The sequence below is a fragment of the Oryza sativa genome, chromosome 5 (genome assembly GCF_034140825.1).
Source record: "Oryza sativa Japonica Group chromosome 5, ASM3414082v1".
NCBI lineage: Eukaryota > Viridiplantae > Streptophyta > Magnoliopsida > Poales > Poaceae > Oryza > Oryza sativa.
Genome location: NC_089039.1, coordinates 20,049,309 through 20,119,218, shown reverse-complemented (window position 1 = coordinate 20,119,218; position 69,910 = coordinate 20,049,309). Strand labels below are relative to the sequence as shown.

At 43.8% G+C, this 69,910-nt stretch overlaps 7 protein-coding genes and 1 pseudogene across 10 annotated transcripts; 4 read left to right on the top strand and 4 right to left on the bottom strand.

Annotated features, from left to right (window-relative positions):
• The first annotated feature begins 17,418 nt into the window (after window positions 1-17,418).
• LOC4338773 (WAT1-related protein At5g07050) lies at window positions 17,419-19,553 on the top strand. The gene is made up of 5 exons (XM_015782481.3): window positions 17,419-17,836; window positions 17,944-18,313; window positions 18,428-18,586; window positions 18,684-18,835; window positions 18,933-19,553. Exons 1-5 carry the CDS (start codon window positions 17,544-17,546, stop codon window positions 19,219-19,221), a joined length of 1,263 nt encoding a protein of 420 aa, XP_015637967.1. The 5' UTR covers window positions 17,419-17,543; the 3' UTR covers window positions 19,222-19,553.
• Window positions 19,554-23,130: 3,577 nt separating this feature from the next.
• Window positions 23,131-28,265, bottom strand: LOC4338772 (65-kDa microtubule-associated protein 5). Its single transcript, XM_015782743.3, has 11 exons — window positions 28,061-28,265; window positions 27,390-27,593; window positions 27,060-27,314; window positions 26,766-26,981; window positions 26,011-26,166; window positions 25,738-25,897; window positions 24,837-24,988; window positions 24,634-24,721; window positions 24,149-24,222; window positions 23,989-24,063; window positions 23,131-23,611 (listed from the first exon to the last, which is right to left on the bottom strand). Exons 1-11 carry the CDS (start codon window positions 28,112-28,114, stop codon window positions 23,333-23,335), a joined length of 1,713 nt encoding a protein of 570 aa, XP_015638229.1. The 5' UTR covers window positions 28,115-28,265; the 3' UTR covers window positions 23,131-23,332.
• Window positions 28,266-29,351: 1,086 nt separating this feature from the next.
• Window positions 29,352-33,266, bottom strand: LOC4338771 (cysteine proteinase inhibitor 3-like). 2 transcript variants are annotated; one of them, NM_001402529.1, is made up of 4 exons: window positions 32,956-33,266; window positions 30,670-30,895; window positions 30,195-30,295; window positions 29,352-29,669 (listed from the first exon to the last, which is right to left on the bottom strand). In NM_001402529.1, the coding sequence occupies exons 1-4, from the start codon at window positions 33,178-33,180 to the stop codon at window positions 29,655-29,657; spliced, it is 567 nt and encodes a 188-aa protein (NP_001389458.1). In that variant the 5' UTR covers window positions 33,181-33,266; the 3' UTR covers window positions 29,352-29,654. The 2 variants fall into 2 exon arrangements, with proteins under 2 accessions (NP_001389458.1, NP_001389459.1); NM_001402530.1 differs by having other exon boundaries at window positions 30,195-30,283.
• Window positions 33,267-34,555: 1,289 nt separating this feature from the next.
• On the bottom strand, window positions 34,556-37,736 carry LOC107277831 (RAN GTPase-activating protein 2-like; annotated as a pseudogene).
• Window positions 37,737-38,319: 583 nt separating this feature from the next.
• On the bottom strand, window positions 38,320-39,823 carry LOC4338770 (uncharacterized). The gene is made up of 2 exons (XM_015782957.3): window positions 38,724-39,823; window positions 38,320-38,628 (listed from the first exon to the last, which is right to left on the bottom strand). The coding sequence occupies exons 1-2, from the start codon at window positions 39,712-39,714 to the stop codon at window positions 38,612-38,614; spliced, it is 1,008 nt and encodes a 335-aa protein (XP_015638443.1). The 5' UTR covers window positions 39,715-39,823; the 3' UTR covers window positions 38,320-38,611.
• A 3,727-nt stretch (window positions 39,824-43,550) lies between these two features.
• LOC4338769 (uncharacterized) lies at window positions 43,551-47,893 on the top strand. The gene is made up of 2 exons (XM_015784926.3): window positions 43,551-43,682; window positions 45,789-47,893. Exon 2 carries the CDS (start codon window positions 45,818-45,820, stop codon window positions 47,669-47,671), a length of 1,854 nt encoding a protein of 617 aa, XP_015640412.1. The 5' UTR covers window positions 43,551-43,682; window positions 45,789-45,817; the 3' UTR covers window positions 47,672-47,893.
• Window positions 47,894-53,901: 6,008 nt separating this feature from the next.
• LOC4338768 (1-deoxy-D-xylulose-5-phosphate synthase 1, chloroplastic-like) lies at window positions 53,902-59,883 on the top strand. Of its 3 annotated transcripts, NM_001402527.1 has the most exons (9): window positions 53,902-54,261; window positions 54,349-54,654; window positions 54,769-54,919; window positions 55,011-55,282; window positions 57,850-58,123; window positions 58,246-58,553; window positions 58,646-58,927; window positions 59,029-59,313; window positions 59,437-59,883. In NM_001402527.1, exons 1-9 carry the CDS (start codon window positions 54,139-54,141, stop codon window positions 59,596-59,598), a joined length of 2,163 nt encoding a protein of 720 aa, NP_001389456.1. In that variant the 5' UTR covers window positions 53,902-54,138; the 3' UTR covers window positions 59,599-59,883. The 3 variants fall into 3 exon arrangements, 2 of the variants coding, with proteins under 2 accessions (NP_001389456.1, NP_001408945.1); NR_175269.1 differs by lacking the exons at window positions 57,850-58,123; window positions 58,246-58,553; window positions 58,646-58,927; window positions 59,029-59,313; window positions 59,437-59,883 and having other exon boundaries at window positions 55,011-56,153; NM_001422016.1 differs by lacking the exons at window positions 57,850-58,123; window positions 58,246-58,553; window positions 58,646-58,927; window positions 59,029-59,313; window positions 59,437-59,883 and having other exon boundaries at window positions 55,011-56,152.
• Window positions 59,884-62,681: 2,798 nt separating this feature from the next.
• LOC107276872 (E3 ubiquitin-protein ligase SGR9, amyloplastic-like) lies at window positions 62,682-63,841 on the top strand. The gene has a single exon (XM_066310343.1). The coding sequence runs from the start codon at window positions 62,765-62,767 to the stop codon at window positions 63,638-63,640; it is 876 nt and encodes a 291-aa protein (XP_066166440.1). The 5' UTR covers window positions 62,682-62,764; the 3' UTR covers window positions 63,641-63,841.
• The last annotated feature ends 6,069 nt before the right edge of the window (window positions 63,842-69,910 follow it).

The following is a 69,910-nucleotide window of genomic DNA, read 5'->3' as shown; positions in this document are numbered from 1 at the left end:
TTTTTTTTCTAGATTTTTTTAGTAATATTTGTTAGTTGGAGTGTATAAAGTGTGCACTCGGAGTTTTTATGCATAGGATATGTTCGGGATAACTGTTTCTTCGGAAAAAAATCTAGATATCTGAAAGTAAATGCACTAGTACTTTTTCCCTTCATTGTCATTTTTTTCAGAAACAGATACCAAAAAGTTAGCACAAGTACTAGTACCTCATTATCTAAAACAAAAGCACTAGTACTACCTGAAATTGAGATCAAGCTAGCACAACTGAGCAAGCAAATGCTAATTTCTCCAGGACTTCTTCTGAAGCTTTTGTCAATTTCCCGTTCCTTTAACGTGGTAAACTGGTAACCTTTCCTGGAAAGATAATAGTTACGTGTTATCTGCTCAGCTGTTCAAGTGTTTATGGTAACTGATCCAGACAAATCGGAGTAAAGTTTCGATTCCTTCTTATGTGCTTTCCAAAGAGGAACTGAAGTAGAAACTCTGCTCGGATCTTGCGCACCTAGTACAATTATTAGCTAGAAAATGCTTCTCAAGCTTATGGATCAGTTCAACAAAGCAACTAATATAAGCAGAGGAAGAACTGGCAAGAAAAACTGAGGAAGAAAGAGCATACGACAAAGCTAAGTGCCTTAAGTCTGATATCAAAAAAAGAAAAAAGTGCCTTAAGTCACAACTGACACGGTGACACTGGGATGGCATTCACTTCTTTTTTTTCTTTAGGCATTCAGTAATGCAGCAGAGAAAGTGCAAACTTTGTACAGATGATTGATTGCTCTGATTGTGCTACTTTTGCTTAGCCAAGGATAATATATGTGATTTGCAGACTATGTAAACAAGGTAGTCTGGCACATGGCATTACGAAATTTATATATGTGTTTGTTGAAGGATGATTGCTTCTTGTAGTTCGATTAGAATTGTGCTCCTAAAGAGCAAGTACTATACGGGCTCATGTGTTATCTCTAAAAGTGCCACATAAAATTAGATAATGAGATGGAAAATAGAAATAGAGAGGGAGGACGAGCCACCTCTTATACAAGTAGCAACCTCTACACAATATTTAAGAAAAGTGGAAATAGAAAGTGAATAATGTGAGAGAAAGTCAATTAAAGAAGATTTTGGAGTTCGTGTACTATAGGTAATGTGTTATACATGTTGTCTTTATAGATTTTTTTTAGATAAGGGGATTTTTAACCCCAAAAAGTGGAAATAGAAAATGAATAGTGTGTGAGAGAGAGTCAATTAAAGAAGATTTTGGAGTTTGTGTGCTTACAGGTAACATATTGTACATATTGTCTTTATAGATTTTTTTTTTAGAGAAGGGGATTTTTTTTACTCGGCCTTTACATCCATCCTTTGCTACTATGAAGATTTGAACTCAGGACTTTAGGATGCTATTAAAGTCATTGCAACTATTAGGCCACATGTCCTTTCGTTTATAGATGATATAGTTAAAATTAGAGATGGTAGTCACCTTCAATATAAAACTTGCTCTAAATATTACTGATGATTAAATTATTTAACTTCGATGTACACGTGGGCAGACACTGTGTGCAACAAAGACACTTATGTCCGTAGATCATATTGGGTTCTTTGCTTGTTGTATGGGATGGTCAAAAGAGCCAACAATTAGATAGCACTTTTGATGGAAAACTATGTTTTGGCAGATTCAAACTTCAGAGAGACGGAGTTGTTCAGAACTGTACAAGAAATGAAGTTCTGACAACAAATGAGCGGTCGTTGTGCACTTGTGCTTCATAGTATTTCTACTCAATGGAAGAGTACAAGAGGATAAATAAATCTGAAGTTATTCAGCTTTTCAGATAGAAGTTTTTTTTACTAGTAGGCTATAATAAATTAACGTTATGTTTCCAACCTTTCAGAAGAATTCATCACTTTAGTCTGTTCCTGATAATACATATCTTTTTCTCATCCTATGGGTATATGTGTTTCATGATAATTTTATGTGCTCCTTGTTAAGCAAAGGTCAGAATCCATTCTACTATCTTAAAATAATATGTGTTTCATGACTCTCATACAAGTTAATCGCACATATGTAACACTATTACCCCAAGATTTGTTCTTTCCCCTTTCCCTTCACCTCGAGAAAGTTAGAAAAAAATGAGACCAATCTAGTAAGGACTAAATTAATTTTATATTAAGGTGGGGGTGAGGCTCGAACCCGGACCAGCTAGCTCGCAGCTTGCGTTGCTAGCCGGGAAGACCCCGGGCCTTTCTTAAAAGGAAGTCGAGAAAGAAGAAATAATGGGACCAATCTAAAAAGTACTAGATTGATTTTGAATTAAGGAGGGGGTAAGGCTCGAACCAGGACCGACTAGCTCGCAGTTTGCGTTGCTAGCTGGGAAGACCCCGGGAGAATGCAACTGTGTAGCTCATGCTCTAGCGAATTTGGTTTTACATACTAAGCATTGCGCAGTGTGGCTATGGAAGCTCTTTTTTATTCTACAACTTATTGTTGAGTAATTAATAAAGCATTTTCTTCCCTGAAAAAAAGTTGATCGCATATACTTAACACTATTACCCCAAGATTTGTTCTTTCCCCTTTCCCTTTCCTCCGAGATTACCACAGGTTGTGGCAGAATATATCCCGGCTCGAATCAAAACCAGCCGTATATATTCAGAGAAAAATGTTTCCAGCACGAGCAAGCAGCCGTGAATCCCAGTTGCTCCTGCGAATGCAGTAATCGAATTCTACGTATACAGCTAATCTGCTCTTACTACGTATGCATCATATGCTTCTTCCCGGCATCTGAGAAACCAAGTAGTGCGCCTAGAGGAATCACTGCGACAATTAATCAGTCAATCAGCACGAAGCACGCACTGCAATTCTGCAAATGGCATAGCAGAAGGGAAGAACAGTAACTGCACGAGAAGGGCACTGTTGAAGAAACAGTCCCTCGAAAGAGATACCACATATTCAAATCCGTCGTGAGGATTTCCGGTCCCTCGTATATATTTTTTTTCTAAATTTAATGCACTGTTAGAGAAGGATGATAACTATTTATATGATGAATAAGGAGATAAATGGTCATTCCTCGAAGGATGAAAAGAATTTTCCACAGATAGCATCGCTGCTAGCTTGGCAAACTGCAAGCTGGCTCATCGCAGGGAGAGGTGGTATCTGACGAGCCCTGATCTCGAAGCTCATCTATGAAAGAAAAAGAACGAACTGCATCGACTGAAGGACTCTGATCTATCCATGTCACCATCTGTTTCCTATTTTTCTTTTAGTCTGTTTCCTATTTTTCTTTTAGAGTCATGCTTCCTATCTTTATAAGACTATGTACGAACAGATTGTGACTTGTGACTACTATTATTGACAGCACTGGTTTGGCTCAACGGCTCAAGAATTTTGAAGATTTTGGCTCTCTGACAGTGCTACATTTATCAAAAGACAAATGAAAGGAAATGCAATCGTAGCCTTGAACTCGAGAGCTTCCGGCCACAAAATTATTACAGAGGATCACACATCGTGATGGTAAACAAACTAACTCAAAAATGCATCAAAATTTGGATGAAGAAAATTATTAATTACCCACACTGTTTTATATTATAAAACGCTTTAACTTTCCTCTTAGTCAAACTTGACCAAATTTATATAAGAATATAATAGCATTTTTAACCCAAAATAAACATATTATCAAATTATATTTAATATTAGATTTAATAAAACTAATTTAATGCTATAGATATTGCTACTTTTTACAAACTTAATTAAACTTAAAAATGTTTGAATAGGAAAGAAAATCAAAACGATCTATTATATTATTAAAACAGCTTTGAAAGGAGGCATCACGTTCGCTGTGGGGGCTAGAAATTCCCACATTAATAGGAGAAAAAGAAAAAAAAAGAAAAGAAGAGTCCGAGTAAAAATACTATCTAAAAATAGCTGAAATTCGGAATTAAAAATAAGTAATATTGAAAGAAGTTTCCATATGAGAATCCAATACGAGATTAATCAAAATTTAAAATAAAAATAAAATAAAATTTAAAACTAGAAAAAAAAAGAGTTCCAATATAAATACAATTTAAAAATAACTGAAATTCGGAATTAAAAATAAGCAATATTGAAAGAAATTTCTATATAAGAACCCAATGCGAGATTAATCAAAATTCGAAATAAAAATTAAATAAAATCCATAATTATAAAAGAAAAGGATAGTCCAAGTAGGAATATAATTTTAAAATATTTGAAATTTAGAATTAAAAATAAGGAATATTAAAAGAAGAGTCCATATAAGAACCCAATACGAGCGTGATTAATTAAAATTGAGAATAAAAATAAAAATAAAATCCAAAATTAGAAAAAAAATAAAAGAAGAGTTCAAGTAGGAATATAATTTAAAATTAGCTAAAATTCGAAATTAAAAATAAACAATATTGAAAGTAGAATTCATATAAGAACCCAATACGAGATTAATTAAAATTCAGAATAAAAAAAATAATATCCAAAATTAGACAAATTAAAAGAGAGTTCAAGTAGGAATACAATTTTGAAACAACTGAAATTAAAAATAAATCTATTATATTATTATTATGGTTGAGATCTATCCACATATTAGATGATATCAGAGTTGTAAAGCTAATAAAAGTCTACGATTTAAAATATAGAATATATAGGACACAATTTATATATAAGAAATCAAAACGTATTAGGAAAGAAAACTAGACATATTAGGACAGAAATTAGGATAAGAAGCCGCTTCATTGAGTTTGGGGGGAAAAAAACTGGTCCGATTCAATAGAACTTTCAGCGATCCAGCCAAAGGATGGACTGCCAGACTGCAAGCTTCTGCCTGCTATAAGCTAACAAGCGGAAGCTATGGGCAAGCCAAAATTTTGATGACTTGAGCATCGGCTATAGTTTTTGAAGCATGACAAATAACATACTAGCTTAATATTTATAGTTTGCAATACGTAGATGTCATTTATTATTTCTTATTAATCATGCCATACATATAATCAAGAGTAAATTACACACACGGTACAACAACTTGGCAGGTGGGTGCGATATAGTGCAAGAACTTGATAATTGAACGTCCGAGTGCAACAACTTGACAGGTGGGTGCGCTCTAGTACAAGAACTTAACAATTTAGTACTTTTAGTGCATCAACTTGGCTAAGCATAGACAAGGTGAGTTTTTTTTAATGATGTCAATATGCCATTACATAGTAATCATACCGATATTTCCTTATAATATTAAATTTAATCTTTAAGAATTATACTGCACATAGTAGTACAATTTACATCCAATTACCTTTAAGATTTTTTTTTGTTTTCTTCAACTTCTCAAATATCAACCGAAATATAATAATTTCTACATCTAGTTTAATTGGTTTTTAGTTATTAGTTATTATGGTAAAAATATAAATATACTTATACAAAATCCGCGCTAGTATACTGTCAAAATTAGTACTTAAAAATTAAATTTATATAAAAATGCTCCAAATAATTAACTTGTCGCATAAGTTTTAAATTTATTGTATCAAAATTGTACCTACCTTGTAAGTTTTTGCATTTATACGATCACTTATAAAGTTCTTATACTAAATTGCACCTAACTGCCAAGTTGTTGCACTAAAACGCTCATTTCTTAGGTTATTGCACCTAATTACACCAACCTGCCAAGTTGATGTACCATGGATGCAATTTACTCTATAATCAATATTTACATGAAAGCTTAAAATTCAAGTATAAACATATTAAAACTTTTTTTAAAGCAATGACATAGATTAAAATATTATAATGTGAATACATCACATGTTTTTTATTAGATTGAATTTGGACATGAAATTTTGCAACAACGTAAGCCGTATAAGAAAGAGCAAATGCATAATAATACCAATTAGTTACAAATTACCATGATCGGTATTTTTATATACTTCAAAATTATTAAGATAACTTCGAAAGAAGATATCACGTACACTCTGGGGTCTAGAAATTTTCATATTAACCGAAGAAAAAAAATCTATACCGTTAGATCATGAATCGGACACGTGAAAGAGCATGGACTAGAATTTGATGTGTGCTTCGCAATAGCAATTGAAATCAAAATTGGATTAGGAAACTTAATTTACTACACGAGACAATCATGTCCTGTCCGTGTAGCTAAATTAGAAATCGTATATAGGCACAATTGACACGTCCTGTACAAAATCATGTGCAGGGGAGGCAAACCAGCTGGGCATCCAAATTCCTTCAGCCACGTTCAAGTTTTGCACTATCGCATAATCTTTAGAGGCAGCAGTATGCTTTTCTTTTTAAAAAACAATCCTAAGTAACAAGATTCCCTAATAGTTTTCTACATATTTACGGTCCATATGTATAGCTCATATACTCCGATGATGGGGCAGAGCTGAGAAGCGGCGGAAATTACCACATTAATCATAAAAAGTGAAATATTTAAAGGATCTAGATTTTAATGGTTTATATTGATCAATATAGTTTTATATAAACAAAATACATCAAAGTAATGTAAAAGGAAGCCTCTACGTTTGCTCTCAAGGCCTATAAGTAGAGTAGTGATGGTTGATAGGGCATCTAAAAATTATAAACAAAACCCTAAATAGAATCCCAATGACGATTAAGAGGAGGAACGACGGACAGGCCGTTAAGAAGCACGGTCACAGCGGTTGGCGGGACTTCTAGAAAATAAAAAATGAATTCCAACAATAGTTATGTTCGATTTTTAGAATCACAATGAAATAAAGAGTAGGAAGCGGACGGACCGTAGAGGAGCATAGTGGCATCGTTCGATGAGACTTCTAAAAATTATAAAAAATAAAACCCAACAAGACAATAAACCCTAAAAACTACAAGGTCCAACTTTTAAAGATTCGGAACTTCTAAAAAGTAAAAAAAAAACAATGATAATCATGTTCGATTTTAAAATCTCAATGATAATAAAAAAGGGAGGCAACGGGCGAGCCATAGAGAAGTACAATGGAAAAGCCGCTGACTGTTTGGCGGGACTTCTAGAAAGTAAAAAACGAATCCAAACGATAATTATGTTCAATTTTTAAAATCTCAATGACAATAAATAAAAGATACAATGGACGGGCCATAGAGAAGTATAATTATAATGTTTGACGGGGCGTCTAGAAATTATAAAAACAAAACGCTAGAAATTATAAAAACAAAACCCAACGTGACAATAAACTCAAAAAACTATAAGATCCAATTTTTAAAGGTTCCAAGAGAATGAATAGAAATAGTGGTAGATTAAGCAAGCAAATAAAGAAGGAGATGACATAAGGGGTAGCAACTGTTGTGACTTTTAAAAAACTATATAATTAGAAACATGGGGATGATAAGGTTTGATCTTTCAAAGTCTTAAGACAATGATATAGTTATTTAATAAATTTTAAGTAAAATCATACTAAAAAAATATATAATTTTGTTTGGGTGCTAACCGCGCAATTGCGCGGGCCACCCAGCTAGTTTATTATAAAACAGAGTGAGTACGTAGGCCTTGTTTAGCTAATGGGTTAGGAAAATGATTTCGATCTCACCCACTAAAAGACATATTTAAATCCTAATAATTCATTCTCCTTCTTTCATTTAATCCTAACCATTCATTCGTTTCGCAATCTCAATCTCACCCTCTCATTTCCTATTATCCATTCATTCATTCAAGCTTGCGGTGGTAGCGAATGATTTTTTTTCTCGAGCCAAGGTGTGACCGGGCCGGTCAGTGCAGATGCTACGGACGAGTAGCATCAACCTAGCTACGAGTTTAGTAGAGATGCCCATGCATGATCGCTCAGGCAGTTGTTCAGTCACGGCTTGCTTAGTGCTGCGGTACGTGTAGATTCATGTAATTTTGCCTACTGCCGTCCCACTTGGAGGTCACGAAGAAATCCACGGATTCGGCGAATAAATCGCGTGCCGGCCGGCTGCCCGACCCTCCTCCCGAATCGGCTATACAGGTGTGTGGCGGCGGCAGGAGCTAGTATCCGCCCGCTGTGACGGAACGTGTTTCGCGCAACCTAGCGCGTGCAAAGAAGAAAGGACGTCCTCGCTGTGGCTTAGCTTTAGACAGTACTCCGCCCGTAGTATGATTTCTCTTCCTTTCTCCGCGTCGAGCTCGACGGGGAAATCTACAACGATATTTGGTTCGGGTTCTCGATGGCTGATGCTGGGGAAATTCTTTATTTTTTTCGATTACACGGTAGACATATACACGCGCACCAATCACTATATGTGTAGCAACATACTTACACCTCCATAAATATATTGCCTAATACATACTTTAAGAGACGGAAATCAGCGGTGCATCTCTGATCTCATTAAAATCATGTTGAAAGGCCACTTTTTATATATGCGTAATATTCTTGAGTACCAGGATTTGAGCACTGGTAGGTGAAGTTCTGCACCCATGATTATAATTTTATTTGAAAACTCTTTGATTTGAACCCGCAAAGAGAAGTCGCCTCGTTTATTCAAACACCATCAAAACAAATAATTAAGAAAAAACTTTTAAATTTTGATAATATTTGTAGAATATATATACTATCTTCGTTCTAAAATATAGTAATATAGAATGTCTAGTATATTGCTCTATAAAATGTTAAAGTCTAAATTCAACTCACATACGGAGAAATAAAAACAAGTTTAGCATATAAACAGTACACCAGTACTATTTGCACATGATTTGTATTATTTTTCATTTCTGACGTGTAGATTGAGTTTAAATTGATTTTTGATACACATGCCATTGTACCTGGCTGATAGGGACATCCTCAAAATTTGTTTCAGACTTTGTTTATTTACTTGGTGATCAGAAATTTAATCCTAGTCTAGGATAGTAAGCATGAGCTCGTTGCTTATAGTATTTAAATTTTGTTTTAAAATATACTTCACCAACGCAACAATTCTTTTACCTAATTTCTCGCATTTTTTAAATCTCAACCAATTACAATAAATCCTTTATTTTATTTTAATCACTCGTTAATCTCCTTATTTTATTTTACTTATGTTCTTAATCTCCCTAAAAAAAACTTCGTGCTTATAATCGACACGGAGGGAGTATGCTTTTAAAGACCTTTGCCAATGCCGACAATTTGTTCTGTCAGAGCAAGGATTCCTCGCTACTACATAGCCCGTCATGCCTTTTTGTTCCCTTTTGTCTTCTCACTGTAATCATGTCCCAAAGGCAAAATGTTTTCCAGGACAAATTGATTGTGTCATTCGTTTGCCCTCCAAGATCTTCGGTGAAGCACCGACGCCTCCCGGAACCTAGGCAAGAGCCGCAAAAGAAGGAACAGCAGCAGAGGTGCCTACTTGCCATTGTACCTCTGATCAGTGGCAGAGCTTGGAGTGAAACTTTCAGAGGGCCAATACGACAATATAGTAGACTACAAAGTTTATTTGCGAGGCTATTTTTGCTAATACTTTAGTCAAAGTCAAACTGCTTTATGTTTGACCAAATTTATAGAAAAAAATAAATTTGTTATAGAAATATATTTAATTATTAATTTAATAAAACTAAATTGGTAATGTAAATATTACTATATTTGCCTATAAATTTGGTCAAACTTTAAGTAGTTTGATTTTTACCAAAGTTAAAACATCTATAACCTGAAACGGAGAGAGTAGCTATATATTATAAAGCGGTAAAACTAAGTGACTTTGTATTCTTTAGGAAATTGGAGGGGATATGTCGTTGAGATGGCCTCAACCCTCAAGCTCCTCCCTGCTTCAAGTCCCAATGGTTATGCAAATATTGTTTTACAAGCAGTAGATCCGTTTGTGTCAGCAGAACTTATACATGGGATTGGTAAGGAACTTGTGGATAATGGATTTCTCTAAAACCTAAATAAACCAAACGGTGAGGGTTGGCGCAACAGAGGCACTTCCCTAGCAATACATAGGTAGTGATGGAAACATCAGTAGGTTTTAGGTGGTGTTTGGATCCAGGGACTTAACTTTAGTCCCTATATTTAGACACTAATTTAGAGTATTAAATATAGACTACTTACAAAACTAATTACATATAAATGAAAGCTAATTTGTGAGATAAATTTTTTAAGCCTAATTAATCCATAATTAAAGAATGTTTACTGTAGCATCACATAGGCTAATCATGAATTAATTATGCTCAATAGATTCGTCTCGCGAATTAGTTCAAGATTATGGATAAGTTTTATTAATAGTCTACGTTTAATATTTATAGTTAGTGTCCAAACATTCGATGTGATAGGGACTTAAAATTTTTAGTCCCATCTAGACAGGGTCTTAGTGTTCTTTACTAGTAGTAGTAATGTCTCTAAATAATTGGCTTCAATGGCTATGGCGGTAGCAAGATCTGGATAAATAGCTGATTTATAAGCTAATTACTATTCGATATTATATCAGTCACCGATACTGATGAGTGCGAAATTTGATGCAATGATCGGTCGCTAATTTTGGAGATTATATTTCTTGTTTTGAGAAAAACAAGAACTATATATAACTTACAAGCCGATATGCTAAAATAATGGTTATGCATATTTTCATCAACATAGGTGAAAGTTTTAGCAATAGATGTAATAAGCTGGTGCTCAAAATAGTTTTTCTTGAATTTTAAGTTAAACTGTGATTTTGTAATTTATAGATGTAATCTATCTATTATATTATTAAAGGAATAGAAAAAGAAGCCTCCACGTTCACTCCCATGGCCTAGAAATTCTCACATTAATCGGAGAAAAAGAAAAGGCAGAGTTCATATAGAAATATAATTTAGAAAATAGCTGAAATTCGGAATTAAAAAATAAGGAATATTAGAAGAGGAGGTTAGAGTCCATATAGAAATACAATTAGGAAATAACTGAAATTAGGAATTAAAAAAATAAGGAATATTAGAAGTAGAGTATATAATCCATATAGAAATACAATTAGGAAATAACTGAAATTCGGAATTAAAAATAAGGAATATTAGAAGTAGAGTATAGAATCCATATAGATAAACAATTAGGAAATAACTGAAATTCCGAATTAAAAATAAGGAATATTAGAAGTAGAGTATAGAGTCTATATAGAAATATAATTAGGAAATAATAGAAATTCAGAACTAAAAATAAGGAATATTAGAAGTAGAGTATAGAGTCTATATAGGAATTTAAAACTAACTAAAATTTAGAATAAATATAATAAAATTAAAAGTAGAATTTAGAGTCCGTATAAAAATACAATTTATAAATAACTAAAATTCAAAATTAAGAAAAACATGAGAAGAAGAGTTTAAAGTCAATATAGGAATACAATTTAAAAGTAACTCAAATTCGAAATTAAAAATTAAAGAATATTGAAAGATGAGTTTAGAGTCCACATAGAAATACAATTAGAAATAATAAAAATTCAGAAATAAAAATAAATAATATATTGGAAGAAGAGCATAGAGTCTATGTAGAAATACAATTTATAAAAAAATCGGAATTAAAAAAAAGAAATATTAAAAGACGAGTCTAGAGTCCATATAGGAATATATATAATTTACAAATAACTAAAATTTGATATTAAAAATAATTAATAACTAACACGTATATAAAATACAATATGAATATTACACATTAGTAGTTTTGTAAAGTTATTGCAAAAGTTAAAATTATGTTGTCATTTTAATATATTTGAATAATATAATGAGAAAACATATATGCTATTATATGAGAGAAAATATAATGATACTAGCCGCGCAATTTGCGCGGGCCACCATGCTAGTTTTTTTGAAACAAAGGAATTTTCATCATCTTAAATAAAAAAAAGATAAACCAAGACAAGGAAACAACAATCTTCTGCACCAACTAAAATATCCAAATCCAAGATGGGAAAAAAATTATGCAGCGGCCGGATAGCCATCCATCCTGACAAGGTGCGTGTTCTCATGTCGCATCAAATTAGATGCATCTATGATATCTGAAAATGAAAATGGCCTACATATCTGCAAGGTTTAGGGGCACATATGCATACTATGCGTCAGCATCGAATCTTATGGGGTTCATCTAAGAGAAACAAACATCATTCCCCACAAGAAAAAGGTTCAGAGCAGCCGAATCAATTCCTCTTTGCAACATCTAAAGGAGATCCTCCTCGGTGAATTTCGTTTTTTTTTCCTATGGTGCAGAATTAGTATGAGTGGATCTAATTTTGCAACAGAGCCACTGATTCGGTCGTAGATTAGTTTCAACTTTAATTGGTGCTTCCCGTTTATATGGACGGCACCGGTATCCAACGACACGAGGAATCTGAAATGAGTTTTCGCATTTCCTGGAAACTTAGCAAGTGATCTGAGAATAATAATAACGGTTTTGAGTAATTTTTCTGTAGGATCTGTGAGGCTCAAGGATAAATCCGTGACCCAACATTGTGCATACCTGGCCATGCTGCGAAGAGCCGAAGACATGCAAGTGCCAGAGAAGCTTTCGGCATCAAGAACCGGGGCAAATTGCGAGATGAATCGTGCAGTCGGGCTCAGCTAAGCATCGATAATGATCTATATATATCTCTATCGGTGAACACATATGTGGAGTTAGATGATGCCGGTGTCGTGGATGTTTGTCAACCATTAGGAACAGCTCCGGCCACGTACACCAGTGTCGATCGATCGACGAGCTGAATGTGGATTGTGCTTCAGAAGTTCAGATGGAAATGGTACTTTTTAGAACTTGGATGGAAAGTCTCAAAATGGATGGGTTTCTCCTTTTGACATAACGCATTTGCTAAGTGAACATCAGCTGGAGACTGGTAAATAAATTTGGCCATCCATCACTCCGGTCGGTTTGTGACTTGTGCTTCAATTTAATGTATCTTTTATCGCGATGCTGAGATTTTCTCTTCAGCAACCTGTTGTTCATCGTTGTAACCAAATATCTCTTCAATATTAATAAATTTTGGTCGGCTTCTCTTCGCTGGCCTGGCGGAAAAAAAGAAATGGGCCATCCGAGTTATAATGGTTCAGATCAAAACATGTGATACTGGAAGATCGATTTTAATCTCTCGTAGGAATGTCTGGTTATATTTTTTCTCTTAAATGCAATTAAATGAATATAAAAATATTAAAAGCATAATACATACTACATTGACATCTATTACTCCAGCAAAATTCAACTCAAACCAATCTACACATTAAGAAAAGAATAGACAAATCCAACTGTAAATAGTACTCTACATGCACTTTTAATCTGTTGGATTTGTCTTTTTCTATGAACTTTAAATTTATTTTTTTAACGAACAACGTCAAACGATGTAATGTTTCAAATTGATAGATCGTGAAAATTTACAAGATTCACACCCTGGGAAACATAAATTAGGAAAAGAAAAAAAAACAACAACGTGTTCCAACAACTCGTCACTCCTAGGAAAAGGAACATGCACCAATCTAGTCGCTGCTATGCGTGTCTAGACGCCGCCAGCCCAATAAACGGGACACAAACATATTGCTTAGCACCAACTCCAAACAACTTATCAACCACGGACTCTCAGCCATCGCAACATAGAAAGATTTGGCAAGGGAGGGGGCGAGAAGGGAAGAAGATCCACTCCTCCCTCAAACAAACCCGATGGCAACATCTAAGAGCGTCGCTGAAAACCGAACTGCTCGAAGGTGGGACAAGCAAGAAGGGAGAGATGCTCCTGTGCAATGTACTTGAAGTATTTTACTCCGAGTAGAATTAATCTGGACCGTTTATTTTAAAGGGCAGGTAAGTAATCTCCTAGTATCCTGACGAGAGTGGTGGCCGTGACGTTTTGCGTGACGTTGGCGTCGCGCCACGGCTCGACGGCCATGGCGGCGTTCCAAATCTGCGCCCAGGTCTGGCTCGCCACGTCGCTCCTCGCCGACGACCTCACCATCGCCGGCCAGGTGAGCTAGCTACCTACCTAGCTAGCTTAGCCTACATTCCGATGATATATGCATGGCTGCTTAATTAACTTTGCTTAAATTGATCAATCAACCTCAGGCCTTGTTTGCCAGCGTGTTTGCAAAGAAGGATCACTACAAGATGGCGGTGACCACCGCCCGCGTGCTGCAGCTCGCCGTCGTCCTCGGCGTTGGGCTGACGGCCTTCCTCGCCACCGGCATGTGGTTCGGCAGCGGCGTTTTCACCAGCGACACCGCCGTCATCAGCACCATTCACAAAGGCGTTCCGGTACGATGGTCATCATAAGCAAGAACAGATTAATCTTCAGAGATTAGTAAATATTTTTCTCATGAACATATCTGACGATTGTCTCCAAATCGATCAGTTTGTCGCTGGCATGCAGACGATAAACACGCTGGCCTTCGTCTTCGACGGCGAATGGAGGGGAATGGCGTCGATTAGGATAGGATAGGAAGAGGGTGAACAGTTAGATAATAACAGATTACGATAATACCCCCTATGCGAATTATTATCTCTGGACAAATATAGCCCTCCATATTTCTACTCCAATAAAATTTGGTGGGAGTAGAACTAGATCTCAACCCTACGATTAAATACGATCAACGGTACGGATTAATTTCTACTCCAAGTAGAAAGCACCGGAGCGAGACTCAGAAGGGCAGGGTCTCCTAGATAGCGCCTCAAGGGAGGTCACGGCGCTAGAAGCGCCGCTGCTGCCCGTCCAAACTTGGACGTGGTTTTCACCCGGATGGTCCCGCTATAAGTAGAGGAAGGCCTCTAAAAAAGTTTCTCAGGAGGGATTGCAACGCCCAACAAGATTTCGCCGTTGTCGGTCCGGATAGGGAAGCAAGGCAAGGCTTTCACCTGTAGGCTACCTTAACCTTCCGTCATAGCCCTGATGTCCCGCCACCAACTAAACTCCACTAGCACTCCCTCTCTGCCAAACTGCTCTCCTTCACTGGTCGGACCCTAAATGCACCAGGGGAACCACTGCACCGATGGTGCCATCTTTTGCTTACCGGCCCCTGCTCCTAACTCTAGGCTGACACTGCAGCCACCCTCTCCGCACACGCAGAGCAACGAGCACCACCACCACCCGTGTTGCTTGTTCGGCATGTCGCCACCCTGCCACAAGCCCCTGCTCGCCACATACACCCTTCCCTTGGAATGGATGCAGCCGCTCTCGGCAACCATGTCTCAATGCCTTCCACAGTTGGTCCCGGCGCGAGCCGTCACCACGACCGGTCCATGGCCGCTGCAGCCTAGGAGGCTTCAGATCCAGACGAGAGGACACCATATCTAATGATGTTGGCCCTCTACCCCACCGCCATTCCATCACACGCTACTTTCGTGTCCGGTGTCCCCCAACCCCGCCACCAGCCACTTCACCAGCATGCTGCCTCCACATCCCCCAACCTTGCCACTTGCAACTCCACCACGCGCTACCTCCTCCGCCCCTAGCCCTGCTGCCTCCTTCAACGGTATCCTCACCAAGTACCGGTCAAGGAGAGACCGGATCTGGGTGGTGCTAACTCCCGAGCCGACTTAGTACCCCAGCCTAGTGTCCTTGCGGAGGAAGAGAGCGCCCCATCGCCATCATCATCGCGGATGTCCAGCTTTGCTGATGAGCTGCTCGGGCAGCAGCGACGTGAGGGAGAGGAGAGAGGGGAGCAGCGGCAGCTGGCTTTTTGTCGTCAGGGTCGCCCCTGGGGTGGGGGCGATGCGGACTAGATAGTGTAAATTTGAATTTAGTAGGATGTTAGACACATGACATATGAATGTTGTTAAACATTTTGGAAATTTTTACGACTACAAGAATATAGGTATTAGTAAATTAAGACCGCCCGTAAAATATAGCACGTGAAAGTAAATATTTGAAGCGACGAGAGGAGAATCCCAACAAGAGAACAAAACGAGTTTCCCGTGGTACACTAGCCCAAAAGCCTCAAAACCCGCCCACTCCCGTTTTCTTCCGCTCGCGGAACGCAACGGTTCACGCGCGGCTCGGTCGCGAGCCAGCGCGCGCAGCCGCGGGGCGACGGGGTCAACCAATTCAGCATGCAGCCACTGCCGCCACGACACGACACGGGAGCCCAGCCGAGCCTAGCCAAAGCGTCACGTACGGTACCCGCGCCGGCTACGTGCAACTCCTCCACCCGGCTGGGAAAGTGTTCTCCTTGCGCGATCGTGGATAGGGATGAAAACGGTCGGAAACGATCGGAAAACAGCCTCAACCATTTCCGTAACCATATTTTTCTCGGAAACGAAATTGGAAACGGTAAAGTCGGAAACAAAAACGATATCGGAAATATCGGAAAACCAGAAACGGAACAATACGGACGGAAACATGTCGGTACAGATCGGAAACCGGTAACAAATACGGAAACATTAAACTATAAAAACATATATTTAACTTTACATAAGTATGTTATATATATATACATAAATTCAAGCTTATACTATATAAATTATAAATTAACTTCATTTTAGCCATGTACAAAAGTTAGAGATTTTATTGAAGAGTCATTCAATCTATAAGCTGTGGGTTAAGTATAGACATGTCCTATAATATCGACATATTTAGAATACGGTAATTACCATATTATAAGAAACGGTAATTTCCGCGAGAATACGGTAAATACGGAAACGATCGGTATAACAGCAAAACCATTTCCGTTTTCATTTCCATATTTTTTACCATTTCCATTTTTGTTTCGGTCGATTACCATTTCCATATGGCTCGGCCGGTAGAAAGTCGAAAACGAACGCCGGTCGGCCGGTTATTACCGTTACCGTTTTCACCCCTAATCGTGGAGACCACATAATCGGTTCATCCCCAACAAAAAAAAAAACAAAGGGAAAAATAAAAATAAACAAACGACGAAGGACACTACTGTTTGCGAAAATGAGTGAGTACAGTAGCAGCTGACGAACGACGATTGCTATCGGTGAACAACTACTAGTCCGTAGCATGCAGTTGACAAGAGGCGAGACACGCGGTCGCTGAGGCTGCACCGGTTACTGTCGCGCGGCACGCCATCGGTCGAGCTCGAGCACCTGCATCAGATTCGAAGGAAAACGTGGTAGACTTTGCATTTGGATCCAGCGGAGAGGATACGGATACCCCCAACGAATATTTATTATTTTTTTAACTTCTTTAACTTTTTTATTTTAGAAATAAACCATTCTTAAAAAATTATTTCCTAAATCTGAACATTTTAATCACGTCAATCCGTCTTACGTGACAAAATAACACGATCACGTCACCCGCAGTTGACATGACAGTTGTCATCTGGCAGACCGGCATGATCAAATAACGTTGTCATGTTATTCAAGCCGGCGTGACAGTATCGTTTTGCCTGACCAAAAGATTCAGATCTTGAAAATAAATACGTTTTAAGGTATATTTTAAAATTAAAAAGTTCAAAAAAGGAAAAATCACCCCCAGCCCAACCATCCGTGCCATGCAGAAGCCGCCTCCCGCGCCCGCTCGGCTAAAGATGCGCGCCGCGGCGGCGGAGAAAACGGCTATAAATACGCGACCCCTCCGCTTGCCACACTCTCTCCTCAGAAGCAGCAGCGAGCTCGCGAACGCGCCACTGCTTAGCTTACTCCCGCCTCACTATCTGTCTTGGCGCGTCGTGTACACGATCGAGCACCAGACAATGGCGGTGGCGCAGCAGCAGCAGCAGCAGCAGAGGCAGGCCACCGGTGAGTCGCTGATGCAGAAGTGCAAGCCGTACGTGGCGATGGTCTCGCTGCAGTTCGGGTACGCCGGCATGAACGTGATCACCAAGGTGTCCCTCAACCACGGCATGAGCCACTACGTGCTCGTCGTGTACCGACACGCCTTCGCCACCCTCTCCATCGCGCCCTTCGCGCTCGTCCTCGAGCGCAAGGTCCGCCCTCGCATGTCCTTCTGGGTCTTCCTCCAGATCTTCGTCCTCGCCCTCCTCGGGTACGTACGCATACAAAAATTGGAGATATATGCTCTGATTTTTTAGCACAGTATTTGCTCTATTCTCACGCACTGACCGGCCAATGTGTATGTATGTCCACGTGTAGGCCGGTGATCGATCAGAATTTCTACTACGCCGGGCTCAAGTTCACCTCGCCGACCTTCTCCTGCGCCATGAGCAACATGCTCCCGGCCATGACCTTCGTCATGGCCGTCATCTTCAGGATGGAGAAGGTGAACCTGAAGAAGGCGAGGTGCGTGGCGAAGGTGGTGGGCACGCTCGTGACGGTGGCCGGCGCCATGCTCATGACGCTCTACAAGGGGCGCGCCGTCGAGATGGTCTGGACCAAGCACATGCACCTCCACGGCCCGCACCAGGACGCCGTCGCCGCCGCCGCCGCCGACAAGGACTGGCTCAGGGGCTCCATCTTCCTCATCATCGCCACCCTCGCCTGGGCCTCCCTCTTCATCCTCCAGGTCAATATACAGATGCCGCCATGAATCCATGCAACGCTTTAGCTCGTGATTAGTTGCTCGCTCCAAGAACGTTGGAGCTCAAGGTGTTCGGTCGAATCTGCTCTGTTCTTGCAGGCCGCGACGCTGAAGAGGTACGACGCGCCACTGTCCCTGACCACGCTCATCTGCTTCGTGGGCACCCTGCAAGCCATCGTCGTCACCTTCGCCATGGAGCACAGCATGTCCGTGTGGAAGATCGGCTTCGACATGAACCTCCTCGCCGCCGCCTACGCCGTCAGTCTCGAAAACCATCTTACCCATCCTCTGCCTCATCGATCGGGGGGGATCAAACATGGCGTGACACTGACCAAGAACCGATCTGTACGTGCAGGGTATCGTGACATCGAGCATTGCCTACTACGTGCAAGGGCTGGTGATGCAGAGCAGGGGGCCCGTGTTCGCCTCGGCGTTCAGCCCGCTCATGATGATCATCGTCGCCATCATGGGGTCGTTCATCCTCGCTGAGAACATCTACCTCGGAGGGTACGTAGCCATCGATCGACCAATCACCATGTCGACTGGCAGAGCTCAAGCTCGATCGGATGTTCACGTTCTTGCTGTTTCGTTCTTGGTTTTGCAGGATCATTGGGTCGGTGCTGATCGTCGCCGGCCTGTACTCGGTGCTCTGGGGGAAGCACAAGGAGAACGCTGAGAAGAAGGAGGCCGAGGCGATGGAGATCCCGGTGGCGATCAAGGGCGTCGACGGCAACGGCAGGGTCATGGACATCGTGGAGCTGGACGAGGTGCAGCTGGAGAAGGCCCAGGTGAACGGCAAGGCGGCGGCGGCGGCGGCGCACGAGCACGCCGCGGTGGTCGCCGTCACGGTCCCCGCCGAGGAAGCCCGGATGCAGGGCAAGGACGAGGCCTAGGCTAGACAGATAGGTCCACTGATCGGTGAACCATTGCGTCATTTCACCATCTTTTCTTGCCTCTGTTCTTCCCTGAGATGTTGTAGTGGCACATAATGATGTAAGCAATGGTGGTAATTAAGTAGTAGTAAATTAGTAATTAGTAAAGCTAATGTGGTGTGGAAGATGAGGAGGATGCAATCATGCAATCGACGAGGGAGAGTTTTGTAACCTCTCTCGATCTGGTTATTCACAGATGATTTCAGGTTGGGATTGTTATCTCATCTAAGGCAATGTATCCCTTCACTCAATGATGACATGTGTGAACCACTAGACCTCAGATTCCAAACCTATGTCAAGCAAGTGTTTGGTCATGTCATGTTATCCCTGTTTCTGGTAGCTGTTTTTCCTGTTTCATGCAACAGTAACTGCTAGCTAGTGCACAAAGAAATTAATCATATAGTCTTTAAGCTCCCATGATTGGGTGTAGGCAGGAAGCTCTCCTGAAACTCTGCAAAAGAAAAGAACTTAGTACATCTAAAAGCAAAACTTTTCAGTTTTATGTATGTAATTAAACAGTGATCCCGATTTCAATATGCGTTTTCGCTACGTATCAAGGTGATGCGGTCGGTTAGCGCAGAATATTGGTTCCGTTCCATGTTGAGAAAAAGAAGTAAAACGCATCCACTGCATGTGAATATGCTATTGGTGTGCTAGGCAACACCAACGATGCATACTGATTCCAAGAACCCTGTCTTAATTGGCAAGGATAGCATCCAAGAATCTCAGCATTAAGCAGTGATATGGGAGCTGGAGGAATAATTGCCTAAAAGCTGATCCTACTTAGCATGCACTAGCCAAGATTCAGTGTCAGCTCTAAACCAACATGCATCTCGCTCTTAACTGATATATTTAAAAATTCCAATCTGTGGCCCCCATAAGCCATGGCCAGCAACACCAGTGCAGTGGACAAGTTGGATCCATTAGGGACACTAGTGCCAGGAACAAGAACAATACCTGAATTTGATGCCCATGTGCCTCCCCTTCCAAAAAGAAAAATCTCATTCTCATGTCTTTTCTCATTCTAAATCCTGGGAAGGGATCCCGATCGATACGCGAATTCGATAAGCTCTCTACTAGGTTCCCTCTCTGGCTTTCAGTTGCTTCAGGGAATATCAGATCAAGTTGCAAGATGTATGCAACTGCATGAGGCACACATGACAAGCAGTAGTCACTTGTTCAGGAAGCTAATGGGCTCTGCATCACTCGCTACATGAAAACCGATACACGTTTCGGGTTTCAATTATGCAAGGCGATGCGCATCACGCTCACGCCCTTGGTTCTTATCATGACGCAGCACAGCAGCTTATCTGTCAATCACGTTTCAGATCAGGAGTAATTTTATAGTCCTTAAGGAGGTTTCATGAGGTAAAAAAATTTAGTGTAAAAATTGGTACTATGAGTACCAAATTTACAATAGAAAAAGTGGTACATCATAGTATCTACTCAAAAACTGTAAAATTACTCTTCAGATTAATGTTTACCTGAAGAAGAACAGTACAAGACAGGTCTTAATGTAACCATGCAACAAGCCATGAAAGCAGATTTAACAGATGGAACAGAAAAGAAAGGAACGGCAGATGCTGAGCTTTTAATCAAACAGGTGACTAGTTCGTTAGTTATCTTAAGATAAAATCCATGCTGCAACTCTACCTGTCTCGGCAGATAGTCCTTTCTTTCATTGTTTTTAGATAATGAAATTTATTTCGACCTTGGCAGAAGCTATAGCCAATTATTAACTTATTAACTTATTAAGCATGCTTACTTCTGTTGGTTTAGGAGTAGATGGTTTACTGAATCCAGCACTCATCCTCTAATCAGGTAGGGGGGGAAAATAAAGTGATTCCACTGAACATCTATCAACATCTTATGAATAACAGAAAAGCTATGTCTGTGTAGAGAAGCGATGCACACATAAAGCAAACCACACTCACAACATTAGTGTGCCCACACTCAGCCTACATTCTCTTAATTGTTCCATTTACTTCAGAACCCATGCTCAAGGGATTAGCACAAAGTTCGGAAAGAATTCCAGCCACATTAGCACAAAGCAGGAACAGAAATGCTAGTAATAAGTGACTTACGCTAGGTCTTAATCATGCACAATACATGATACGGCATGGGCATAAGTATGATATGTCACTCATGCAGCCGGCAATATGCATATAGGCCAAGCCATGTTGCTACCTCAAATTGCGCATATATGATTCCTGTAAATCCAAATGGCTTCAATTTACAATATCTCCTATAGTTTTTTAACTTTTTTCTTTGCGATTTTCTTAATTTAAGCACGTTTATAAACAGGACATTGCATCATGATTGCTCTAAACAGTAAATTAAGCTTGTGCACTATAACGTAGTACTAGTATAAGATATTTTAAGTTGCAGCACTGCTTCAGAAGTGCCGAGCTTTTGATTCCATCTGTTGTTGTGTATCAACAAAAGCAGATAAAACAACAGTTTCTGAGACGACCAAGCAAGTATTCAACTAAGGATACAAATAAATTATCGTAATGGGAGCTTTGATACTTTAACTTATGAAAACAAAAGTGTTGAATAATCTCACATTAGTTGTGGAAGGTCAAATGTCCAGATATAAAGTGGGGGAGCGCCTCACCTCAATGGCTAGCTTTTGGTGTGAGAAAGACCCTTTACGATCCTACAATTAGTATCAGAGTCTGGCTACACGGTGAAGGGGTGGTGAAGGGCTGAGGGACACAAATGTGTGAAGGGGTTTTGGAGATGATTGGATTTTATAAAAAGAAACATGCAACCTTTAACTAACTCCTGTCTTTTACCTCGCAAAGGAGCATTCTCAGTTTCTCACCCTCATCATTTAGCTCGGTGAAAATGATTAGGAAAGTTTATGATCACTGCCTTTGGGATTACTTTAACTTGCAAAGTAGTTTCTGGGTAATATTATTCAAACTATTAACATCACTGTTGTCTTTAAAAAAGATGGTACAATAGTTCAGTTGTGTCGTTTTGCAAGTGAAGTATTCTTCAGTCCCAAAGTAGAGTTCCCCAGGTTGGTGCACATACTTTGCAATAACCTACACATAACTTGTGTGAACCAACTAGGATATCACGACTTACAGGCTTACAGCACGGCACAAATGAGAAACCCAGTCTGCATTGTAACTTGAGAACAATAACAAATGCTGAATACTACTGTAATCAAAGGTTGAATACAATAGCACCCATGATCGAACCAAATTCGACTAGATAAGCATTACTTTTGGAACAAATATAATCTTACCTTCTTATGTCACTGAATTATTTAACTAGAGATTCACCGTGACTTTACCTGTTGGATTAGCATCAAGAGAGCAAGGGGACATGAAGCACCAAAATCAACTTTGAGGCCAATGGAATGACAGGAAAGGCACACTAACTTCTAGACGAGAATGAGATCGACTGCATTACACTAGTGGTACTGACTACTGAGCATGGGCAACTACTAATGGAGAAGGTTGTGTATCAGGGAACAGGCACATGACCCACAAATATGATGAGATTGTCCTGTAAATGAAATGGCAAACTTCAAAATCACTTTGTTTCATAAAGTTTGAATAGTCCTCAGATGTAAATAATGAAACAGAATTGTATCAGTTGCTGACTACTGTTATTGTTTACTAGTAATAACTGCTCATAAGTTGAATAATTATTTACAAGGAAATCTCCATTTTGATATATAATTGTTGAGAAACAAGTATAAGAACAAATTAGAAAACCATTTTGCAGATAACTGCAGTATCAACCGAAGAAACTATCGGGAGATGAAATTTACTTTAGGTGAGTCAAGTAAACTACATAAAGACAACTTTTTTTGGACTGAAAGACAACATAATTTAAATGGACACTGTCAAGTTAAAATCAGGAATCTTCCAGTACAGAATCATCCTATAGATGGGGTCATTTCACGTCAGAAAGGTTTTCGCATCAAAAGTTCAGATCACATAACGGACCAACTATTTAGCAAGATGCTAATCGAATAGATCAAGCAAAATGAAAAGGCAGAAGCCCGAGTAAAAGACTCCTACTTATAACTGGTGTTGACATTCTCACAGCCTCACAGGTTAGAATTGTCTGAGCAATCCTTGGGAAGGGCCACATAGTTTGCCGGTATAAAGGCTGTCTTGCCAGCCTCTTTCACTTTTCCAGAAGACAAGCCTCCCTTGCGTGCCATCGGGGTACAGACACGGCGGCTGGTAGGAGTTCCACTGATTATGTTGGCGTTCGAGCTCTGCCCAAGAGGCTTCCTAGCCGAAGGTGGACGCGCAGGGCTTGGCTTCGTTCCAAACGTAGCACCTTGTTCTGCTGCATACTGTTCTTGCAGTTTCTTGAGCTCCTGCAAAGAGTAGAAACATCCAAAAACATTAAGTCATGGAATTTGTACCAGGGAAGTTAACCTCTCCTTCCATGATAGTATCACTAAAAGTAGATCATGCATATGAAATAAAGGAGACATTCAGCTGGCAAAACTGCCAATAAGTGATAAAAAAACAAGACGCCTAAAGTATCTAGCGTGCCATGGCAGGACGTCCGCCCACCATGGACACTAGGGGTCACCCCCAACAGTTAGTGTCAGCGGTAGATCCGCCTGCCAAGCAAAAGCATAGTTATGGATATACTAGCAATATATGCTAAAGGAAACTACAAACTGAACACACTAACGAATGCAACCAAGATTGGGCACGACAGATGGCAGAGAAAACAAAAACCAACCCGCGATCGCCGTTTCTCCTCATCTTTCTGCTGTCTTCTTGAGGTGTATTCTTCTAAACTATCCAACAGCCTTATCTGTAAATGAAAGCCCAAATTGTAAATAAGCAAGATGAAATTGACAAAATTAATTAAAACAGTAGCATTGAGAAACGGGACTTGCCTTATCATACATAAATGGGACACCGTTCTCCTTTTCCCAAGCTTTAATTTTAGCAGTTAAATTCTCCAGCAGAGCTAAAGTATAAAATCACATGGAAGTTGAAAATTAGGTATATTCAGTGATAACTTGTTGATAAAAAAAACTTAAAACAAGAAAAAAGTGCCAGAAATAAAGTTCAGATGTTAGAACTAATGGTAGTTGTTAATGCAACTAGAAATTAGATCCTACACCAAATAGGGACCACTAAGAATATTTCAAGAAGCAATTTAGCATATGGATATAGACATATAGTTAAGGAATAAACGAAAAAGAGAAATGATCAATTGAATACTGATGTACTCATTAGCTACCCTTTATGTAAACCAAAATAGTGATGATAGGCCTTTTGAAGTATCTTTAATGATTGGAGTACATTAAAACATAAGATATCTGGTATCTCCAATAAACCAGTACAGCCACAAAAAAAAACAAGTATATAGGCTTACATGGAATTTTGCTAACCAGCATCCTTGCTTTTTCAGCGTGCTTGAGATTTTTGTGAGCTCCTCGACCAGCATTATAGCGATTCTGATCCTGAAATGAAAACTAAGAATTAGACCTGATATATGACAGATGAAGTTAGACTGAAGATATGTTGCAACTGTTTAAACTGAAGAGCATCCTGTCAAAAAGAGAAAATTTAAGGTACCTTTTCATATTCATCAAGCCAACTCTCCTCTTCAGATGCTAATGTCCATTTTTCAACCTTCTCTAGAATTTCCTTTCTGCTTAGAGCGTGCTCTCTTGCCTTTGTAATTCGACCATCCATTCCTGTAAGCAAATCTGAGAGATCTGCTTTACCTGACAAGGTGCAAATATCATCAAATTTGATGATTAGCAGTAAGAAACCATAAGGGGATACACTAAAGAGAAAATTATCAAAAGTGACTAATAAATTCCACAACAATTGGATAAATCCAGATGGAATTGAAGACTGAATCAACATAAAGGCTAAAAGTGAAGCAAACAACCTATATTGTAATTGCTAATCATAAATCTTATTAATAGTACACTAAATATTTGGAATAATGAAAATAATTAACTAATCATTCTTCTTTTTCATGAAGAAGGGAAGCAACTTGTGTATCCAGATGTAAAACGCACATTACAATAGCAGTACAAGGATAATTCAGTCTATCAAGGAAAAATATTATAATAGCATTCTAAGGATAAGTGCAAGTTATATGGGGCACAATTACATCACGTTCTAAACAGTATTTGGTGGGTTTATAATCAAATAACAAATGCACAAAAGTATTAAGAGATGATAACGACATGATAATGTTTGTGGATTAGGGTATGCTATAATAAGAAACCAGTGGTTTCAATTAAACAGGCCTTTCCTAGAAACCAAACAATACGTGTACATTTTGTTCTAGAAGGAACCTATTTCATTCTTATGCCAAGATTTGAGTTTGTCTACAAGTCAAATGAAAACATAGTTCGCTTCACTACCAGAACACAATGGAAAGGCGCAATATAAGAAGAGAACTGTATGATGACTTCAGTCATGAATTTCTCAGGTTGAAGGGAACAAGAGAGAAGTTTACCAGAATCAATAAGATCATTGAGAATTCTCCTCTCGTAATCACTGTCAATATCCATGTGAACACTTTTGTAGATCTCTTCAAGCTCAATCATTTTCTTTAATACAAGCTCTTTCATTTTGCTGGCTTTCAAACAATTCAGCCTCTTAACCTCAACCTCTACCTAAAATAAGGAGTGAAAGGATTTTACACAATAATTAAGTTAACTCAGAGACATTAGCTTCAATGACAATCCAAATAAAGCAAAAGAACATAAAATGGTCGATCAATTGTAACCTTCTCAATAAGTTCACGTGCAAGGCATCCTTGGGGCATTTTTGTGCTTGGTGAGACTGAAATCAAAGAAGTAACATGGTCAAAGCATTTCTGTTCAGCAGTTGGTGTGTCCATTAGGTTCCATAACTCAATAAGTGTGCTGCCAAGATCTTGCAACTGCAAAACAGAAAGCAAAGTTCAGCAGTGAGTATAGATATATGAGGAAAAAACATGGAGTGAAAATAAACGTCTGTAAATTCATGAAGTAATAACATGCAAATCACCAGCGAAGCACAGACGATGTGAAGAACAAGAGGGACCACATGAGGAATAAAAACTTGATGGAAAATAAAAATGCTGTAGTATAATGGTACGTAAAAATATTACATTAGTGTGACTCTGTTATGAATGGTAAAGTCAGGAAACCATTCTCTTGACAGTACACAATCTGAGTATCCGGAGATGGTGTACATGAAGTAAGAAAAATGAAAATATAAGATGGTAAGCTGTTACATTATGATCTCAAAAATTATGCTCTCAATACAATGAACTTAATTTCCATTATATGGCCCTAGAGAATTTCCTGAAAATTATGCTTTTGTCAAGGTGAATCACATAATAATATCTAGCATACTGAAGGCCAAATTTTCAAACAGTAGTAGAAACAAACGAACAATGTGAAAGTGTTGCAATAAGAATGATGTAGCAACTTCTTTTACTATATGAACAATGTTTTGAGAGATACAATTAATAAGTGAGGCAACAAATATAAATACCTTCCGAAGCCTCTGTTTCTTTTCTTGATTTAACGAATGAACTTTTCCTGCAAGCCTTTCAAGTGTGCTGTCGCTTATACTCATCGATGTGGTCCTTCCCAACTCAACGAAGCTGGGATGAACATCATAAAGTTCTTTCTTGAGATCAAGAGACATCATGTTGCAGATTTCATGGATACAATTGATCTGTACATCAATCTTTTGCAGCCTGAGATTCTGAAAATTTTAAAACAATCAATATAAACATAAGAGCTCAAGAATCTGGGAGGCAAAGTTTTAAAGATGGTGCACAACCTTTTCAGTTTGGAGCTCCTTAAGCTGGCTCTTAAACTCTTCTAGCCTCCTTAAGGATAGGTTTGTCTCATCCACCAAAGGAGGTACAGGATCCCCATTTTCAATTGTTCCTGAAATTTCTGCATGTAACCGAACTATCTGCGCCTGTACAACCATAAACTCCTCGACTCGCTCATCCCTCCTCCGTCTCAAATCTTCCAGAACAGGCTCTACTTTCGCAAGTTGTTCCAGTAATGTACCCCCAAGTTTCTCTACCTGCATATGTAAAAACATACAATAAGCGAATGATACATACAAAAAGGCATGGAATGGATAAAGCAATTCACACACCCTAGAAAAAGATTCTCGCTCTCCAAGAGCAGAAAGGATTTTCTCAATATCCAATTCACCAAAAGAAAGTTCTTCAATCAGGTCCTCCTTTTGCTTTCTTGTTTGCTCTACTTTCTTTCTGTAAACATTGAGGCAATCCTCCTCTAGCTGCAATATCATCCTGTCTCTTTCTGCTTCATTCTGGCCAATTTGTCCCCAGAGTACCTGGATCAACAGATAACAGTAGCAGATTCGTATAAAAAGGCATAAATGATATTAAAGAATTTACATCCAATGTGATGAGAACACATGGATACAAAAGAGGGAACCGAGATTATCATCAGGGGACGCCACAAAATCTAATAACGAGCACAATCGAATTCACGAAATAAGGAGCGATAACTTTGTTTCTAACAAGTACTCACGATATACAGAGCAAAGGATCACAAAACACAAAGATCGTCGTCCGATTCCGCCCACATGGCCACATACCAGTACCTTTGCCGCCAAAGAGCAAACAATCTTTCCTCACAAAAGCCAAAATAAAAAATAAATATATGATTCGAATCCCTCACCCACCATCAACCACGACTTCCCTAAAAAAAATCGCACCAAAAAGAACACGCCCTCGACCTGAATCCAAAACCGCGTCCCAGGAGGCCGTATGAACAGAGCAGGCGCGGGGATCGGACCTGAAGTTCCTGGAGAAGGGAGCCGCAGGATACCCGCGGCGGCGCCGTCGCCATTATCGAGGGGGAAGGGCGCGGGGCGATCTCGCGGGATGGATCGGATTTGGGGGACGGAGCGCGCGGTGCCCCCCGAGTACTAGGGTTTATAGAGAGGAGCGGCTAGAGAGAGATTTGAAAGGGGAAGAGCGGGAGAAAGGGGAATCGACGCGAGGGAGACGAGGGACTCGGGAGACGAGGGGTTACTAGGTGCGCCGTTCTCGGCTGCTTTGCTGGACCGTGATTGACAACGGTCGGCCCGTAGCCCGGCCTAGGGTTGGGGCCACAAAAAGAAAGAAATGGAATTTGAAAGAAGAAATGAAGAGAGGATGAAGGAATTGAAGGCTTGTTTTGAATTTTGATACTACTCCCTTCTATAATAAATTTAATGTTGACTTTTTCCATTTATCCCAAAGTAAATTCAATTTAAGTAATAATTGTATCGAAGTTTATGAAACCAGAAAATAGTAATTATGTTGAGATTAAATAAAGTGAGAAACAATTGCATTGGGATCTGATAAAATATGGGTATTGTAGTTTTTTTTTGTTTTGTATTGGTATGTACTCCCTCCATCCAAAAAAAACTCATTTATGGGTTTGGTGATGTACAGAATCAAATTTAGAAGTAGTTTTTTTTTTTGACAAAAGAAGTATGGCATAGGTGAAAAATATTATTATTTTAGGATGGAGAGACTAGTACTTTGAAATTTGAACCTTGATAAAAAAAATGGCGAAGTATGGGTGTTTAGGTTGTGGCCAAATTCTAGGAACGTTACTTGTCATTAAATTTTGGGCATGAACAATGTTGTGTTATATAAAAGAGAAGGATGTCATTTGTTTATATATAGGCGATATGTTTATAGAATTTGCAATGATTTGTGGAGGAAGGAAATAAAAGAGAAGGATGGCATTTGTTGACTGACTATAAAATGTTATAGACAATTGTCCATACCACTTTGTCAAGTGTACAGAATTAAATTACAAATTTTGTAAAATCCATTGAAAACTAGTAAATAGACAACATTCAGCAGTTGTATAATCGTTATCTAAATTATGACATGAAAAGTTTTTTTTAAAAAAAACTGTTGTTTAAACCGTTCTTCGTATCATCAGGCAATCAGACGATTAGCATCGTCTTCTTACCTGAAAAAAAATAAGGCAAATCTTGAGTAAAGAGTAGCCAGGTCGCATGAAAAAGTGCTGCTGGCAGAATCAGGACGACAAAGCATTTTTCAGCGACAATAGACCAGGAGAAGAATCGATGAAATGCAAACACATGCAGCGGGTATACCATACAACGGTAGCAGTAATGCCTTATATACATGCATGGGAACGAAAGGTATGGAATATACATGGGAGTGTTCACTTTGCAGTTTGCAGCAACAAATATACACTCCAGATGTCAAACTCATGTCTGCTCAACGGCATATTACGATCTAGACATCATTCCATAACAGTGGGGAAAACTTCACAAAAGGATAACAGCTACTTTACTTCACAAATTACTGACAGCTAGCTCTCAGAAGCTCAAGTCTTCCATATCCTCTCCATGGAGCTAGATTCACACCGAGTATGTCTGAAAGTAAATATGAGTTAAACTGTAAGTCAAGATTTGTTCACAATGAACCAAAAGAAGCAAATGCAGTATGAAAAATGTTCCTACTTTTACACAAAATGCTCATCATTCTCATAATCAAAACTACATATTTAGATCATATGCTTATTCAGAAATTATGTGGTCTGACTGCATGCATCCTGGGAGTCTCTCTTTGAACAGGACGTAGTACGGTATACCACATATGCCGAAGGACCAAACCAAATATACAAAACAGAGCTACACAATGCAAGTGCTTTAAAATGAAGTTCTTTCTCAAGATTTTTAAGGATTAGCCTGCATCAGAATAAATTTTTAAGGATTAGCCTGAATCAGGATTCAGGACATCATGCAAAGCCATTATTTCTTACTATCTATAAATCAAGCCAAAGATTAACCCATTAACATGCGCTAGAAGTTGACAAGCAGGCTTACCAATCAGCAAACTGATAGAAATTGCATTAATAATGAGTTCCATAAAAGCATGAGATGGATGAAGGACAATACCTGAGAAAAGGTTGACAGGACAACAGAGACTTTATTGTTCTCAGTGTTGTGCAGGTCGTTCCTTGATGCCACAGTGGGATCAGCAGTATCTGGAAAAACAACTGGTACGAGTTATCTTTCTCCCCAGTAGATTGAACCGGATGATATGAAATTCATATATCAGAAAACACACGATATGAAGGTTTGCCAAACAATACCAAGTTTCTAGCTTTTCAGAATTTTGTTTTTAGGGAAGCTTTTCAGGAGTTATTATCAGGCCAACATGACAAGTCATATCATTTAAATATTTTTTTCCTGCACTCGCTTTAATTCCTAGAAAATTATACATTAGATACGTAATTAATGGGGAAGTTGCTCAAAACTTAAAAGAATATACAACTGTCATCCTGTCCGCATAAGAAGTTCTTCAGTAATGTAGAGAACACTCAGCATTATTACCGAAACTATTCCAGAAACGTAATGAGATGAAACATACCTTGCCCAGCGTTATCATCAGCAGCAGTGGCCGACTGTGACTGGGAGTCCCCAACGTGACGGAACTCGACGACTGCCTTAAAATCTAGCCACGGCTTCACCCATACCTTTGCACTATACAGGCTTTTCTTTCCAGAATCAACTACCTCCAACATCAGGTCATGCAAGGTACCAGTCACAACTTGACGCTTGGCTTTCACTATCCGTGCAAATTCCAATTCAGCACCCTGAGAAACAAGATTAAAATTAGAAGAAATCAAGAACAAATACTTGATGAAGAATTCATCCTGCGTACAAGAGGAAACGTCACAATATTCCAGAAGATCTGCAGAGAGCATCTTAAAATTTGGACAATTGCATCCATGCCCCCACTTTCAACCTCAACTACTGACCGTTTTACACTTTTACCCCCATTTTTTAGGGTTTGCAATTTTACCCTCACTTTTTGAAAGCGAACCAGCCGTTTGCCCCCAGTTTTGACGTCAGTTAGGTGGGTCCCACGTTTTTGGGTTAAAGAAATACAAATGGCAATGAAAAATTTATTTACAAAATATTAATTTACCATTATACCCCTGAGTGAATGGATAGGGATCTTTCACCTCTCCTCCCCACCGAGTCAACCATTGGTCGTGGTGAACCGTGAACAACCCGAGACCTAGAGACGTCGGCGTGCGTGCGGCGACGAGCGTGGTGGCCAGACGCGGCGAGTCTCCGGCGGGTCGGCAGTCGCGGGGCTTCCCGTGGTGTCCACTCCCAGGCCCGGCGAGTGGCGGTCGAGTGAAGCAGCCGCCACCGCCGCTTCCGTCATCGATCGAAACCGCCGTTTTCTCATGATGCCGTCATCTCTGTTGCTTTGCTCGATCTGGCCGTCAACACGAAGCAATTACTGTTGGATCTTTGTCATCCTTCGATTTTTGCTTAGCACATGCAGATCGGAGAAATAATGGATGGTTTTTTTTTTTTTGCAACTGTATTGGATTTGGGGATTTTCTTAATTTCCTTGTATTCTCCTTCCTTCTCTTCTTGTTGCAAATCCGTTGATTTGGGGATCTCTTTCCTCGTGTTCTCCTTTCTTTTTCTTTTCTTGATTCACGAATGACTTTTTCATGGGAGGCTAGACAGTACAATTATTTTGGTTGGAGAGAAGGTGCAGTTATGCTCAGATTTGTTTCTTGCCATGAACAAGTTCATTCTCAGGCTACCTGACCGGGCAAGCACTCATGTCTCTCAGGCACACAAATTTATTAGGCATGTTGCTGAAGGCACCAACCAAACAGGCCCGAAATCCTATCAATAGATTTTCAAGGAAGAAGTTAACAGGAAGATATAAGGAAAAAATACAACCACCACCAAGGATATAAATGTCCTTTCGCCCTAGAACTAACACCGTCAAACCAGGCGTCAAAACTGAGGGCAACCGGCTTCCTCGTTTTCAAAAAGTGAGAGTAAAATTGCAAACCCTAAAAAGTGAGGGTAAAACAACAGTTGAGGTTAAAAGTGGGGGCATGGATACAATTGTCCCCTTAAAATTCAGTTTCCATGGAGGCAAGCCAAGGATCTAATAGCCTCATTGGATGATACAGCTCACTTAGGCTTGTTAATTATTGGTTATGCTCCTTTTTTGGTCTAGCCTCCCAGTTTAGTGCTTTCTAGATTTTTTTTACTACTAGCATGTTTCAGTTTTCTAGCAGGTTGGGGTTTGTCCAACCGCTTACTACGGTTTCGGCTCGATGCACCAAATGCAGAGGCTGTAAATGTTAGTATTACTCATCTTCCATATCTTAAAAAAGAAAAGGAACATTTGACCCAAAAAAAACCCAACTTATCTTAAAAAAGAAAAGTAACTCAGAACAACAGGGCACGATACTATAGTCGCAAATAAGGCACACGCATAATTGTGTGATCATCATTGATCAGTGCTAGCTGTTTACAGCTTGAAGCAAAAACATCAAATTGCCAAGGTTCTATACGATTCCAACAATTTCATTGCACAAATCGTATGTTCCTACTTAAGTCAACGGAACCAGGACTAGCTAGTGATTCTAACATTATCAGCAGTAGATTAATGTCTTAAATCTGCACCGCGCTGACCAGACCTAAGTGATAAAGTGAAGCGCTCTCGCGAGATAATGCAATCTACTCCGGTTCATGGACCTAATTTAACCTGTTTGTAAGGAGACTAGTAGACCTATATCTGCGTAAGCTGATGCGGTTCTCCGATTTATAAGAACTAAATAAAAGAAAATCCAACGGAATTGAACTCGAGGGGAAGGCGCAGAAAGCGGACCTGGTTCTTGTTGTACTCCGCGACGGCGAAGCGCGCCGCGTCCTCCGCCTCGGCCTGCTCGCGGCGGATCGCGGCGAGCATGCCCCGCACGAGGACGCTCTCGTCGCCCCCGAGGTGGAACCCGGCGGCGCGGGGGGCGGCCGCCGCCACGGCCAGTAGGAGCAAGGCGGCGGCGGCGGCGGCGGGTGCGCCGGAGCAGCAGCAGAAGCCGCGGCGGCGAAGCATCGTCGTCGTTGAGTCGTCCTAGTACTACTACTGCTCCGATCCCGAGCTTTCCTTTCCTCTCCGGTTGGTTGGTTCGCGTCGGCGTGTGGTGCTTGGCTACTTCGGGTTGGGGAAAGCGAGCCGCGGGTGGGGACAGGGTTGGCGTGGAGGGGACAAAGACGTGTCGCCTAATCTGGCCCGTCCGATCGTTGGATCGGGCGGTAGGTCAGTGAGGAGTTCGACCGGGACGCGGAGCGATTTGGCTGTGTCCGGCGCAGACACGCAGTAAAAAAAAGCGAGCAAGCCGAACAGCATGCCAAATTGCCAATATGGCACGATTCTTCGCCGTTTGTTCCGTTCCATGTAGTTGTATACTCAAGAACATCAGTGATTGTTCTCAAAGAAAAAAAGAACATCAGTGGTATAGATCATACGGAAAAGTCTGAAAAAAAATCACAATTCAGCCAAAAGAAAAAGGACAAAAACGTCTAAAAAAATCAGAATTCGGGGAAAATAATATGAGATTTAGAACCCTTTGAATCTTTGAATCGTAGGAATGTGAAAATGGATCAACATGAAAAATTAAGAAATCTAACATAAATGTAAATGTAAAATAAAGGATTACAAAACACAGAAATAGTTGTTTGATTGAATTGTGGGAAAAATATAGGAATCAGATAAGAGAAATAGACTCAAAGAAAATTTTCTAACATGTAGGAGCTCTTGCTATAGGATTTTGAAAGATTTAATCCTTTGTATCAAAAGGCTAAATAGGAAAAAAAATAATATTTGAATCCTATGAAATTTTTATACAAATCTTTTGATTCAAAAGGGCCCTCGATGGCATAGAGCATGGCGAATGAACTACCATGAATCATTGAGCTATGAATCCTTTCACATCACTACCGGTAGAACAGTGAACTTGCACTATTCGATTTAATAAAAGGTGATTTTGGAAGATGGAAGGTAGATTATTCTGATTTCAACACACAAAAATGAGATCACGATTGAGAAAACAAATAACGATCACATGCAGCTGGGTCATCTGATTTAACCCAAGGATTGTGGCAGGCCCCAAGGATATGTAGTAATATCACGTATGGTAACAAAACAGAGCATTAAAATATATCACAACAAATGTATCCAAATGATAATAAGGGTCCAGCTTCAGCTGACCTTTGACCTCACAACCAAGTTGATGCTTATACATGGAAGTTCTAATGGAAAGTTACATAAGTTCAGATAAACCGCCAAGCTAAACCATTTGGTTGCTCGACTCCGTGTTCAAAATAATGAAGCCGCAATACGTCTGTTCAAAGTGTAAAGTCAACCTGACAAGAGAAACATTTTGAAGCTAATTGGAGAATAAGGTAGGAGCTAGTTGATCTAAATATGATTAATCGTCTTACTCAACCTTCAAGACCTGCAACTTTGAGTCCCACTCACCATCATCCTCTTCCTCCTTGCCATCATCATCAAGGTCCCTCTCAGGGTCATTCTATATTAGTAACCCAAGCACATCCACCAAGTTCTTACCACTCTTCATAATATCCTTCACCTTATCAATCTCTTCATCAGAGATGTAATTCCTGTTGATATTTAGTTGCACAAAACATGACTTGTTAGCGATTGCATGGGCAAAACACCGAGCTCCCATCCTCCGCAACATATTCTTTGCTAACATCAAGCTCCTTCAGATCCTGGTGCCCATCTTCCAATGCTTTTGCAATTACCACAGCACCATCATCCTTCAGTCCATTTTCAGCCAATGTCAACTTTTTGAGTGATTGAAGTGTTGTTAGGCATTCTGCCAAAGCTTGGGCTTCTTTGGCGTTAATCTTATTTCTAGCCATTTCAAGAACCTCAATCTGAGGTGTCAATTGTTTGCGGGTATTGACAATTGCTAATGTGCCCTTATTCTCAAGATTGAGGTCACCGAGTAAGATCTAAAACTTAGAAAGGGTTTTTCTAAGAGCCACCCATGCCTCGGCCAGAGCAACTCCATCATCAGGTCCTACACATGTCGCCGAGCACCTAAAACACTCTAGATTAGGAGAACATTTACCATCTCCGCAACAAACATAGCACCTTCATCCCCCATCATGTTATTGTGGAAGTGGAGAACCTTAAGCTTCTCGGTAGAAGGAATAAGTTCATAAAAAGTTTTTGCAGCTTCCTCTGATATACTATTGTTCATCATATATAGTTCTTCTTCTTCCAGGGTGTCCTGTGATTTCAGGAGCTCTTCAAATGCTCTGACGCCCTTCTCACCATAGGCATTGTCAGAGATGTTCAAGTATCTCAATACATCACCTTCTAATACTTTTGAGGAGATGCGCATCACATCAAAGGCCATCCTGAGTCCTTCTAGCAACAAAATCAGATATGTCTACCTTTGTGAGCTGCTTTTGATTGATTCAAGGATAGGCCTAGCAACATTGGTAGCACCAATACCAAGCTCATGTTGCTGAAGCAAATCCATTTATTTGTACTAGTTTGGTAAGTGGGCTCAAAAGTTCCTTCGCTTCATCTGTCTCAATAAAAGCACACTTGCTACCAGATATATCAATTACAATATCAGTAGGTTCAAAAAGGTGTATCAACAACAGGTTCTCCAAAAATGACAGCGTTTCTAATGTTGTAACCTTCTTGGAGGCATCGTGTTAGAGGTTCTTTGTCGTGGCTATGTTTCCTCATGGTGTGGTGGTTGTGGTGGTGGTGTGGGCACGTGACATGGTGTGCTTTTCCTTTTTTTTTCTTGAGTATAGCCTCCCAAGGCTATAACCTTGTAACACTTTGCTTCTTTCAAAACCTTGTAACACCTTGTAACAATTCTTTTGCCTATCCCCCCCAAAAAAATACAACATCGAAAATTTTCTATATGAAGAAGTTGTCCGTAGACGCCTCTAGATGAATATCCTACATTAACCTTTGAGTTGGTTAAGGGCAAACAAATATCTTTCCCTTCTTGAAGGTGTTGTAATGGTTGTAGTCATTGTGTTGTAGTTTGGATTGTAAAAGGGTAAGTTGTTCCAAGACAACATGGTATCATTATGTTTTATTTTTCTCTCTTTTTCATATATTGAAGATATAGAGATTGGATGTAATTTCATTTATTAATGAGATATCAATTATCTAAAAAAATCTTTTCTCGAATCTAGAACAATTTTATGACTCTTACACAATTCTTGAAATGTTTCCAGGAGGTAGATAATGTATGTGCATCCATACAGGACATGGATCCTCTGTATTTATGATGGATGGTACTCTATGTCAAAGTGAAATTGAGTCTTGTGACACAATATTCTCATCCTGACGCAAACAACCAAGGGCTAGTTCGAATATGATGCATCATGTGGCTTCTATCTTGTCTTTTGTTAGCACGTTTCACAAATTGCTAAACGCTGTGTTTTGTGAAAATAATTATATAAAAGTTTCTCTCAAAATCAAATAAATCCATTTTTTAATTTTGTAATAGTTAATATTTAATTAATCATGTGCTAATGACATGTCCCATTTTACTTGTCGGTGATAATATTTAGCTTGCAACAAATTCAAATGGAGCCTAAATGACATTGTAGCGATTTACTATAGCATTTGATCTAGAACATCCGTCCTTGATCATATAGACAAAAGTTGATCATAACTAATGTGTTCTCCTATAACTTAGTAGCTAGATGCTATTGCAAAGAAACCCGATTAGTCCATACACGCAGTAAAAGAAGTAAGTTGAGATCTTCTCTAGTTGACGGTTAACTTTGTGACACCACAATTTGTCAAAAATATGGCATAGCATACAAAGTGTACACGATAATTTATTGGTCACATGAGGTGGTAAACTTTTGCTAAAGTAAGAGCATGAGAGGTGGGCCGGCATACTAACTAAGGGCATCTACATCCAAAGCCACCCCTATAGAGTGCCCTCACTAATTGAGGGCACTCTAGAGAACTCATCTCCCAATGGAGAATACTCTAGATGAGCTCTTCAAAATCTGAAGCAACTTAGTGGAGATACTCCAGCCCACAACGGGTGTCCTGGCCCAAATAGCCCCGGTTAAAAAATTCTGCCCTTACCCCTCGTTCTCACCGACGCCTCCCTCTTTCTCACCCCCTCTGCCCGCGTCTCTTCCTCTCCCTCTCCCTCTCTCACCACCTCCCTCCTATCCCTCCCCACTGTCGCCGCTGCTTTCTCCCGCCACCGACGCCCTCCCCTCTCATCGCCGCTCTCTCCCTGTCTCTCTCTTGCGCAGGCGGCGCCGCCACCTCCCTCCCCAGTCAGCCGCCGCTCGTCGCCATCCACCTCGTCGGCGCCGGATCCACTCTCCCATGCCCCCTCTCTCTCTCCCCCTCCGCACGGCCTCTCTCTCCCGTCACCGTTTTCTCCCTCTCTCCCCCGCTGCTCATCGCCGGGTGCGGTGGCGGACGGCGAGCGGTGTGTGGGGTGGCCGATGGCATGCAGGACGCGGGGCATGGTCGGCCTCTTCACCGTTGCTGTCGCCGACGAAGCCGTCGTCGTCTCTCTCCCAGATCTGGCTTGCCAGCAGCTGGATTTGGTGAGGGTCATCGCTCATCGCCATTCACCACACTGACGAGGCTGCGCCGCCTACTCCGGCTCCACCACACTGTGCTCGCCGTCGGCTCCGCCTCACCATGCTGATGTGAGAGGGGCAAGAAGGAAAACTAGAAAAGTATAGGGGGGAAGGTGGGGGACAGAGCACCGGGGCTGCCCAACGCATAGCCTCAAGCGGTGGCTCAAGAAAAAGGGAGTTGAGGAGCCAGAGGCGCTCCCTCCCCCCCCCCCCTTCTAGGGGTTGTGCCTCCCTCCAAGGGCACGGCTCACGGACGGAAGACGGACGGCGTCGATGAAGGTACGAGCCAGGGATACCCATTGCTCATGCTCTAAGATGTAGCTTGCCTTGTTGAAGTACTCAACCAAACAATTGCATAACAAAGTATGACATGTTTCACATTTTAGGGTGTTAATGTGTTGCAATGAACGAAAAAACCCCTAGCCCTCAAGGCCATGCATCCTTTTTTCTGATTTTTTTTTTGAAAAATGATAATATAAACTATTGTGTCACATGCCCTTCTATAAAATTACAAATTCAAAATAGGTATACACACATATAAACAAAATAAAAGAAAAACAGACTAAACAAATTGCAGTTGAAGTAGTGGTGACTTTTGAGATATTCAGCAAATAAGGACACATGCCTTAAAAATTACACTTACAAAACATTTCCTGTTCATCTAGTAGTTGTTTCATTCTGGTATAGGAGATACATGCCCGCATGATAATCACTTCTATATTGATATTGTGGAGAGGGAAAAAAAGTGTCTTTCCTTCCATGAATTGAACTTCTAAGATCCAACGCGAGAAGCAGCATATAAACAACACTAAAGAGCCCTAGTAGATCACTCGATCAAAATTCACTCACATATTTTACCACCGTTACAGAAATGAAAATCCTGCAGAAAAAGGCAGCAATCTTGCATGTCAGCAAACGATCGAAGGAATAAGATTCACCCCAAAAAAGAGAAGAAGATGTCTTCACGATGCTTACCTGAGGCAAGAACACCCAAGCAAAGCGCGACGATGGCACGCGGCGCCGCGGAGGCGGCATTTGGCCGTGCCGCGTCGGCGGAGGAGTCGCAGTTGGAGGTGGAGTTCCAGTCCCCGCAGAGGCAGAGGTCGCCGTGGCTGTCCCCGTCGTGGCCGCACACCCCGCCCGTGGCGCGGCACGCGCCGCAGAACCCGCGGTTCGCCTCCGGCAGCGCCCACGACACCCGGATGCCGTACGCCCACCCGGCCGGCCCGGCCGCCCGCACCGGCGCCAGGCTGTACGCGCTGCTGTACCCTTCGCACTCGAGGCGGCTCACGTTCACCGCCCGGATGGCGTCCCACGACACCGCGCAGCACTCGGGCGGCGCGGCGGCGCCGTACGCGGCGCCCGACGGCCGCCGCCCGCCGTAGTCGTCCCACGCGGGGCAGCCGTAGTACTCGCCGCAGCCCATCCCGGAGACGTTCCGGCACGGCAGGTGGCGGTCGGGGAAGCCCTGGAACAGCGGCGAGCTGGCGCGGCAGCCGAGGAGGAGGAACACGTTGTCCGGGTCCGGCGCCAGGTACGGCGCGCGCCACGGCTCGACGACGAACCCGTTGCCCCTGCCGCCCCGGGAGCGGTCGAGCGCTCGGCAGTCGGACATGGCCGGGTCGTGCAGGGTGAGGCCGCGGTAGGCGTAGTCGATGTCGAGGACGCGGTAGGAGCCCGACGGGAGGTGCAGCATCAGCGCGCCGTTGATGCAGTAGAGCAGTTCGCGGAACCCGGCGTGGCCGCACCCCGCCCGGAGCGCGAACGGGTAGTCCACCGTGATGTTGCCGCAGAAGGACCGGCACGTCGTGATCGGCACGTTGGCGGCGCCGACGCCGGCCGGCGGCCGCTCCACCGCGGCGAATGCGCACAGCGCGAGCAACGCAGCTAGGGAAGGACGTGCTAGCGGCGCCATTGCTATGGTGGTCACTCGAGACGGGATCGAGACGAGTGTGTGTAAGAGCATTACATGCTAGGTAAGGTCGTCGGCATATAGCATGAGCTCAAGTTACACGGAGATTGATACCTTGCTTCAGTTCGAGTGAGAGCTGGGAGGCATCATTTGCTTTTTCTTTTTTGGGCTTTAGCTTTAGCTTTGCTTTGATTTAATCTTCTTATTGTTAGCGTTCATGTTCAGGACTTGCTTTTCGGTGTCTTTACCATCTTGTAGTCAAATCAAGTGAACCATACCACATTCTTCTTACTAGTTGCCAACACTAAGGCTGTGTTCTTTCCTGGGTGATCTAGATGATTGTGAGTGAGTTTTGCTTCGTTTTCTGCGCGCACGTTTCCCGAACTACTAAACGGTGCGTTTTTTTTGCAAAAAAATTCTATAGGAAAGATGCTTTAAAAAAATCATATTAATCCATTTTTGAAGTTTAAAATACTTAATAGTCAATTAATCATGTGCTAATGGCTCATCTCGTTTTGCATATCTTCCCAATCTCCTCTATCTCCTCTCCTCAAACACAGCCTAATTTAGTGCACGTCAGTTACAATCTAGTAATTATTAATTTTGGTTTCATAATTAAATGACTAAAATACAAAATTGAGAGCCTATGTTAAGTACAACTTCATATTTATCTATTCCAAATTTTGGATTATTGAATTTTTAAAACTTAAACTAAAGAGTTCACAATATTTTCAATTGCATGTTTTTTTTAAAGTACAAACTCTAAATACGATCTATGGTCTCGACAATATAAACCACCTAACTGGCTACATTTTTTAAACATGGGAACTCCCTCGGTATCCAGCTAATATTCGTATATATAGGGCTATCAAAATAGCTTGAGACTCACGAATAGCTCGAGCTCAACTCGCCCTAGGCTTTATTTGAGCTTGGCTCAAGCTACAAATGAGCGTGAGACTAAGCCAAAGCTCAAGTTCCAAATCAGTCTAGTTGCTTGTCTGAAAAACTAGTAGAGAGACTACACATTAAGTATCCACACAAATAGGTAGTATGTATTGGCATCGTGTATTTGTCTTATTATTTTTCTCCTCTTCTATTAATATGATTATCAATATATTATCCTTAAAATATATGTTATTCTACTCATCAGCCGAGCTCAAGCTTGATTGAGCTCAAGCCAAACTTGCTTGGAAGCTCAAAGGGAAAACATGTTGGGCTTGAGCCTAGGCATCCAAGTTCACTCAAGCTCAGCTCATTGCCGGATATAGATAGATAGGGCTCGTTGATTAAGCTAGAAATCCCAACTCAACATGTATCAATTATCATATAAATGGATAACGGCCGAACACAATCCAACTAAATAGCGCTATGGACATCATGTACTTCTAGTAAATATTTACTATAGATTTGTAATCATGGCACATAGGTAACTCCACATGGTCATGGGCCATACAAGATTTTGGGCGGGGCTTGAGAAACCATAAGTTTCTTGGAGCCAAGCCTAAGCCTAGCCTAAGCTAAAACTTTAAATCCCAATGTACTAACCAGCTGCAGAGAGGAGGATAGAAGGCCAAGCATTGAGTGCACATAAGCCATGATATGGGTCCTCAAGCTCCAAACGGTGGGAACGAGCCATGGGGCTTTGGATTTTAGCTAACAAGGGAGGAGGCTGTGATTTGTCAACGACAAAATAGTGGAAAGCCAAGTAGGTTTAGTAGCAACACTTGGGAGGAAGGTCACTTGTGCTCACGGAGGTGATGAACAATGGGAGAAACGTTGGGAGGTGGGAGGGCTTCGTGGCAACTCCAAGTAGAAGTGGGTGTATTATTCTAATTTGTATGGTGTAGACATTTTTTTATGGCCAAGCTTTATGGGTTGCTATTTATAAAGCCGGGGACTAGTACAAAAATTGCTTGGGCGGCTTGTCGTCGCCACTTTGTACTCCCTATGTGTCGCTGACTCACCATCGACCTTGTCATTGGCATTGCTACCTGTATCAATATGCTTGTCAATTCCTCAGGTTCCACCTCCCTCTATCTTCTTATCGCCTTCAATTTTTTGCCTTCTCTATCTATGGCAGGAAGTCCCCCATACCACCCTCTTCCCATATTGGTCGGCATCACCTTATCCAATCACCTACATTGTGCTCACACATGCAACAACGTCACCTTCTTCTTCTTCTTCTTCTTCTTCTTCTTCTTCTTCTTCTTCTTCTTCTTCTTCTTCTTCTTCTTCCTCTCTCTCTCTCCGCATTTGCTCACTCTTGAAGCGGCGCTACAATCATCATGTTTCCGTCAAACTCTTTGGTGCCTACCAACCATCAACCTAATTGAACTTATTACTGTGAAATGATAAGACTGTGCAGCTGGAGACTAAAGACAAATATAAAATGCAAAAGCTAGAACCTTAAATCATCTGTACATTTTCTATACTTGAGTACTAGGCTCTATCGAACATACATGGAATGGAGGTAGCATTTTGCTTAGGGACTGTTATTTTTCACATGATTTTTTCATCCACTTAAGTTGTTATTTTTGGTCCATCGGATCAAGATCCGATGATCCACATCTAAACTCCTTTCCAATATACATATTAACCCTAACTCCTTCCCACTTCCCACCTAGCCGCCGCCACATCTCACTCGCACGATGCACTTCCGCACTCACGCACCTCCTCCCCCAACGCCGGCGAGCACTACAGTTGTTGTCGATATGCCAAAAATGGTTTTGACTCCACCGCATCCTCCTCCGTCTCCATGGAATCTTCTTTCTGGCTCCTTTCCCAACTAAGGCAAGATAGCCGCTATTCTTCCCCACCTCCAGTGGCTTCCACTGTCTTCACCGGCCACCGCCACCTAACCACTCACTCAAGAAGGCCCCGCCACCATTATCGTCCATTGCCATCCTCTGTCCCCGTGGCTCCTGTGATGCCACCATTGCCTTGTCACCCACGCATCCCCCATCTACCTAGGGCTAGGGAACCACCATCTCTCCCTCCTTCCACCCCTATCTCAACCCCCAACACTAACTTGTTGAAACTCGCTCAAGCTGGAGAAGGAAGTCGTGGAGCACGGACCGTGAAGCAGATACGAAGGTCACAAATCTGTAAGATTTCGTTCCGATTTTATCGAATGATATTTAGCATACCTGTTTTGCTTATGTTAAGTCATGGATGTTTAGTGAGCTCCTTCTTCTATGTAATGGTGTTCTATACGACATAAGACTCAAATTGTTGGATATTATGGAGGTATAGTAAGAATAGCACCATGTTGAATTTCTTTGCCATTTGCCTCTTGTTTTTTCACTTTAGCCGATATGAGTTTACCCTACCTTGGAATATCTAAAGGGTTGCTTAGATTGTAGTCAAAATAAACCTTACCAAATTTTAACAATTTAACAATTTTACCATGTTTTGGAATGATTTTTTATGTATTTATCAAAGTTTAGTAAAACAATTAAATAGATATATATCTTTGACAACTTTATCGAAAATTGGCTTTGTTGAACTTTGGGTATCTCAATGGATTCGGGGTGCGGGTGCGAGAGCCGGTCTCCTGCACAACCAGACCATACATCCTAGTCCACGGTTTGGCCCAACCAGGCCTACCTAAGTTTACGGTCTGGCGCTGGGCCTGGACCAGAAGCTTCCATTCCGCCCACTCCCAACCAAAAATTCTTTCCCATTTCCACCCACGCGGACGGGACGCAGGAGGCTCTTCCCACCCACACACCACACGCGAGCAGGCTGAGCCGGACCGAACCAGACGAACGAGACGAGACGCGCCCCACCCGATCGGTTGGTTGATCCCCCCCTCTCGTCCCTCGTCTCCCTCGCCTCGCTCGCCCTCGTCTCCCCCCCTCTTTCTACAGCCATCCGCGCCCCGCCCCCCCGCGTCAACCAAACCCTAACTCGCCCAAATCCGCCTCTCGATCTCGCCTCCGCCGTCCGCCGCCGCCGCCGCCGCCGCCGGCCGCCAAAACCCTACCGCCTCTCGTCGCCTCCGTCCGCCGCAGACGCGCCCGGTAAGCGTCCTCTTACCCCCTCCTCCTCCTCCTCCTCCTCCTCCTCTTCCTGATCCCTCTCTATCTCGGGGTTCCGATTCGGGCGACGCGCCTGGGGCCCCGGGAGTTGATCCGCGCGGGCGGAGGAATGGGGCTGCGGCGTGGGAACCGCCGCCGCCGCGGAATTTCGGGCCGCGCGCGCGGTGTTTTGGCGCCAGGGGGATCGCGCGATTCGGCGGTCTGGGGGGCCCCTGTGGCGTCGGAGTTGGAGGGTGTCCCGCGGGTGGCTTCGGCTCGGGGCACGCCGCATGCCTAGAAATTTTGTGAAATTTCATTTGGGTGGGTGGAGTGGCGTGCTTTGGATTCCAGGGGAACCTTTCCATTTCGCTATGTTTTTGGTGAAACTGTGGAGGCTATTGTTCTAGGGTGTTACATGGCAGGATAAAGTTTCTCTGTTTTGTTTGCTTTCTGATAATTGGTTTCAGATTGTAGGTGGTGAAGGAAACACAAAATCCATTTTAAATGCTATATTAAGTGCAATTGTGTGATCGAACTTATTATTTTGGTACTTAAGATTCTGGTTCAGATTTGAGAATCCTGAAGAAGGCAATGGAGGAAAATATGTTCCGAGCTAATCGTAAGAACAGGCGGTTGGATTATGTAATTGTGTTCTAGTAAATAAACAGATTTGTCGATACACATGGACCAAACAAGCAGTATTTAATGTAGCTAGTATACGATACTAGAGATATAGATGGACAGAGATTGATACTCAGATGGACATATTGCCAAAATGTAGTTGATTTAGTTTCAGTAAAACAAAGGAGGTTGCACTAATCGCATCGTTTGGCGAGCAACTTAGCATGCTTTTGCTATCAGCTCATCGTGCATCTTAATTACTGTTACATTGGCTGCCATATGGATTGTGGTGAATTGATGTATTTTATGTAAACATGGTCTTGAGTTAGCACGCCATCTGTTTTTCTGGACTGTTAAATATATAAATTTCTGTATGCTACATTCTTTGTTTAATCCTCGTTGTTTATTTATTTCTAATTGATGTCTTCAATGGTGTTTAGACGTACCCAACCATTGTTTGTAAACTATGAGGTTTTCATACTTGTAGCCACTGGGAATGAAATGGAATGTTGTGTTAGATATGCCCCCAAAAAAAAATCAACACCAAGGAATTAACAGGGCTCTAAATCTTTGTCTGTTCTTTATGGGCTATTGTTCTCCTTTTGCCTATTCTAAATTCAGCTATGCAGGAACAAAATTGAGGGATCTGATATATTTGATTATGAAATTCAGGCTAGTTGTTATTGTGCAAGAACAAAATTGAGGGATCTGTTATATTTGATTATGAAATTCAGGCTAGTTGTTATTGTTTATGTCGGAGAGGTTTTTGCTGAACTGCAATTGCATTCATGAATACCGTTATACACTTTAACCAATAGGAAAATGTATTTTTAGTTAACCGCTGCCATGTAGGGTACTTTTGCACTAACTTGAATGTTTCTTCTGTGCTTGAGCCTTGAGAGAACAATTATATCACTACAAATAGCTTGGTTTTGCCAACTGCTCTAAGAAACTCTCGGTTTCTAGTTGAGCTACATTTATCTAAGCACAAGCTGCAGTTTGTGCTGACTAGCATGCCATAGTGAGAATGGCTTATAAAAACCAGTAGTTATTAGGATTCTAATCTAGACTAGGTGTTCTTACCACCATCAAATATTCTATGGTACTCCCTCCGTTTCACAATGTAAGTCATTCTAGCATTTTCCACATTCATATTGATGTTAATGAATCTAGTCATATATATCTATCTAGATTCATTAACATCAATATGAATGTGGGAAATGCTAGAATGACTTACATTGTGAAACGGAGGAAGTAAGTGTTAATTTATTGCACTTTTGCTGCCAGTAGGTATCTGGTGAGCATTGAAATGTCATGTTTTTAATCAAACTAGTGTTAACATCATAGTGATCCTGAAGTTCCATCCAACCTATGCTATTCTATTTAAAAATAGAGGAGTCCTTAGATGGGCATATGCTATGATTTTCTTTGCAATAAGTCCTATGTTTTTTTTTGTAGTTATAAACTATTTTGAAAATTGGACTGCAGGTATACAACAGGGTGATCGTCGGTTGAAAATGCCATCTGCATCCAAATCCAAGTCCAAAGACAGGTCAGCTGCCAAGGCACCAAAAGAGCAACCTAAGGTTGCAGCAAAGCCTATGGGGAATGGCACAGTTGCAAGTGCCTATAACAACTTCTCTGGAAAATTCCATCTGTTGGAGCCATCATCTTCTTTGCTGGTTAGCCAGGGCAATGACAAATTAAGGAATACAGACGAGATAGATGAACATTCTCGTAGCTCCCATGGTACAGGAGACTTTGATTGTGCCTCTAACAATGGTAGCTGTTCTGGTGAGTCAGAAGATCCAAAGGAAAAATCAACGAGTACTGCACCTCGAGTGGACTCTGTTCCAGGATGTGATGTCGATAAACGTGAGAAGATCAGACAGAAGAATGAGAAGAAGCATCAAAGGCAGAAGGAGAGGCGTGCCCAGGAGTTACATGAGCGCTGCAAGGGATACCTAATGTCGAGAAAGCTAGAGGCACTTGCGCAGAAGCTTGTTGCTATGGGTTTCTCATCAGATCAAGCAACAATGGCCCTTATACAGAATGAGGGCTGCCTTGAAGAGTCTGTTGCCTGGCTATGCAGCTTTGATGGAAGTGAGGAAGCCAAACAGCAAACAGCAGCAGATCAACAACCTGGGGTTAATTTGAAGATTGATATAACTGATGAACTTGCAAAGATTGCGACCCTGGAGGTTAAATTCAAGTGTACAAAGCAAGAGATTGAAAGGGCTGTTGTTTCTTCCGAGGGTGATCTAGAAAAGGCTGAAGAGGTTTTGAAGACACAGAAGCAAGAATCAACAGCAACTGCATCTAAGCCTGAAGGATCTGGCGATTCAAGTGGCTTGGCTAACAAAGCGCAGCTAATGCTTGCACAGAACCCAACTAGGCCTCAAACAAATGGATTTTCTTCAGTTGGGGCTCAGCAAATGAGGAGAGATGAGAAGGACTTAAACTACAAGCTTTTGTTAAATGGTAGTGGTCCAAAGGAACATGCAGTTAAAGGGTTTCAACCATTGGCACCATCTGTTAAGCCAGAGATGGGCCGACCACAATTTGTTCAACCTGAGAAAAGGCGGCTTAATGCTAATTCGGTTCCATCGGTTTCTTACATCACATCATCCCCTTTACCTGTTGCAGCACCTCAAATAAAGTCTGAAACGCGACATGTGGCAGGGGGCAATGAGGTGAAAAATGCAATGCATAATGGAAACTTGAGAGAGTCGGTAGTTGTAATGCAGCGTCCCCAATCTGCAGCTGCCAAACAAAGCCTGCCATCTACAAGCCATAGTATGTTTGCGTCAGAACCTCCAAGGGAATGGTACTTAAATGGTGCATCAGGTGTGGATATGATGTTGAATGGTGGTTTAGGTCATGGCCTAAGAAATATGAGCTTGGATGGTGTTAATTCTTCCAAGCAGTTTGTGCATGCAAACCATCAACAAAGTTTTGTTTCCAATCCTATAGATCTGGCTGCTAATGGTTGGGGTGGTACCTGGGGCTCTGGAGGTACATCATCTTCCCTTGGTGCGGCTTCATCACTTGGGTTGTTTCGAGGATGGAGCTCGTCCGAGTCGTCTTCATCTCTATCTCGTCCTGATTGGAGAACTAATGGGCCTTCACCATGTGACTACACCTCAATAGACTGGAGCCTTGACACAACGTTGTTAAACCCTGCAGCGAAGAGTGAATGGCTGTCCGACACATGGTCAACCATGTTCATGGGTGGCAGATCCACAAGACCATCTGGGAACCTTGGTGGTCCAGGCATTGCTGGGTTACATGAAAGCAATTTTCCAATGGATCCTTCTCCATCACCCCGACCCTATGATTGGCCTTCTTTCTGCAGGGGAGGATCTTCCTAGTTTCCCCTACCCTGTAGGTAAGAAGCCATCGAATAAAACAAAGTAAAAGATGTTATTTGTTTCTGTTCTTGTTTTGGTCTCAGATCCAGTTGGTTGACAAGTTTTACATGTGTATTGAACCGTGTTTGTGTATCCTCGACTGTTGGCCGAGATTAGTCATCTTTCTGTGTATGCTGTGCATGAAAAATGAAGGAAGAAATTGAAGATATCTTGGCTTAAAAACGGACGCCCCTATCTCTCTGAACAAATAGCTCACCAATTGTTCTTTGGTGATCTGTTGCTTTACTTGTTCTGTCTTGCGAATGCTGTTTTTTTTTGGGGGGGTGGGGCTGAGGGAGGGGGTTCATTCCAATGAAGTACTCCTATGTGTTTGTTTTTGGGGCTAACGGATCTTTTGCTTCTACCACTAGGTAATTCAAATATTGTTTAGATGGCTTCATGACTCTCTCTTTGTTTTACATCATTTGTTATTTTACCCACTTGAAGAGATTGTCCTCTTTCTCAATTTTGCTTACCTGGGCGGAGTGCACGGTAGAAATTATATCGTCCTGTTAATGTTTTTGAACTTATGGCATTCTCATTTGGACTTTACATACCGTCGATATTATCTTTATTCTACGCTTACACTAGGTTTTTAATAAGTTAGTCTTATGTTTAAGATGTTGCTATTGTACTTCCTCCATAAAAAAAATCTAGTATTAGGATATGATATATTCTAAACTATGTACAGATTCGTTGTAATAGAATATGTCACATTATATTTATGAATCTTATTAAAAGTAGCCAAAATACCTTATGTTTACGAACGAAGTGGGCATTCTGGAACGGGGAAGTACTATTATGCTGCTACCCCTTATATTACAACTTTTTTGACACACGTATGACTATTTCATCTTATCCATTACTACGTACGCTCTTTAGGTTGGCCAAACTACTAGCCGGAAGCTCGAAATGCTGAATGATGGAGTACTACAGTACACTACTCAATCAACATCGCCCGAGAATAAATTGGCCTGCCAAACATCCCTCCCGCTCCATCGTACTACTCGTACAAGGCCCAGCCAATGTCAAAGCCGCAGCGCATCTCTCCCCCTCTTGTCAACTTGACAACATTCTGGGCCATTTTGGTTTGGTGCCAATTCTTGCCCTACCAATTCTTTGGTAGTTTTGAATAGTACATGTTAGTATTTTGGATTGGAGCCAAATTTTGCCAAATCAATAGAGTGGAGCCAAATCTGTACTATAAAAAATTTGGTAGTGCTAAAATGTACCCAAGGTTTGGTACTACCAATATTTTGGTAGGGTTTCAAACCAAACAAGCCCTCTGTACCTGCGCATCTAGCCAGCTATATAGCCTGCTACTTGTACCACTCCTGCTGCTAGCCAGCTCGCTCGTCGCCGGCGCCGATCAGTCGTGCTCTCTCTCTTCCAGCCGCGTTTGACGCCTCAGGGCTGGCGGCGTGGCATGGCAGATTGGCGATTGGCACTCGCGAGTGCGGGGGCACACGTCTTTTCACGTCCCGTTTCGGCGTGGTGTACATCGGATCGCATCGATTCGTAAGTGATGGGAGAGCGCGCAGTAGTAGCAGGTAAGCTAGCGCTAAATATATTCCCTGGTTGACGGCCGGGCAGGCGCAGCTGAAGCCCCGTGCGGTATCATGTGGCCCTGTCTCGCCATCTTTATTATTCCACCGTGATCTACGCTTCATATACTCCCACTCATCTTTCTTCCCTCCCTGGCGCCATCAGCCTATTCTCTCCCAAAGATTTCCATAGATTTTTTTCTCACTAAAAGCACTAATGTGTTTGTATTCTGCGTAGGAAGAATATTGCCGTAGAAAAACAAGTTATGTGTATGATGTACTCGATAGAGTTTGTGTTGAATAAGTGTACAAAGTCGGTTACATTTTAGTACTTAGAGTTGTACTGGGTGTTAGAACTAGAGTAAGAGTTTAGACTCTATTATAGAATCTCTTTTAAATAGAGAGGTGTACTTGTTGTAATCGCATATGGTGACTTAGCATGGTGAGAAAGAGTTGCTGCTAGCAGCGTCCCACCATGAATCATTGTAACTGTGTTACGCGCTATGCGGACTTGACGTCATCCCCACCTTCCTCCAGTATCTCACTGGCAGTACCTCGTGACTCATGAGTGCGGCATGCACCTTTTTCTTTGTTTCGGAGCGGGGCGCGTACTATTACCACTACGTACTACAATTTCTCCTTAGTTCCTACAAGGGTTAAAAAGGTAGGCGACAAGAATGCGGTCACCGTAATCAATGTTACGGGGATGTAGATTTTGACTGAACCTCGTTAACAAATATCGTGCTTCAATATCGTTATCGTGTTTGGATCTTCTATGGTATTTCTTCTGCGTTTGGTTTCTGATGATGCTATTGGTACTGATTTTATAACGTACTGACCGTGTGCAGTGCACACCACAAAATGTGGCGAGCAGTCAGTAGTTTGCTGCAACAAACAAATGACCGTTCTTTTTGGCTGTCTGTCACACGAGGTGCACGACACTGACCGGATATATGCCGTCCTGGCTCAACGATGCAACTTCACCTCGAGAGATCTAGTAGTGGACTATGTACAAGATTGAGTAGAGTCAGAGTACTATTAGGGTAGCCTTTGGAGGTTCTAGGTGAACTGAAACTTAGCCAATAGCCACGACTAGGATAAACAACCGTTCGTAGTATTGCACAAAGGTAGTAGTATTACAAAAAGCGAGGAACATCCTGAATTCCTGATTCGGTGCCTTGCACAAAGGTAGGAATTGCTGGAAGAGCCCGGGAGCGTGTTCGCCCCATCCCCAAGCACAGATGCTCAGCTCCACTGGAATATCATCGGTCTAGTGGGAGAGATCCTAATCTGGAAACTGTTTTAACAGCTCGAGTGGTCGTCCATCCGTTTATTGTATATCATTTAAATGGTTATGAAAAAAATTAAAAAAATATGAACTAGATAGATCAATATGTAATATATCGATCCACAAACATGAAAGTTAAAATTTAACTTCTACAAGTTATAACAAAAATAACAAATAAAATTCAAATTACTATATGTATATTTACAATTAAATTTGTTATTTTTGTTACAATTTGTAGAAGTTGAATTTGAACTTGCATGTTTGTGGAGTGATATATTACATATTGATCTATCTTGTTAATTTTTTTTGAAAATTTTTCGTAACCATCTAGTTGATATGCAATAAACGGGTGGACGTCCACTCGAGCTATTAGAATCCATCTCCATCCTAATCTGATATATCAGCGCATGCAAGTACAAACGCCGAAACGCGTGAGGCCCCCTTATTGCCCCCTTTCGAACCAGGGATATACATATTTGTTTATTTTCTTCGTCCGAGTAGAAATAAAACTGTGTGAAATTACGGTGTTTCAATGGAGGCTTTTCCAAATTTCGTGTGGATTTTGCAGTTGTTTATTACAGTAGCTCCAATAGGAGTACTGTAGCGCACTGAGCACTCATCAACACGCCAGTAGGAGTTGTTTGCCGGTGGATTATTGAACCAACCGCCCAACACGCCCGTGACACGCGCCGCGCGGTGCCGACGCGCACTCCCGTGTCGCGCGATCGAGCGAGCGACCGGCCGCCCCCACTCCCGCAGTGTGGCAGGCCAACCGGCCGACCGAACGTGTCGAGCGTGCGTGACGGCCTCCTACCATCCATCGGCCGGCGCCCCACACACCGCACGTAGTGGCACGGCACGACCGACGACAACGAACGCGCGGAGCGCGCGCGGGCGCATCGCGTCGTGACACATCGCACACGGGCCCGGGCCGTCCTGCCTTGTGCCTGCCCTGCCGGCCGCGACGACCGTGACGCGAGCACCGTCTCGATCGCCGGCCGCCCGGCCAACGCGAGCGCGCGACGCGGCACGATTGCCCGAGTTCGCCGCGCGCGCTGCTACCCCGTACGTGCGCCGTTCGACGTACGCGGCTTCGAGTCAACGTGCATGCGCGGCCGGTCGCGGCGCCGTCGCGCGGGCACCCTCTGCCTTGTTTCGTTGGGAATACGGTACCATTATGGCATCCATGCAATGTACAGAGAAACGTAGTAGTACGTATATATACGTACTCCACGCTACACGATCGTTGGATCTGACACGTACGTAGGGGAGACGCTTGCTAATGAGTTGCTTTCGTGCAATGGCGTGTCGGTCCAGATGAGATATGTGGCGGCCATGCGCGCCCATGCCTGGTCTCTATCATACTACAAACTTTGGCTGTGTTTAATTCCCTTCAAACTTTCAAAACTCCATCACATTAAATATTTGGACACATGCATGGAGTATTAATTGTGGACGAAAAAAAACAATTGTACAGCTTACATGTAAATTGCGAAACGAATCTTTTAAGCTTAATTGCGCTATGATTTGATAATATGGTGCTAAAGTAAACATTTGCTAATGACGGATTAATTAGGCTTAATAGATTTATCTCGCAGTTTACAGACGGAATCTGTAATTTATTTTGTTATTAGTCTACGTTTAATACTTTAATTGTGGGTTCGTATACGTAAATAATTTTTTTGACAAGGAACTCAACACGGCCTTTATTAACTAGGGTCCCTGTCCATGATCACCGAGTATGAGAGGCACCGGAACCAGATCCTTTGACTTTTGAGGGGTCAAACAGTGATCTGCGTGACTGCATTCGGTATAGGTAAATATCGTACTCCATCCGTCGCGATTTTTATCTATCTTAAAACTAAGATGTGTCATATTTAATCAAAATCTGTTATATTTTAGTACTCCCTTCGTTTCAAAATATTTAACACCATTGATTTTTTAGCATATGTTTGACCGTTCGTCTTAATAAAAAAAGTTTGTGAAATATGTAAACCTATATATGTATATGAAAGTATATTTAACAATGAATCAAATGATATGAAAAGAATAAATAATTACTTAAATTTTTTGAATAAGACGAATGGTCAAACACGTACTAAAAAATTAACGGTGTCAAACATTTCAAAACGGAGAGAGTATAAGCGTAGAGAGAGAGAAGCATATAGTAGTATATATAACTACATATCGTAGCAATAGAATCGTTTCTAATCCATTTAAGACTAACCGGTGACTATATAATCCTATACACCTCTGAATGTTCACCTCAAAAATCTTCACGTGCGGTTGGGCAGCTTGCACGTGAAGATGGTGATCTTTACATACCATCTCGGGGAGACGGGTCGGTCTTCCGCACATGAAAATGCTTTTTGGGTAGCCTGAAAAAACGAGTTTTGTCAAGATGATATACAGACGAAGGCCAATGGATAACCGATTTGTTTACAGTGGGTTAAATAGTACTCCTTCTATACCAGTTTGATTATCACGTAAGGTTTTTAAGGTCTTTCTAAAATGACCACCCTCTAATAAGTGCATCTTTGTTTATTTATGCCAAAAGTAAATGTGCAACATTGAATATATTAAATGCAACCAACCAAAGAGTAATTTCTATTAGTCCAACTACATACAATATTTAAAACTTGATGCAATCCACGGAACACGAAGCAACGTAGCACCTTAACCAATGAGAATTAATTATAACATGATGGATGTTTTATTGTCCTCGGTCTCTACGCTCTTTGCTTAGGTGATGATCAAAATTGGATTGAGGGAGTATAATTCTTAAACCTAGCAATTAGCTTAGAAGACCTAATCTAAACACCACCTAATCTAAATTATTATTTAGTCCCTCCTTCCCAAACACCACCTAAGCAACGCCGATGTAGAAAGTTTTCAAGAAATTGTATGTGACACGAATAATCCTGAACGATAATCGTATTAATGATAGTGGATGATAAGATTTCACTGTGTTCCAGAACAATTACACAATAGTAATTGCCTACTACGTTATAAGTTGATAACCCTAAACATAGCTATATTTAAAATATAATCATATATTTAAATATAGTATATTTTCATCCAATCATATTACAGATGATATTTCTCCTAGTACCATTTGCGGCATCCCCACTAACGAAAAATAAAATGAAAAACCCTGTCCCGCTTTTCCTCCTTCCCATAACTGATATTTCTATGATTTATCTTATCCCCCTATTATCCTCTCGTGATACTTTGTCGAGCTGGTCCAATGGGGTGCCAGGAAGTAGGACACTCAGCAGTCTCAGCTCTCACTCTCCGTCCTGCTCCGGCGCTGCAGTGAGCGAGCTTTACATATGCACGTCCGCGAATGAATTGCAGCCACACAGCCCCCGGCCCGTTGTCCTTTCTCCACCTCGGTGGTCATCAGCTAGACAGCTATCGCGCGCCGTCCCACCACCATCTTGCTCCACTACGCGGACCACCGCGCGCGAGCAGAGCATCTCCTCACTCTCTAGCTTGCTCCAGTTTCGCGTAGCTGCGTGACAGTTCAATTGAACTCTCTGGATTCGTTGGTTACTTCGTCTGAGCTGCTGCAGCGTTGAGGAGGAGGAGGAGCAATGGCGCTCACGACGTTCTCCATTTCGAGAGGAGGCTTCGTCGGCGCGCTGCCGCAGGAGGGGCATTTCGCTCCGGCGGCGGCGGAGCTCAGTCTCCACAAGCTCCAGAGCAGGCCACACAAGGTCTGTGTGGTCGATTGCTGCTACGGTACTGGGCTATTGGCTCTGTTCTTACGCTATGGTTTGTTGTTGCTGCATTCGCCATTGCAGGCTAGGCGGAGGTCGTCGTCGAGCATCTCGGCGTCGCTGTCCACGGAGAGGGAGGCGGCGGAGTACCACTCGCAGCGGCCACCGACGCCGCTGCTGGACACGGTCAACTACCCCATCCACATGAAGAACCTGTCCCTCAAGGAGCTCCAGCAGCTCGCCGACGAGCTCCGCTCCGACGTCATCTTCCACGTCTCCAAGACCGGGGGACATCTCGGGTCCAGCCTCGGCGTCGTCGAGCTCACCGTCGCGCTCCACTACGTGTTCAACACGCCTCAGGACAAGATCCTCTGGGACGTCGGCCACCAGGTAACCCTTCGCTCTTAGCTCCGGTCGGACAACGTGCCTCGCCATGTGAGGGTGCTTCGAAGCTCGGAGACAAGGCCTGACCAACCCACCCACTTTCTTTATTCACCAACGCAGTCGTACCCTCACAAGATTCTGACCGGGCGGCGCGACAAGATGCCGACGATGCGTCAGACCAACGGCTTGTCGGGATTCACCAAGCGGTCGGAGAGCGAGTACGACTCCTTCGGCACCGGCCACAGCTCCACCACCATCTCCGCCGCCCTCGGTAACCTCCTCTTCTTCCTCCAGTCTCTCTGCATCGAGCTGTAAATTCTCTGTGAAACTGACCTACAGGCCGGCGTACGTGAGATTGGCAGGGATGGCGGTGGGGAGGGATCTCAAGGGAGGGAAGAACAACGTGGTGGCGGTGATCGGCGACGGCGCCATGACGGCCGGGCAGGCGTACGAGGCGATGAATAACGCGGGGTATCTCGACTCCGATATGATCGTGATTCTCAACGACAACAAGCAGGTGTCGCTGCCGACGGCGACGCTCGACGGGCCGGCGCCGCCGGTGGGCGCGCTCAGCAGCGCCCTCAGCAAGCTGCAGTCCAGCCGCCCACTCAGGGAGCTCAGGGAGGTGGCAAAGGTAAGGCCTCACAAGCGTTCAACGCTCACGCTCGATTGCCCACTGCCCAGAAAGGCACGTGAATGAAAAAGAAAAGGGAAGACAAAAAAACAAAAAATAGTGTCGCCGGATAAGCGTATAACTACTACGAAATGCGCCAAATTTTTAACGGGTTTTAGAATGAAACCGTCTAGTTTTTACCTAAATTTTAAGGACACGTTCGCTTGTCCAGAGAGCAGAGGGGCCTTACGAAATTTGAAGGCGACCGTGGAAATTAGTGAGGAAATAGTGACAATTTAACTTGCGTCCAGCAGCAGCAATCAACAGTGTTAAGAGTACGCCGTTAGCAAACGTGTCAGTGTCTCGCTCGCTTTTTCAATTTCAATTGCATGTTGTTTGATGCTTGCGTCGCATACATTCCAAAATAAGCTGTGTCAGACATGGGCTAGTTATACGTGTCTCGCATGGATCCACTCACCACAAAAGAAAATGGCGATGAAATCTATATGCTTCAGTCAATAAACTAGTAGGAGTACTATTATAGAGTACAGTAGTACCGCACACAAACCATAACACATTTGTCCTTTACAAAGCAGCTTAAGCCAGTATCTCAACAAGTTTGAGACGTCTCTTAAGAACCAAAATATTAGAGTATTTCAAGAGTACAATTGGACCATACTGCGTGTTCTCTATGCACGCTTGAAACATAGGCATCAGATTAATCCTGAAGTACAAACACACGCATACCCCACTGAAGCATATACATGTTTTCTATGTCGTCCAATCTTTTCCTTTTTACGGATTCAATTATCAAGGACATGCTTTCAAAGCTTCTAAACGGTCCAATTTTTTAAAAAAGTTCTACATATAAATGTAATAGTTAATTCATTCATCTGTTCCTTTAAATATTATCACAAAATCAGATAATCCATCATCCATTGAGCCCTTTCAAACTGGGCTGATGTTTGGGCTTAAAAGAAGGGGTTGCTATACAACGGAATCCCATTGGGACAGGATAATATCGGTTAGATATCAGGTCCTAATACCTCTGAGGTAACATGTCCTGATATATAACTGGTAGGTGATACCTATAAGGTATCAGGCGATTTCTACCACATATCAGGTGATACTTGCGAAATATCAGGTGAAACCTGTCAGGTATCAGGCGATTCCTACCACGTATCATGTGATACTTATGAACTAACAGGTGAAACCTGTCAGGTATCAGGCGATTCCTACCACGTATTAGGTGATAGTTGTGAAATATCAAGTGAAACGTATCAGGCGATTCCTACCACATATTAGGTAATGCTTGCGAAGTGTCAGCTGAAACTTGTCAGGTATCAGGCGATTCCTACCACGTATTAGGTGATACTTGCAAGATATCAAGAGCCGGGCACCAAAGCGTCGTCGCCGGTGGTACCACCGTCCACGTCTCACGCCGGAGCTTGTCGCCGGTGGCAGCATCCTCCACAGTCCACGCTATGTCAGAGCTAGGTGATACTTGCAAGATATCAAGAGCCGGACACCAAAGCGTCGTCGCCGGTGGTACCACCGTCCACGTCTCACGCCGGAGCTTGTCGCCGGCGGCAGCATCCTCCACAGTCCACGCTATGTCAGAGCTCATTGCCGGCGGCGGCGTCCTCTGTCATCCACACTTCACGCTAGAGCTAGTCGCCGACGGCCGCGTCCTCCACCGTCTACGCCACGTCAAAGCTCGTTGCCGGCGGCCGCGTCCTCCGTCATCCACGCCTCACGCCGGAGGTCAAAGCTCGTTGCCGGCGGCCGCGTCCTCCGTCATCCACGCCTCACGCCGGAGCTAGTCACCGACGGCCGCATCCTCTGTCGTCTACGCCACGCCATAGCTCTTTTCTGGCGGCCGCGTCCTCCGTCATCCACACCCCACACCCGAGCTCGTCGCGGCAGCCGCGTCCTCCATCATCCACGCCCCACGGCCCACGCGGAGCTCATCGTTGATGGCCGCATCCTCCTCTGTCCACGCCACGTCAGAACTCGTTGATGGCGGCCGTGTCCTCCTTGCTCCGCGACTATTCACTCCGGCGACAGCTCTGTCCCCGGCCGTCGCGACAACCCACGTCCATCAATTCCGACACCGAGCTCGTGCTGCTCCTCAATGCGTCACCACTCTTCGATTTAGCGACGGCGGCCAAGCCCCGCGCGACGCCGCCGTCCTCAGCTGGCGCGAGTAGCTGTGCAGCGCGACGATGACGTGCACGACGTCCTACAATGACTCACATCGCGCCGCAACCTTGCGCGAAATATCCTGTCTCAGCTGCAACGCCGCCGTGAAACCTGGTTGTGGCTATTCTTATCCATAAGCGCGTGAGGCTGGGAGAGGATGACGATCCTGTCCTGAACGTTAGCAACGGTATCCCGGTATTTAGCATTCCCGTAAAAGAAACGTTGGCTGGGCCAGTCAAATTTGCTCTTTTGGGCTGGAAAAGAATCCCCAGACGAACCAGCCCAGATCCTATGTGGGCTAAAAGACACACCTAAATGAAAGGTCGGCCCAGTTAATACAATTTTGACACCCTACTCTTCTTCTGTGCGCGCGCGTGTGAATCCAGGGCGTGACGAAGCAAATCGGAGGGTCGGTGCACGAGCTGGCGGCGAAGGTGGACGAGTACGCCCGCGGCATGATCAGCGGCTCCGGCTCGACGCTCTTCGAGGAGCTCGGCCTCTACTACATCGGCCCCGTCGACGGCCACAACATCGACGACCTCATCACCATCCTCCGCGAGGTCAAGAGCACCAAGACCACAGGCCCGGTGCTCATCCACGTCGTCACCGAGAAAGGCCGCGGCTACCCCTACGCCGAGCGCGCCGCCGACAAGTACCACGGTGAGAATCCCAAATCGTCGTGACCTCCTGCGTTTCTTGTTGAAATGTTTGAATCATCATGCGTGAGACCAACCGCGGGCGATTGATCGAGTTTGGTGTGTTCTTGGTGATCGATGATGCAGGCGTGGCGAAGTTCGATCCGGCGACGGGGAAGCAGTTCAAGTCGCCGGCGAAGACGCTGTCGTACACGAACTACTTCGCGGAGGCGCTCATCGCCGAGGCGGAGCAGGACAACAGGGTCGTGGCCATCCACGCGGCCATGGGGGGAGGCACGGGGCTCAACTACTTCCTCCGCCGCTTCCCGAACCGGTGCTTCGACGTCGGGATCGCCGAGCAGCACGCCGTCACGTTCGCCGCCGGCCTCGCCTGCGAGGGCCTCAAGCCGTTCTGCGCCATCTACTCCTCCTTCCTGCAGAGAGGCTACGACCAGGTTCGCCATTCTTCACACCATCTCGATCGATCTCTGCTTTCCCGTACCGCCGTACGCCATTGCTGACGACGCCGTCGTTGCTGGCTGAACAGGTGGTGCACGACGTGGACCTCCAGAAGCTGCCGGTGAGGTTCGCCATGGACAGGGCCGGGCTCGTGGGCGCCGACGGGCCGACGCACTGCGGCGCGTTCGACGTCACCTACATGGCGTGCCTGCCGAACATGGTCGTCATGGCCCCGTCCGACGAGGCGGAGCTCTGCCACATGGTCGCCACCGCCGCGGCCATCGACGACCGCCCCTCCTGCTTCCGCTACCCAAGAGGCAACGGCATCGGCGTCCCGCTACCACCCAACTACAAAGGCGTTCCCCTCGAGGTACGACGCACATACGTACACTCCATGGCCGGCTTCTCTCGGAGACCAATGCATGCAAATATCTCACAGCTGGCCGGCGCCGGTCGCCGGAGTTTTGGCAGGTAGGCAAAGGGAGGGTACTGCTGGAGGGCGAGAGGGTGGCGCTGCTTGGGTACGGTTCGGCGGTGCAGTACTGCCTCGCCGCAGCGTCGCTGGTGGAGCGGCACGGCCTCAAGGTGACCGTCGCCGACGCGAGGTTCTGCAAGCCGCTGGACCAAACGCTCATCAGGAGGCTGGCCAGCTCCCACGAGGTGCTCCTCACCGTCGAGGAAGGCTCCATCGGCGGGTTCGGCTCCCACGTCGCGCAGTTCATGGCCCTCGACGGCCTCCTCGACGGCAAACTCAAGGTAATTTTCGTCTCGCTATTGACCAACATCCCGTCTTAGAATACTACCAGTAGAGAATACCGTGACGTAAACGTATCGGTGTGTGTAAGGACAGGTCCTGATGTTTGTGTTTGATTGGTGCAGTGGCGGCCGCTGGTGCTACCCGACAGGTACATCGACCACGGGTCACCGGCGGATCAGCTGGCGGAGGCAGGGCTGACGCCGTCGCACATCGCGGCGACGGTGTTCAACGTGCTGGGCCAGGCGAGGGAGGCGCTCGCCATCATGACGGTGCCCAACGCGTAGCAGATGCGTGGCGCCTCTGGTAGAGACAATGCTTTGTACATGTAGAGATCAGTGAATTGTATATTAGTCGGCGTCGGGATAAATATTGATTAGTGATGCTGAGGGGAACAGTTACAGTTTTTTTGCTCTTCAGTTGTTCGTGGACGGAGACCCGGCTGCTCGATGTTCGATCGCTTGTATATCTAAGAAATGTTGTAAGTGGATAGATTTATTGATCATGATAAGGATTAGTCGGGTATTAATTGAAAGCATCAAAATGCGACTCAACGGAAAGCAAATACTCTATCCGTTTCAAAATATTTAACACCGTTGACTTTTTAGCACATGTTTAACCGTTCGTCTTATTCAAAAACTTTCGTGAAATATGTAAAATTATATGCCTACATAAAAATATATTTAACAATGAATCAAATGATAGGAAAAGAATTAATAACTATTTAATTTTTTTAAATAAGACGAACGGTCAAACATGTACTTAAAGTAAAGGTAGTAGCTACCTAGCTAGCATGAGTCGCTGCTGTCTGGCATGCGTGCATCGTGATGTTTTCAATCAAGTATGCAGTAGTGCTGAACATTATGGGTCAGCGTGGCAGGGGGCGTCGCAAGTTGGTGCATGCACCGCTTTTTTTCTGGTTCATTCTGTCCAACTGTTCATCTGGGATAGCGTCATTTGCATCAGGACAGATATACTGTTAGCCCATATGTGACATCAATAATTGGGTTGGATGAGGATCAGAGAGTGCACACTGCAGATATATATAGGATTATTACAAGTAAGCTGTTCATTATGTGGTAAATGTGATCGCGCATCATCAACAAGGCTCAAATGGACTAATGTAAACAAACACCATTAAGGACGACTATAATAAGCATAAGCATCTGGGGATCCCTTTCATCCGGGGATCGTTGATTTCATCTGCTCACTATAATTGTTGGAGGCGGTATGTGCAAAATTCTTGGAACTATGCGTGCCTCTCGATATATTTTCTCACCAAATAACACGAATCTTTCTAACCGTTGGATCTAAATCGAATCTTCCAGATTCTCCTACGTTTTCATTTAATTTGTCAGTGAGACCCAATGCCGCACACCCAAAGCAGCATTGTGCAGCCATCTTCACCCCCCGGCACACCGCCACTCTCCACCTCACCAGTAAAACCCTCCTGATTGTGCGTCCTCCTCCTCATAACCCTACTTTACCATGCTTCTTCATCTTAATCCCCAGCTTTGGTGTCTCCACCATGCTACCCTCTTCCGTCTCTAGTGACTCGATCCTACTGCTGGATCTGTCACCACCTCCTAAGCTAGAGGTGGTTGTAGACCATGATTTAATCCCAGAAATTTACCGAGTGATGTATAGCATTGCCAAAACTAATTTACCTCTCACAAAGCATAGCTCTGCAAAATCGCAAATCACAAGTGATGACTAACGACGACATAGTGTTTCCTAAAAAAATGCACGCAAGTATGCAACAATTCAGTGCTATTACATTGGTACTTGAAGTTAAAAGTTTCGCAAGGCCAAACACTTAAGTAGATATGGCAGCGTCTCACATATCTGCAGTACCAAAAAAAAAAGAACAAACTGACAAGGTGCCAATTTCATTGAACAAAACATGGGAAAATTTCATATATAGCTATGGGTGAAAACCAATACTATATGGTGGGCTAGGAATTAACACCCATGGTAGCAACGTTGAAAACCTCCTGACTCCTGCAAGGACCCATGTCCACCCCCCCTCCCCGCTTTGATTTTTGCGCCAAGGCCTAATCACCAAAGGTTCCTTGTGTTAGAAGATCATCTGAATCCTTTTCTTCCATATCTCCCACGAGACGAGCAGGTTAGTTAGCTTGCGTAACCCTTGCATTGGCACTCCTCTCGTGTTTGCGATCGCTCCCACCACTCATGCACTAGGCTGGTAGGCTTGCACTCTGCATGATCTAATTGTCCACGTGAGGTCCAAGAGACAAGAATTGCAAAATTCTCGTTGTGTTCAGCATTCTGCTAGGAGGTGAAAAGTTGTCTCTTGCACTCGGTGGCATACAGAGCATCTGGAATTATTTGGGCATCCCCAGGTCACTAATATATTCGAAGTCTAGATTCTAGTTTGGACGACGAGCCACGTGAAAGAGTTGTATTTTTTTGTGCCCAAGGCTTCCAAATGAATTTGATTGTACCTAGGAATCGGGCATTGAATGCAGATGCACGCAAGTACTCCTGGTGGCTTTGCGTGAGTTTTCATGAAATTTGGTATTCGATCTTTGCTATCAATGAAGTGTACTTCTCTTACGGAAAATTATTTTAAACTCTCGAGGGGACATCTTCTCGTTGTTTGCATGTCATCCAAATAATTTAATTTGTTTTTTCGTTGCAACATATATAAGCTGAATTTTAACTTACGTGTTTGTGGAGTAATTTATTATATATTAATATATATTCTTAAAATTTTTTTCATAACCATTTGAATGACATGTAAATAATAAGGAGATGTCACTCGAGAGTTTAGAATCCACTCTCCTCCTCTTACTAGTACAACATTCCAAACGATGCCAAACTGGACGATGAGCTCCACCGTCGTGCCATCGATGATTGGCAGGTCTAGGACTCTAGGTCGTGTAGCAACTAGTCGGATTGATCGAGCAGTTCCGCAGGCTGCAGCCCATCCATCTTGGGATCCACTTGGTGAAGATCTTCGGCACCGAAATCCACTCACTGCCAGTAGTAGTACACACTGCACACTACTCCCTCCGTCCAAAAAAAAACAAACCTGGTTTCCGTGCCCAGTGTTTAACCGTCCGTCTTATTTTAAAAAAATATAAAAAAAATTTAAACAGACAAGTTACGCATAAAATATTAATCATGTTTTATCATCTAACAACGATGAAAATACGAATTATAAAAAATTTTCATATAAGACGGACAGTCTAGATGGACAGTAAAAGTTGGACACGGAAACCATGATTTATCTTTTTTTTAGAACGGACGGGAGCACGAGTCCAGCTTCACACAAGTTACGAGGCCCACTCGATCGATTGCCTCCAAAACCGCAGCATATATACGGACTCCCTCCAAAAAGAATTTTCCCACCGCTTCACTCGATCACCACTACCCCCACTCGCTCCCTCCTCCAAAGGCGAGCTCAGCTCGATCTCCTCCGCGATCCCGATGGAAGCCAGCCACGCCCACCGCTCCTCCTCCGAAACCCTAATGGCCGCGCTCCTCTCGTCGTCGGTGCCTGCCTCGCGGCTGCTCCCCTCGCTCGCCGCCGACACGCGCCGGCTGCGCTGCCGCCTCGCGTTCCTGCTGCTCTCCCCGCCGCACTTCTCCCGCGCGCTCGCGCGGCTCCGCGCCATGTCGCTGCCTTCCAAGGCCGAGCTGCTCGGCCGCGTCCTCATCCGCTCCCTCCTCCTTCTCCTCCCCGCGCTGTCGCCTGACGGATCGCACCACCTGCTCCGCATCCCGGCTACCGACCTCGACGCCGCGATCCTGCTCCTCGCCATGTGCGACTCCTACTCTCCCCCGGCCGCGGCGTCGTCTTCCTCCCCTTCTTGTTCTTCCCCCGTCGACTGGCACGCGCTGCTCGTCGACGACGCGGTGGGCTCCGCGCTCTCCATCTCCGGCCTCGGCGCCACGCCGTGGGCGTCGCTCGCCCCCTACGTCGACGCGGCCGCCAAGTGCCGCCGCTTCGCTGACGTCGTGTCGCAGGAACGCGTGGCGGTCGGCGGCGGGAAGGACGGCGAGTGGCGCGGCGGGGCGTCGTACGCCGCCGTACTGGCGATGCCCCCCGCGGCCGGGGACGGCGCGCCGTGCGCGATCTGCAGGGAGGAGATGGTGCGTCGCGGCGGCGGGGGCGTGTGCGCGCTGCGCCCGTGCGGTCACCGGTTCCATTGGCACTGCGCGCTCCGGTGGCTGGCGCGGCGGAACACCTGCCCTTGCTGCCGCGCGGAGCTGCCCGCGGAGGACGCGCGCGCCGAGACCCGGCGGCTGTGGCGGGCGGTGGAGAGGATGGCAGCCGGAGACGACAGCGTCGGCTGTGCGTGACAACGTCGGTTGGCGCAGAGCATGGCACAAGGGAGAAACCCGTTTGGATGCATTTGAGTGTCTCGGACTTCAGGCGCAAGTACTGGTGTCAGATTCGCGGATGGCGAAATTAGCGGTGGACCCGTGGTGTATACACGCAATATGATGTGGAATTTTTGCTGATAAATCATGAAATGAAATAAACCAGATGTATTGTATATACATTACTAAATACATAGCCAGTGGAATGTTGGTTAAGTTTTTGTTTTATGATAGTATATGATTAGTCTGCAAATGATGGGTGTTTTTTTTTTGAGAACCCAAATGATGGGTGTTGATTTTGTGTTAGTAGCTTCTTTGGGTTCGGGAGAGAAGGTATACGTAGGTATCTTCCTTTTGCAGCTTAATGTCTGCCTTTTATGCTTTTTGATAACGGTGTGCACGCATAGCCTTAGAAAAATAGGGTAATACTATTTCGCCGAAGTAGTGATTAATGTTATTGGCATGGACTGGTGGATCCCATATGTCACATTCGACTGTTTATCCTAGTAGAAATTAAGACATGTAGATATTAATTAGTGATCTACTATGATCAAAGATCAAATACGGTATCCATCAGTTTTCACATTATCCTGAGATCGATCACATAACTCAGATGTGAGATGACCACACAATTTATAATCTATTATGGAACAGAAAGTACTTTGCACCCACCAGTCCATTTCACCATGTAACAGGTCCGGCCGGGTGACCAAAGTCAGCAAGCAAGGCAAAACGGACGGACGCGCACGGACGGATCCGGTCTCGTCAGTCGGGGACACCAGCATTCGTCCACGCATTGGCAGCGAGACGACGTGCTGCATGAGGTGGATGTACGCAACGTCGACGTCGATCGCGTGGTGGGGTGCGGGGAGGAAGCTACGACGGCGGAAGGAAGGATGAGATCGATCATGAGATGTATCCCGTTGGGATTGGGTCGTCGTTTTCCGCTCCGCTTTATTCCTCCTACCCATGCGATCCCTGTTCCCCCGTGCACGCGCACCCGCCCTTCTCTGCTCCATCGCCGCATGTGCCCGGCCCATGCCCGGCCATCTCGCCCAACCACGGAATCACTGGTGGATGAAACCGTACCTTACATGGCCGTCGCGTGTTTATTAATTTGCAATCTCACGCATCAATCATACTACCATGCTATCTTCTCCAAAGAAACATGATGTACATTGTATGATCGTAGGGGAATAATTATACAGCTGGCGGAATGAACATAGTGTACTGCAGTTCAGCTAGCACCGGAGGTTCACTTCCTGAGGGACACAGCAAAATGTATATATTGCCTGCTTATTGTACCTTCATCTTTGATATATTTTAAGGAGTAAATTACATTGACAGAACACAAACTTATCATATGAGTGTAGTTTAGTACATAAATTTGTAAAATACTTGTTTTGGTGTATAAACTTGTCCGATATGTGCGAATCAAGCCAAACGAATATGTCATGGCTAATTTTACAAGTTAAACACTGATTAGGACACGACGTGCATATGCGAGGTTCACATGAGACATGCTATATTTGTAAACTTGATTTTTGCTTTATTATTTTTTCTACCCCTTGCATTATTTTGGGTTCTTTTGGCCTTGATCTGCACGCATTTGACGAGTTCGTATACTAAAATAAGTATTTTACAAATTTATGTACTAGAATGCACCTAGATGACAAGTTCATATACCGCTAATGTAATTTGCTCTTCTTCAAGCAATTGAAAAACTTTTAAAAGAAGACTAGTTGGCTATGGTGACCTTTGATCTTTGTGCGAATTTGTTGTCATGTCATCTTCCTTAATAGTAGGTCCTCTCCGTTGCCGGCATTGGCGATTTATAGCGGTGCACGGAATTAGTAGGGTTCAGGGTAGAAGAGGGTTACGAGAGGAAGATGGGGTGGATAAAGAGGGATGGAAAGAATGACGGCAGTTAGCTAATGTGCGGTGGTTGTAGCGGAGCGGCGAGGTGTCGATTGCATCACATTGGTCGTGGGAGAGTTGAGGAGTGACGGGGGAAACTCTTCAGAGTGACTAGGAGACAGGAGCAACAACGGTGGATCCAACAACATAAGCCATCGAAGATAATGAAAATTTAGCGCCGAACTTAAGGAAGAAATGACGGTAATGACAAGAATCTAGTAGAGATGAGGGATAAGGTTAGGAGGCGACGGGAGCTCCTAACAAGTCTCACCGGCACCGTGACCCCAATGGGGCATAGGGCGGTGGCTCGCAAGCATTGGGGTGGGGATATAGTGGCCCTTTGGGTGAACTGATGAATAGCTAGTCCCTTAATGTACGGTGAATTGGTGACAAGTTCTTTTTGCCCACAGAGGCTCGGATTGTGATCGCTATCAAGTTGTACCAAAAAATAAAAGGCAAAATTTGCTACAGGACAATCAAAAATTATGTAATTTGCTGGTAGACATCATAAAATGTGTCATGTCTAAAAGACACTTTAAAAAAACTCGCAATTTGTTGAATGACACTTTTGGCTCAATTGGAGAGACAAATTCTTAAAAAAAAAAAGACAAGAATGCCCATAGGGTCAACAACTTTTGAGCTGACTGGAGCGAACATGGAATATAATGTATACTAGTGATGTACTTAGGGGTGATGGAAAATTTAAAGTTGCATAATTCTAAATTTTTACTCTAACATCATTTTTGAAGCATTTGGTCTTAGGGGCATTCTCGTATTTCTTAAGAATTTATCAATTCAATTGAGCCGAAAGTGTGCTATAGCAAATTACCAGTTTTTTAGGATATCTTTTGGCCGTGACACGTTTTTTCGATGTGTATCAGCAAATTACACAAAATTTGGGTGTCCTATAGCAAAATTTGCCAAAATAAAAAACTGAATAAGCCTATTGGATGTTGTTAATTGACGAGGAAAAAGTACACCGAAGGTCCCTCAACTTGTCATCGTGTTACAAAATCGTCCCCAAACCACAAAAACAGATATCGTGCGTCCCCTAACTAATCAAAACCGGTCAAAATAGGTTCTTGGGTGGTTTTGACCCCGGTTTTGTCCTACTTGGCGGCTGAGTCAGTGTGGGACGACCCACCTGGGCCCCACGTGTCAGCCGTCTCTTCTTCCATCTCTCTACCCCTCTCTCTCTCTCCCCTCCCGTCTCCACGGGCAGCGACCGGTGGGCTAGGCGCGGCAGGCCTGTGCGGCGGGCGCGGCCGGCGGGGGAAGAGATGTGCGTGGCAGGCTGGCAGGGCGAGGCGGTAGAGGGGGAGGTCTGGCGGCGGTCGCCCTCACTAGCGGCGATGGCGGCTGTAGAATAGACCTATTGGTGCCGTCACAGAGCACGACGCAAAGCCCGTTGGCGCTGCGGTGGACGGGAGCCCACCGAGGAGCGCCAGGACTTGGTCTCGGTGAAGACCATGGGGAAGCTGCCGTCGGCGAGCGCGCGATGAGGGAGGAGATAAGGAGGCCGGCGGCGAGCGCGCACTGAGAGGGAGGAGGCGGGGTCGGCGAGGGGGGCAAGGAGGCCGACAAGCTCGCCCACTCCGCTTGGCGTGCGTGAAGAGGGAGGATGCGGGGATGCTGGCGGCGAGCGTGCACGGAGATGGATCGAGGAGGCAGGTGTTGATGCGAAAAATACACACTGGCCTAGGAGATCTGCTTAGCTCCAGTACAGGTCCAAAGGTTGATAAGATGCGGGCATGCCAGTCAGTTTGATCCTGCAACTGACAAGATATATAAACAGCCGATCGGCTGACAAGCCGATGGAGTAGTTCCAGCCGATAGCCGATACCAACCAATACGATATGGTTTTGAACAATCGACTATATATCCAATGTAGATAATAATATAAAGACAATCGGCTGATGATAATCAATATAATTAAACAATATAATCTAGTAGAAACCAGACGGTTAGTAATGATATGATAGAATGAACATTGATCCGAAGGTTAAAGCATACATCGGCTGGAGCTCCGATGTCATAAAATCCACAAGATTAGATAAACAATGAAACATTTGTTGCGATCGGCTAAATCCAATGCAATCCTTGTAAGCCGATGCAACGTCTAGATAACTCATCGGCTGAAACCCCGATGAAACCCTTATTGGCAGTCAAAAAGCAGGCTAGGGATTATGGTTCTAAACACGACTTAGTAGATCAAACTTAACTGATGCAGCACTAAGTATGAAAATAAACATAATATCTTGACAATCAGGCCCTTGACTAATTTTTAGGATGGTAGATGCCTTAGCTAATCTAATCTAGTAAAACAATTTAGCCGGTACTGGCAGGAACCCTAAAGTGAGAAACAACTGATAGAGCTAAATTGAGATACTAAGACTAGATTAACTAATACATATGATAAATAGGCAGACAAATATATCATCCAAACCGGAGCAATCCAAGAGGTCGAATGTATTGATGCAGCTTTGAACGACGCTGACGTAGACAAGACAATTGCCTGGGCCGACGGAACATAGGATTTCCCCTTCGTCGGAGATTGAAAGTCGATGCAGCCCTACGTCAGGTGCCATGTTCGCCGGATGATAAGTAAAACCTTCGGTAAAGAGGGTGGCGATGCGCCGAGAGTAGTTATGTTGGTCGAGAGATATTTTACAATGACTCCGGATGTACATATTTATACCCATTGGGAGATACTAGTCCTTATAGGACAAGAAAGAAACTTTCCTAAAGATAAAAGGAAAACATAAAGTCCTTATAGGACACTAAACACACTTTCCTAAAGATAAAAAGGAACTAACAAACTATTCCTAATTAATAGATAACTTGCCATACCGCATCCTCTTCTGGATGAGCTTCCTTTAATAGATTAATTTCCTTAACCGAATATAGCAGGAATCCGACTATTGGCGATGTGATAATTCTCTTAGGGGCTTACCAAATTTCGGTGTTAGCAGCGGGACTTGGCGAGGGGGACAGGGAGACCGACGAGCTCGCCTGCTCCGCTCGTCGTGCGTGAAGAGGTAGGAGGCTGGCGCACGGAGAGGGAGGAGGCTGGGCTGACCCGGGGGGGGCGGGGAGGCCGGCGAGCTTGATCGCTTCACCTGGCACGCGTGACGAGGAAGGATGCGGGAATGCTGGCGGCGAACAAGCATAGAGAGGGAGGAGGCTGGGCCGACGAGGCGGCGGGGAGGCCAACGAGCTCGCCCGCTTCGCCCGGTGACAAGATTGAAGTGAAGCGGCGACAAGGTGGCTGAGCTCGCCGCCCTCTGCCACGAGAACCTCGCGTCGCTCCGCGCCTACTTCTACTTCGTCGGCACCGGAGCTCTCTCCTCCCTCCTCCACGGCGGCAGCGGCGCCGTGCGCCGCGCGTGTCTCGGCTTCACGTCGGGGCGCACATCGCGTTGGCGGCCTCGCGCGGCGTGGTGTTCATCCACGGCGACGGCGTGGTGCTCCTCGAGATACTCACAGGGAAGCTGCCGGCGAACGTGGTGCGGGGGTTCGATGGCGTCGACCTGCCGTAGTGGGTGCGCCGTGGTGCAGGCGGAGTGGACGGGCCGAGGTGTTAGACGCCAGCATCGTTGACGAGGCGCGCGCTGATGAGGAACCGACGAAGAGAAGAGGGGGGAGATGACATGACAACCTGACATGTGGGGCCCACGCTGACTCAGCCGCCATATAGAACAAAACCGGGGTCAAAACTACCTAAGGACCTATTGTGACCAGTTTTAAATAGTTAAGGGACGCCGGATATCTGGTTTTGTGGTTGGGGGACGATTTTGTAACTCAATAACAAGTTGAGGGACCTTTGGTGTACTTTTTCCAATTGACGAAGCCATATGTTCAGAAGCCCAAAATTGAGCCCACCTCTGTCCAACTCTCATAAATGGACCGGTCATACTTCGAAACAGAAGTAAAGCTTTTGTGTTAGGTGATGCTTCAAAAGAAAAGGATGATGATACATGTCCATCTCATGCGCGTCGGGCTGAAATACGTTGAATTAAAATTCGAAGCATGTTCCTAAAAAAAAAAGAAGTTGATGCACAATTAAGAGTAGAAATTTTTCCCTCGATGCAAACGTGATGGCACTACGATTCGTTAACTATTTGCGGTGTGGCCCAAAGCCGTCGGTGGCGAGAGAAGCCATCTTGAGCCCGATCCGGCGGGTCCCCGTACAAGCGGATCGTGGCAGGCACCGCGGAAACGCGGCGTCGGACCTCGTGATACGCGCGGGTGCGAGCATATGTCCGGCAGAAAAACGAGCGAAGCCGCGAGAGCAGAGCCCTTGCTCCCCACGCGGTCCACCAGACCACCACC

Bases quoted from the DNA above. Each gene is read 5' to 3' on its own strand.
- LOC4338772 (XM_015782743.3), bottom strand. From the start codon at position 28,114: ATGGCGACGGCGCCGCCGCGGGTATCCTGCGGCTCCCTTCTCCAGGAA. The intron at 26,982-27,059 runs GTTGTGCACCAT...TAAAATTTTCAG, and splicing joins AGGAGCTCCAAACTGAAAAG to AATCTCAGGCTGCAAAAGAT. The intron at 24,989-25,737 runs GTAAACTTCTCT...GCACCTTGTCAG, and splicing joins CAATGATCTTATTGATTCTG to GTAAAGCAGATCTCTCAGAT.
- LOC4338769 (XM_015784926.3), top strand. From the start codon at position 45,818: ATGCCATCTGCATCCAAATCCAAGTCCAAAGACAGGTCAGCTGCCAAG.
- LOC4338771 (NM_001402529.1), bottom strand. From the start codon at position 33,180: ATGCTTCGCCGCCGCGGCTTCTGCTGCTGCTCCGGCGCACCCGCCGCC. The intron at 30,896-32,955 runs GTCCGCTTTCTG...CTTGTTTCTCAG, and splicing joins CGGAGTACAACAAGAACCAG to GGTGCTGAATTGGAATTTGC. The intron at 30,296-30,669 runs GTATGTTTCATC...AACTCGTACCAG, and splicing joins TGATGATAACGCTGGGCAAG to TTGTTTTTCCAGATACTGCT.
- LOC4338770 (XM_015782957.3), bottom strand. From the start codon at position 39,714: ATGCTCTTACACACACTCGTCTCGATCCCGTCTCGAGTGACCACCATA.
- LOC4338773 (XM_015782481.3), top strand. From the start codon at position 17,544: ATGGCGGTGGCGCAGCAGCAGCAGCAGCAGCAGAGGCAGGCCACCGGT. The intron at 18,314-18,427 runs GTCAATATACAG...CTGTTCTTGCAG, and splicing joins CCTCCCTCTTCATCCTCCAG to GCCGCGACGCTGAAGAGGTA. The intron at 18,836-18,932 runs GTACGTAGCCAT...TTGGTTTTGCAG, and splicing joins GAGAACATCTACCTCGGAGG to GATCATTGGGTCGGTGCTGA.
- LOC4338768 (NM_001402527.1), top strand. From the start codon at position 54,139: ATGGCGCTCACGACGTTCTCCATTTCGAGAGGAGGCTTCGTCGGCGCG. The intron at 55,283-57,849 runs GTAAGGCCTCAC...GTGTGAATCCAG, and splicing joins AGCTCAGGGAGGTGGCAAAG to GGCGTGACGAAGCAAATCGG. The intron at 59,314-59,436 runs GTAATTTTCGTC...TGATTGGTGCAG, and splicing joins TCCTCGACGGCAAACTCAAG to TGGCGGCCGCTGGTGCTACC.
- LOC107276872 (XM_066310343.1), top strand. From the start codon at position 62,765: ATGGAAGCCAGCCACGCCCACCGCTCCTCCTCCGAAACCCTAATGGCC.